Source organism: Pseudorca crassidens, chromosome X (assembly GCF_039906515.1).
Source record: "Pseudorca crassidens isolate mPseCra1 chromosome X, mPseCra1.hap1, whole genome shotgun sequence".
In the NCBI taxonomy this organism is placed as follows: domain Eukaryota; kingdom Metazoa; phylum Chordata; class Mammalia; order Artiodactyla; family Delphinidae; genus Pseudorca; species Pseudorca crassidens.
In genome coordinates, this window is record NC_090317.1 from 11,571,766 (window position 1) to 11,643,854 (window position 72,089).

The window sequence follows — 72,089 nt, forward strand, 5'->3', positions numbered from 1 at the left end:
TTTATAATATGTATTGAAGACAGAACAAATAATCCTAAAATTTATATGGATTCACAAAATACCCCCATTTTCCAAAGCAATCTTGAGAAAAAAAGAACAAAGCTGGAGATATCATGCTCCCATACTTCAGACTATACTACAAAGCTACAGTAATCAAAACAGTATGGTACTAGCACAAAACAGACACATAGATCAATGGACCAGAATAGAGAGCCTAGAAATAAACTCATGCACTTATGGTCAATTAATCTATGACAATGGAGAAAAGACAGTCTGTTTAATAAGTAGTGCTGGAAAAACTGGAGAACTACATGTAAAAGAATGAGATTATAATGTTTCATCACACCATATAGAAAAATAAACTCAAAATGGATTGAAAACCTAAAATACAAGACTTGAAACCATAAAACTCCTAGAAGAGAACATAGGCAGAACACACTTTGACATAAATCATAGCAATATTTTTCTGAATCTGTCTCTAAAGGCAAAATAAAAAAAGCAAAAATAAACAAAGAGAACCTAATTAAACTTAAAAGCTTTTGCACAGCAAAGGAAACCATTGACAAAAAAAAAAAAGGACAATCTACTGAATGGGAGAAGATATTTGCAAATGATGGGACCAACAAGGGGTTAATATACAAAATATATAAACAGCTCATACAACTCAATATTGAAAGAAATGAACAAACCAATCAAAAAATGGACAGAAGACCTGCATAGATATCTTTCCAAAGAATATATACAGATGGCCAACAGGCACATGGAAAGATGCTCCACATAGTTAATCATCAGAAAAATGCAAATCAAAACCACAGTAAGACACCATCTCACACCTGTCAGAATGGTGAGACCATTCTCACCACAAAAGACCACAAAAAACAAATGCTGCAAAGAGTGTGGAGAAAAGAGAACCCTAGTACACTGTTGGTGGGAATGTAAATTGGTGCAGCTACTGTGGAAAACGATATGGAGTTTCCCAGAAAACTAAAAATAGAACTCCCAAATGATCCAGCAATATTACTCCTGGATACGTATCTGATAAAAGTGAAAACACTTAATCAAAAAGATATATGCACCCCAATGTTCATTGCAACATTATTTACAATAACCAAGATTTGGAAGCAACATAGGTGTCCATCAACATATGAATGGACAAAGAAGATGTGATATATATATATATATATATATATATATATATATATATATATATATATATATATATATATATATATAATGAAATTCTGCCATTTGCAGCAATGTGGATGGACCTACAAGGTATTATGCTTAGTGAACTAAGTCAGACAGAGAAAGACAAATACTCTATGTTATCATTTATATGTGGAATCTAAAGAAGAAAACAACTGAATATAACAAAACTTAAACAGACTGACAGATATAGAGAACAATCTACTGGTTACTAGTGGAGTGAAGGAAGGGAGGGAGGGGCAAGATAGGGATACAGGTAAGAGTTACAAAATACTAGGTATAAAATACATATGCAACAAGGATATACTTGTATAGCACAGGGAAATATAGCCATTATTTTGTAATAACTTTAAATGGCATATAAGCTATATAAATATTGAATCACTAGATTGTACACCTGAAACTAATATAACATAGTAAATCAACCATGCTTCAATTTAAAGAAAACCAGTTTGCAAAAAAAAAATAAATGAAATTAAAAAAATCTTATTCCCTGTGAGAAATGAAAGTTGGTAATTCAAATTAGACAGACTACCTTGCTTTCATACTAAATGCTTTGCAATAAAAATATTGAAAAAAAAAGTGTACCTTTTTTTACACCATAGTGTTTTTCTTATTTTCTTAGTAGGTGCTCTGGAGATTACAATTAACATCTTAATTTATACCAATCTAAATTGGATTAATATCATCTTAATTTCCATAGAACAAATATCTTTGCTCCTACATTGCTCCATTTCCTTTCCCCTTCTTTATCAAGCAAATTATATCTTCATACATTCTGTGCCTATTAACAAAGATATGTAATTGTTACATTATGCAGTTGTCATTTAAATCAGATAGGAGAGGAAAAATGCTTTTCCTCCTCTTTTTTATTTACTCATGTACTTATATTTACCAGTGCTTTTTATTTCTTCATGTGAATTCAAGTCCTTTTCAAGTGTCTGTTCATTTATACCTGAAGGACTGTCTTTAGTATTTCTTATAGCAGGTCAGATAGCAACAAATTCTCAGTTTTTGTTTTTCTATGAATGGCATAATTTATCCTTTGTTTTTGAAGGATAGCCTTGTTGATAGTCTATTTCATTCAGCTTCCATGTTTTCTGATAAGTTAGCTGTTAATGTTACTGAGTATACCCTGTACTTCATGAGTCAACTTTCTCTTGCTTTTTCATGATTCTCTTGCCTTGTCTTTGTCATTTGACAGTTTAACTATGATGTCTTAAGGTGTGCATGTCGTCCAGTTTTTCTTCCTGGAGTTCACTGAGCTTTCTAAATGTGTAGATTAATATTTTCCAGCAAATTTAGGAAATTTTCAGCCATTGTTTTTTTTTCATATATTCTTTCTGCCCATTTCTCTAACTTTTATGTTGTACTCTCATTTTGTGTTTTTTTTGGTGTGTTTAATTGCATCCCACAGACTTCTGAAGCTCTGTTCATTCTTCTTTATTCCTTTACTTTCTGATCTTCAGACTGAATATTCTCAATTGACTTTATGTTTAAGATTGTTATTCATTCTTCTGCTAGCTCAAGTCTTTGCTGAGGGGCTCTGTGTATATGTTGGGGCATGCCTTCTACATTCTGGAAGTCACTTAGAAAATCTGTGTCCACCCTCACTTCCGGCTTGTGCAGAGACTCAAGGACATCCAGAAATTAGAGATTTGGTGTTTCTCATGTATTTCTTGGGTATACACATAACCCCGCACATGCTTTCCTTATTCCCAGGAATATGTTTGAGTTTTTCAAAGCCTGCTATGCATATCTCATTCCCCAGATATCCCTTTCATGTTTTTTGGTCAATCTCTTGTTTGTTCCAACTGATATCCCCACATCAGGCAGCTGAAGTGTTATACAAGTGTGGCTGATTGTTTTTAACAAATGCTCTAAGAATAGGTCAACTTGCACTGGTCATGCACTAAGTCAGGTCAAATAAAGACGCATTATTTAAGCAGGGCTTTTCCAGGAGCTGCCAGACAACTCAAATAGTGACAAATAGTGATTTGGGGCCAGCTCCAAACTCTGTCTCCTCCATTGACTGCTCAATTGCTTTTCAGAGCTACCACAGTTGGGAGGCTAATGGGCTTCAAAGTTACTGCAAAACTGGGGAGAGGAGAATAGGGAAAAGTCAAGTTTTAAACACTACACAATCGATATTTCACAGAGATGTGGCACTTTTTCTCGAATAAACATTCTTTGGAGTTTTGCAAGCTTTGGGCCAATTTCTACAATTTTTAAAATACTAACTTTGAATATTTTTGCCAGCTTTCTCATTGCTTTTATGGAAAAGTGGATTATGCAGAAGTTTTTACTCTGGCATTCCAGAAGTGCTTCTTTCAACCTGGAACACTTTTTGAAGAAAAACGAGATAATTTTTCACAAATTCAAATACTATATTCTTGAGTGAATAATAGATTAATAGACTCTATTTTGTTCTATACAATCTAGGCTGCTTTTTTGTTTTCTATTGAATTTATTAAAATACATATTCTTACTGTAATAATTTAGTAAGTTAATGAATGTGATGATGCTCATTCTCTCTCTCTCTCTCTCTCTCTCTAATATACAACCCCTCATAAAACAAGGGAAGTAGTGTTTAGTTGACTTAACTGGATATTGTTAAATTACCCATTAAAAAGTTGGCTTTAACTCAGGAAAATGGGCTTTTTTTTTTTCGTTCCATCAATGGCTCTACACCCTTGTCTAACTTTCTTGACCTTTATCTTTGCATACTTGTTTCCCCAGTTTCAATAGAAAGATAATGGAACAGAATCATTTTGCTAATTGTAGCTTGGTTACTGTGTACCTCTCACATTTTTCAAGCATCTTGTCAAAGATAGATAAAAAGGTCACTAGAATGAGTTCCCATTTCATGCGTAATGTATTTTATTGTTATTATAAATCATGTTTTTAAGTACCTATGTTAGTAATTTCCAAGAAACAAATACTCCTTCAATGCAATCACATAAAGGAGTCCAGTAGCTCTGGGCAAAGAGCACAGGATTTTAAGAGCTTTGCAACTGATCACAGATATCCTCTGGCAAGTTTGCCTTTTCTCAGTGGAAAAATAAATAATTTTATCCCACCAATTGGATTGACCTGCATGATACCAACTAGTAGAATAATTGTGCTAGTTAACCATTTCTTTTCTCTGAAGCCAAACAAGCTGTTTGAAAAACTAGCTTATTTGGAAGCATAAAAATTTGAAAGATAATATAAGATTTGATACATATTTCATTGAGTCTGCTTCCCTTAACAAAGGATAAGGCTCTCATACCAATTGGAGAGGTAGAGAGAATTATTTTCTTTCCCTTCCCACCACATTTTTCTTCACAGTAATCAAGTATGTAGTTGTTATGGTCTGAATGCTTATGTCCCCTCAAAATTTATGTGTTGAAATCCCAACCCCCAAAGATCATGACATTACTAGGTGGGTACTTTTGCAGGTGATTAAATCATGAAGGTGGAACCCTCATGAATGGGATTAATGCCCTATAAAAGAGACTCCAAAGAGATCCCTAACTCCTCACACAATGTAAGGCCATAGTGAAAAGGCACCAGCTACAAACTACAAAGAGGGCCCTTACCTGACCATACTGGTGACTTGACCCTAGGCTTCCCAACCTCTAGAACTGTGAGGAATAAATTTGTGTTGTTTATAAGCTACCCAGTTTGTGGTATTTCATGATAGCAGTCCAAATGGATGAAGACAGTAGTGATGGTTGTGGTGGTGGTGGAGATAGTGATGGTGGTGGTGATGGTGATGCTGGTGGTGATGGAGTGTAGTAATATCAGGAGTAGTAGCAGTTAACATATGTGATTATCTACTGTATCAGACTCTGCTACACACTTCACATGCATTATCTCAATGATAATATTGAGGTAGGTTCTACTGCTATTCCTATTTTACAGATGAATAAATGGTGAACTTATTCAAGGTTTCACAGCTAGAAAATGACAAGTCCAAGATTCAAATTAGGGCTGTCTGTGTGCCTATGAAGCTTAAACTTTTCCAAAGAGAATCTAAAATCAATCAAAAAATAAAAACAAATGAACAAAACAAAAATAACAACAACAACAAAAGTCCCAGGAAATGCACAAGAAAGAATATTGTAAATTTAAACCCCCAGAGAAACTTCGATACACAATCCCTTGCTTTGTCACAATGATCCTCTATTCCCTGAGCTTCTGTACATGATGTCATAGCACATATTCAATATGTCACTCCAGGGAAAATCCACAGTTAAGTTGTCTATTTACAGGGGCCAAAATCTTCTTCCAAGCCACTCTAAAAGTGTAATATTCAGTGGCACATATTGATACAATGCTTAAGATAGAGTAATTCAAGAGAGCTTCTATAAATGGAAACACACAAGGAGTTTAGATTTGAGTGCATTTACAAAGCCACATACAGGGAACGGCTTTAAATTCAGCTGACAAATTCTTTGCTACTGGAGGTTTTTATTTTCCTGACTAGTCACTACCTTTGAAGGATAGGTTAGTGTGAGAGGAACAATTGATTTTCACCCCCATAACTGACTCTTCCATATGAAAATCCTCTCTTTAGAAGTTGTCTACCAACAAAGAAATTGGGGCTGACTTAATCCTAGAACACAAACTTGGCAGTGAGGTAAAATTAGTTTTAATTTTTATAGTGTGCATGATACACACATGCACACACACACAAAATTAAAGCCTTTTTAAAAAAAATCAATGCTGCATTTGCAGTGAGTGCATGAATACAAGATGTTCAGAATTTTTAACTCTCCTAATCATATTGCACATCTATATTTTTAAAATTATTCTTTAGCCTGGTAGCTTTAAGAATAAACTGAGCAATGATTCCTCTTTATCCTATTGATTTCCCTGTGCATTTAAGTTTCTATTTGTGAGGCACATAAATAATGGAGATATCATCTCAATAGGCATTGTCATTGTTCATCTATAAGCTTTCCTTTTACATGTCTTATTGGCAACATCGTTATTACGATATTGACAAAACTTGGGGGAGGGGAGTTCAATTTACGGTTTACTGAATGTCTTCCTCTCAAGATGCAAGCAATCTGGGGAAGGTTTAAACTTCTATGTTAGGCTGTGTCTACACAATAGCAAGTAAATGCCTTTTCCTGATATTGCTCAGTGATTAAAATCACTCTGTTTCTTTTCTATTGGTTGTTATTTTCTGAGGATGTAAGTGCCCTAATTTGGTTCTCAATCATTCTCATTTAGACGTATTATTATTATGTGGCTCCCTAGCTCTCTTCAAATAATTTAATTATTTAATCCCCAAAGTGTAAATTTGAGAACTCGTTGAATTTGACCACTAAGACCTGGCTTAAGCCTTTCCTTTGACCCAGTACTTGAAGCCTAGGCCCCTTTGGAGAAAGAAGAGCTAATAAAGCAATGATTCTCCATCCTTAGGAAGTCCCAGATCATCCAAAGGATATGGTGCACACCTGTCCATAAAGATGTCCCACTAGGACAGTGATTTGTAATGACAGTGCTGAGAAGTCAATAATGATCATATCTCCTCCAGTTCTCCCCCCTGTTAATAAATGGCACCAACATTACCTGGATGTTGCTGATTTCCTTCCTTTTTCTTTAAGGTCCCACATGCAATTCATCAGCAATTCTGCTAAATTTATTTTCGTATTATACCTTGCGTCAAACCACCCCTCAACACATTTATCACTATTATATTTTAATCAAAGCTATACAATCTCTTGCTTAGTCTCCTGCAGTGGCCTCCTGACTGATCTTCCTGCTCTCACCCTTGCCCTTTACTCTATATTCTCTTCACTGCAACATGAGTTCCTTCTAAAATATAAGGCAGATCATCTCACTCCATTGCTAAAATCTTCCAATACCATGATAACAGAATAAGCTCCTAATTCTTTACCATGCTGTGGTAGATTGAGTATATTCTTCACCTCTCCATGTATCCATATGTTTGCTGTGGTCTCATTGTGAGAGAAGTTTATTTCCCCATTTCTTGATTTTTAAGCTTGAATTTGTGACTTGTGTTATCCAATGGCATGTAGCTGGAACTGCTAGTGTGCCATTCTGAACACTCAACTTTAAGAGTCCTTGTATGCTCACCCTTTTGTTCCTCTGTCATTTCCAGAAGAAAATACCTCAGTTATCCTGCAGATCTCAAGGAAAAAATGAAAAACTCTTGAAGTGGTGCCACTCACATTTCACAGCTGGAAGCATAGCTGCCTTAGCCAACCCACAGACTTGCTGTGGAGAGCAGCTCCGTTTAGCTAAGCCCAAACTCAATCACACAGATATGTGAGCAATAGAAAATGAATATAAGTATAAATTACTGAATTTGGGGTGCTGTTACATATGATATTACAGTTCTCCAAAGAAACAGAATCAATAGAATATATATCTATAGATAGATATAGATACAGATATACATACAGATAGATAGAGATAAGAAGAGATTTATTTTAGGAACTGACTAACATGATTATGGAGGCTGAGAAATCCCACAGTCTGTCCTCTGCAAGATGGAAAACAAGGAAAGCTGGTGGTGTAATTCAGCCCAAGTCCAAAGACCTGAGAAACAGGGAAGGTGATGGTGTAAGTCTGAGGCCAAAGGCTTGTGAATCAGGAAACTGGAGGTCAGTGGTGTAAGTCCTGGTCTGAGAACGAAGATCTGAGAACCAAGAGATAAAAGGGGAAGCTGAACTCCTCATGTATTATATATTTCATCTGTCTCAAAGAAGTTGTATATTCATTTTTAATCCAAATCATAGATACATTTCAGTTATAACATATAAGACTCATTAAACAACAAATATAAACACTAATTAGTGATCAGCCAGTTTTGCGTAGTTTTGATAGTGTCTACCCAAACACACACACACGTGCATACTGGTTTGGGGTGAAATGATTAATTTGGTCAAGCAATCACTTCTTTTTTTGTTCTTTTTTGTTTGCATCTACAAATGCCACACTCTCAGTCCATGCCTCTCCCACTCCCTCAACCTTGGCAACTATAAGTCTGTTCTCTATGTCTGTGAATCCGTTTCAGTTTCATGGACAGTGATTGCTATCTATGAAGCAATCACTTCTTATCATAAACTACTGCTACACAGTTCCTATTTTTGAATTGAATTCCTATCTTCAGAATAAATGACTGGCTGAATGCATATTTTCCAAAATGTCCTTTTCTCAGGAAGTCTCAATTTCATCTTAGTAATATTTTTTTGTGGTCAATTCTTCCTTTCTGCAAGTCAAATTCAAGATTTCTGTGAGTTTGTTGCTATGTTTGCTTCCTCGGTCAGTTTTCCTTGCTACCCTTGCTGTCCCTTGTCTAGAGCTCTCCTCGCAGTATATACTGCATAAATGCCTATTGACTGATAGGCAATGACTCCTGGTCTTCATTGCAGAGAATGAGGGATAATACAGTATACTGGCTAACAGCCCAGTATGATCTTCCCTTGGGAATTAGGACTGTTTTACTCAGCAGACACGTTGGTTCTGTAACTCTGTATAGGCTTCTTGGCAGAAGAATTACATCAAACATTATTTAAGACCTTAGGCACTGGAATCAGTCTTGAGTTTGAATGCCTGCTCTGACTCTTACAGCTGTGTGAAATATGTCAACATACTGTGCCTCAGTTTCCATATCTTTAAAATGTGAATGATAATAAATAAGAGAAGCTCTCTCTGAGGTTTCCTGTAAGGATTGAAGGAAACAGTGCATGTCAAGCATAATTTATCACAGTGCCCAAAGCATAATAAGAGCTTATAAACAGTAGCTATAGTATTATTATATCTCAGATCAAAACTATTCTTCCTTCCACGACTCAACTAGTCATTTTTGAGTGCTCTCCAAATGGTCAGCACTGGAATTCTTTCTGACTGCATTTCTAGAAAACCAGAAAAGTCAAGCTGACAAAAGACAGGACAAAATGGGACTTCATAAAATGAGAGTTATCTGTTTTTAATCTCTTATTTTGAATGACATGGAGATGTGGGCTTTGGTCTCATGGTTGGGTTTCTACAATGATCCTTTATTTATTATTCACATTTGGAACCCGAACAGATACAGAGTATTTATTAGGGACATGTCTCTTCCAAACTGCAAAATGCAACAGTTTGGAACGTGTTGATAAAATCATTTGTTGAAAAATAGAATTTGTTAATCTAAAGTTCAGGTCCATATTCACTAGTTAGTTTTTTTTCCAAACCTGGATGGATATCATAGAAATTAAGCTACCATTTTTCATTTAAAAATATGTTTCTATAATATTTTATTTTCAAAGAATAATTGGCCTATACAGCTGGAGCTGTATATTATAGTGCCTTGTGTTTGATGTGGAATGTTCTTGTTGATAAGCTGAAAGAAGAGTCCAAAGTCCATGGGTCTCTTCCCAGTTCTGTAACTACTTTCTGAGTGGTGCTGGATAACTCATTTCAACTTTCTTTGGCTCAGTTTCCTCATCTGTCAAGAGGCTGATAATGCCACCTCTCTCCTTCCAAGGGCCGTTAAGGGAGTTAATTAGATGTGAACCAGCATGTGCCAGTATCTAGGCAGAGCTTTTATTTTTTCTGATTCTAAATCTGGGTTAGTTTGTTCAGTTGGTTAGATCCTAGTGATAATGAGGGACATGACAAGTTGTCTGCACAGAGGCGAACATTGCACTCTGCTATAAAGCTACAACTTTACCCTTCCCCATCTGTTAAATGTGTGTCTTCAATCACAAAGGCTAAGGAGGACCAGCTGAGATAGCCCAGATGCTTTAGCATCATGTAGTGGAAAGAGCAAAGGCTTCTGAAGTCATGACAGCTCTGTCCTGATTAGCTGTGGGATTCTGAGCAAGTCACTATCCTCTATGGTCCTTAGCTCTTTCATCAGCAGAATGAAGACAAAAATACTGACAATGCTTGGATTGTTTCTGTATTAAAATGAGGTAAAGTCTGTGAAGAACCTTGTGGTGTTTCCTCTGGCATCTGAGGATGCTTGACAAGTTGATGTTTCTCCCCTGCCCAGCACTTAATATTGTCTGCTACCCTATCAAGAATACACCTCAGACTTTCATCATCATGATTATTGATGTGGTTGGTAGTATCACCTCTCAGTTATTTATATGAATATTAATAGAGATTAAGCATCATTGAATATTATCCAAATTCTTTTTAAAGAGGAAAAAAATGGTTTCTTAGTATTCTAAGAAGTAGCTTGCATTCTTTCCCCTCTGCCAGGGGAAGGAGGTGAAGAGTTGCTTACTGTCTTTGGTAACTCTGCCCATTCTGCTTTGTGAGATAGATCCCACCAATTTCCATCAGTAAGTTCATTGTTATTGCAGTCTACTATCAATTATTCCAGCTAATGTAAGAGACTACTAGCAGAGATAACACAATTGATTAAATAATCTGTTTAGGACTTTCTGCATTTCTGTGGTACTGCCTAAGTTCCAGAGACCTCACTAAGGACGGCAGACTCAGGGAATCCAGCCAAAGGTGATAAGAAGGAAAGACTGGGGTGGTGGATTCTAATCTTTTCCTCCTTCCCTGCTTGATATAACTCCCTGAGGGACTACCTTTGTGTCACTATCCTAGAAGCCTATGGGAGCAAACTCAACCTCCTATTCATCCTGATTCCACGAGTATTTATGAAAGGATCATGCTACTAAAATGACAGAAACAAGCCAATGAACATCATGAGCTGTGGTGAAAAGGAATTGGTCTACAGAATGACAAGTGGACAGGAGGACAAGCAGACAAGCATTAAAGGCTGATTTCCCCATGATCATATGTTGAGTCAGTAACAAAACTGACACCATTCTGCAGGTCTTCCTGCCTTTACATCAGTATTCTTACACAGTTATCATACTATGGGGAAAATGATATAGGCTTTGTAAGTATCTGACAAACCTTAGGGCAAATTCCTATTCTCCTATTCTATTCTGTGTGACCTTGGGCAAGTGACTTGACTCCTCTGATGGTTAGTTTTCATATCCAAAAAGCAGACGCTATGAAATTAGACACTATATCTAAAGCGCCTAGATAAAAGGATTTTTTAAAAAAACTTTAAAGGAAATGCAGGATAAGGTGGTCACGGAACTCTCAGACATTCTACATTGCTATGGTCAACTTATCCCCGGAAGTCTTCAGGTTACAAACTGGCATACAAAGTAACTGCATTTCTTAGGAGCCACATTATATTTAAGTCAGAGTGAGATGTTGCATCTGTCAGATGTAATAGAAACAAGACACTGACCCACACCACAAATATGAGCATTGACCTAAGCTACAGCTCTTATTAAATGCTATTTGCTGTCTAAATACACTTAAAGGAACTGTTAATGGGCAGCTTTTGCTTTTTTTCCTTTAAAAGATGTTTGCAGGAGTACAAGCTATCAAAAAACACAAAGTGCTCTTATTTGCCAAAGTGCCCTCTTCTAATCAAGCTGATTTTCCCTTGCCTCTGTATTGAAATGACAAGCTCATGTCTTTCCCAGATATTTGACACCACTTATGATATCTTTCCTTCATGTCAAAATGATAGACTCTTAATTACCAGGGCTACTTGATCTTTTCTTGTAGCAATTCATCGTGACATTTTTATCCTCATGTCATTCTTCCCAAGCCATTATTTACTGTTCAGCCAGAAGGGAGGAGCAGGACTTTGCTTCACAGTTTTTACATTGTAGCTTTGCAGGTTTTTTTTCAATCAGTCAAACATATGTGATTCATTGCTCTATAAACCTATATTTTGTGTATTTTTTTTACATCTTTATTGGAGTATAATTGCTTTACAATGGTGTGTTAGTTTCTGCTTTATAACAAAGTGAATTAGTTATACATATACATATGTTCCCACATCTCTTTCCTCTTGCGTCTCCCTCTCTCCCACCCTCCCTATCCCACGCCTCTAGGTGGTCACAAAGCACCACTAGCTATCTATTTTACGTTTGGTAGTGTATACATGTCCATGCCACTCTCGCACTTTGTCACAGCTTACCCTTCCCCCTCCCGATATCCTCAAGTCCATTCTCTAGTAGGTCTGTGTCTTTATTCCTGTCTTACCCCTAGGTTCTTCATGACATTATTTCCCTTAAATTCCATATATATGTGTTAGTATATGGTATTTGTCTTTCTCTTTCTGACTTACTTCACTCTGTAGGATAGACTCTAGGTCCATCCACCTCACTCCAAATATCTCAATTTCGTTTCCTTTCATTGTAAATATGTGCCACATCTTTATCCATTCATCCGATGATGGACACTTAGGTTGTTTCCATCTCCGGGCTATTGTAAATAGAGCTGCAGTTAACATTTTGGTACATGACTCTTTTTGAATTATGGTTTTCTCAGGGTATATGCCCAATAGTGGGATTGCTGGGTCATATGGTAGTTCTATTTGCAGTTTTTAAGGAACCTCCATACTGTTCTCCATAGTGGCTATATCAATTCACATTCCCACCAGCAGTGCAAGAGTGTTCCCTTTTCTCCACACCCTCTCCAGCATTTATCGTTTCTAGATTTTTTGATGGTGGCCATTCTGACTGGTGTGAGATGATATCTCATTGTAGTTTTGATTTGCATTTCTCTAATGATTAATGATGTTGAGCATTCTTTCATGTGTTTGTTGACAGTCTGTATATCTTCTTTGGAGAAATGTCTATTTAGGTCTTCTTCCCATTTTTGGATTGGGTTTTTTCTTTTTTTGTTATTGAGCTGCATGGGCTGCTTGTAAATTTTGGAGATTAATCCTTTGTCAGTTGCTTCATTTGCAAATATTTTCTCCCATTCTGAGGGTTGTCTTTTGGTCTTGCTTATGGTTTCCTTTGCTGTGCAAAAGCTTTGAAGTTTCATTAGGTCCCATTTGTTTATTTTTGTTTTTATTTCCATTTCTCTAGGAGGTGGGTCAAAAAGGATTTTGCTGTGATTTATGTCATAGAGGGTTTTGCCTATGTTTTCCTCTAAGAGTTTGATAGTTTCTGGCCTTACATTTAGGTATTTAATCCATTTTGAGCTTATTTTTGTGTATGCTGTTAGGGAGTGATCTAATCTCATACTTTTACATGTACCTGTCCAGTTTTCCCAGCACCACTTGTTGAAGAGGCTGTCCTTTCTCCCCTGTACATTCCTGCCTCCTTTATCAAAGATAAGGTGACCGTATGTGCATGGGTTTATCTCTGGGCTTTCTATCCTGTTCCGTTGATCTATATTTCTGTTTTTCTGCCAGTACCATACTATCTTGATTACTGTAGCTTTGTAGTATAGTCTGAAGTCAGGGAGCCTGATTCCTCCAGCTCCGTTTTTCATTCTCAAGATTGATTTGGCTATTTGGGGTCTTTTGTGTTTCCATACAAATTGTGAAATATTTTGTTCTAGTTCTGTGAAAAATGCCAGTGGTAGTTTGATAGGGATTGCATTGAATCTGTAGATTGCTTTGGATAGTAGAGTCATTTTCACAATATTGATTCTTCCAATCCAAGAACATGGTATATCTCTCCATCTATTTGTATCATCTTTAGTTTCTTTCATCAGTGTTTTATAATTTTCTGCATACAGGTCTTATGTCTCCTTAGGTAGGGTTATTCCTAGATATTTTATTCTTTTTGTTGCAATGGTAAATGGGAGTGTTTTCTTGATTTCACCTTCAGATTTTTCGTTATTAGTGTATAGAAATGCCAGAGATTTCTGTGCATTAATTTTGTATCCTGATACTTTACCAAATTCATTGATTAGCTCTAGTAGTTTTCTGGTAGCATCTTTAGGATTCTCTATGTATAGAATCATGTCATCTGCAAACAGTGACAGCTTTACTTCTTCTTTTCCAATTTGGATTCCTTTTATTTCCTTTTCTTCTCTGATTGCTGTGGCTAAAACTTCCGAAACTATGTTGAATAAGAGTGGTGAGAGTGGACAACCTTGTCTTGTTCCTGATCTTCGTGGAAATGCTTTCAGTTTTTCACCATTGAGGACGATGTTGGCTGTGGGTTTGTCATATATGGCCTTTATTATGTTGAGGAAAGGTCCCTCAATGCCTACTTTCTGGACGGTTTTTATCATAAATGGGTATTGAATTTTGTCGAAAGCTTTCTCTGCATCTATTGAGATAATCATATGGCTTTTCTCCTTCAATTTGTTAATTTGGTGTATCACATTGATTGATTTGCGTATATTGAAGAATCCTTGCATCACTGGGATATATCTCATGCCCGTCTCTGGGATCCGCGCTGTTAGCCGCAGCTCATGCCGGTCTCTGGAGCTCCTTTTAGCGGCACTCTTAATCCCCTCTTCTCGCGCACCAGGAAACAAAGAGGGAAGAAAAAGTCTCTTGCCTCTTCGGCAGGTCCAGACTTTTTCCGGGACTACCTCCCGGCTAGCCATGGTGCAGTAACCCCTTCAGGCTGTGTTCACGCCGCCAGTCCTCTCCCTGCGTGCTCTGACCGAAGCCCGAGCCTCAGCTCCCAGCCCCGCCCGCCCCGGCGCGTGAGTAGACAAGCCTCTCCCGCTGGTGAGTGCTGTCGTCACCGATCCTCTGTGCGGAAATCTCCCCGCTTTGCCCTCCGCACCCCTGTTGCTGAGCTGTCCTCCGCGGCTCCGAAGCTCCCCTTCTCCGCCACCCGCAGTCTCCGCCCGCGAAGGGGCTTCTAATGTGTGGAAACCTTTCCTCCTTCACGGCTCCCTCCCACTGGTGCAGGTCCCGTCCCTATTCTTTTTTTCCTGTTTATTCTTTTTTCTTTTCCCTACCCAGGGACGTGGGGACTTTCTTGCCTTTTGGGAGGTCTGAGGTCTTCTGCCAGCGTTCAGTAGGTGTTCTGTAGGAGTTGTTCCACCTGTAGATGTATTTCTGATGTATATTAGCTTTCGGTCTCTAAACTGGAAGACAGCAGGCCACCCAGGTCCTCCAGGCTCTCTATTTTGTGTATTTTTAAAAGATTATTGTCATCTCTATCATGATCATTCTAGCCATATTTATGGTTTATCCTTTTGAATCCAGCTCCTATAGAGACCCAAATGATAACCCTGTAGGACACAAAAGTGTAATTCAATTGTAGGTGTGCAGTGAAGCAAGGTGAAGAGAGTTCACAACAACTCCGGATGCCAGGCCAGGAAATGTGTGGATGCATTTCTTGCTAAGCATTTACATTATTGATATTTCTAAGGCTGCCTACAAGAATCCATTCTTTCAATGCCGCTTACTTGATGAAAATGAACACAATGTATTCTAATATGCCCTATGCTATTTGTGAGGAAAATGGTTTTTGACCTGCTATCAAGCGCCCCTTTCTGGTCTGATCTTTGGAGATTTTCTTCAATTAAATGAACTTGCTTTCCATGAGATAAACCAGCAGATCTAAGCACTTTTAATGGACTTTGACTTAAAGAACTATTTATCTGTGCATGGCTTTATCTATTTCATTATTAGATTTTAAAATAATATTTCAAAGCTAAAAACGCCTCGGGATTCATGTGCAATCACAAATAGCATTGAACTCTTCCAAACACCCAGCAGCAACGTGAGCCAGATGTCCCACAAGAGCGGTGGCGTCACTCTGTGGGTTGGCTAGGCGGAGGCACTAGCCATAGCATATCTAGTAATCACCTCTTCTCAAACTTTTATTAATCTTAAATGCTGAAGTCAAAGAATATGAGCGTTTTAAAGGCCTTTGATGCATTTTGTCATGTTTTCCCCAGAAACTATTAGTTGACATTCCTACAAGCAATCTAGGAAAGCCCTTCTCATCTCTCTCTTGCCATAAGGGTGTTCATATTTTTAACTTTTTACTAACTTTTATATGAAAAGTGATATATCCTTGCAATTTCAATTTACAGCCCTTCAGTTATTACTGAAGCTCAGCCATAATAACAATTTGCATTTCTTGTTCTGTGAATTGTCTCTTAATTTCCATTCCTACTTCTCCATTTCCTGCCCAAGTGCAGCTATACTTATCCCCAATCTAAGAAGCAGAAAATCTCATCATTATCCTTTCTTGGGATTGCATTTAGCTCAAATTAAAATTCACAGAGAAAAACAATGGAGGCGGGACCCCCAGTTCATGAGTCCACAGACTCTCAATCAAGAATCAGACCTTCACAGCTGTGCTGCCTTGGAGGCTGTGCACACTCCCTTTCTCAGACCTTTAGTAAGTGCCAAAGTACTTAGGCAGATCTGTTAATAATTTGCCTGCTTCTTAAGGACTGTTCACAAAAGGACTGTCCCTTTCTTTTATTTCTTAAGTAGTTCAAATGCACTAAGAGCAGCACACATTTGAAAGCAGGTCATGTTAAAAGACATAGCCTAGCATAATTTTCCTGCAACCGTCGTCACGTGGAGAAAAATGCACAAGCCAATTAGTTGCTAAAAGAAAAATATTCGTCATTTCTACGGGTGAATACTTGCATTTTAAAATGTATTTTTTAGTGAAACAGAATTAGAAAATATCAGAAAGCTAGTCTTTAATGTATTATCTGTCAATATATAATATTTATAAATAATTCGCCAATGTGCATGTATTTTATGTTAATCATTTTTCTAGATCCTGTGGAGTTTCTTGAGGATTTACCTTAGTTTTTTTGCAAATGACAAGACTTTTATTGAGAAGCAGCCTACTGTGAGACCTTTCAGTGATCATGGACTCTGAAAATCCATCAGGTAATTAGCTACTTTGTTGATATTATCCTATTGGCCACAAAAGACCAAGTGACTCTACCTGGGGAAATAATCTTGATTATTTGGGTTTTATTAGCATGACAGGTAGACATAAACCCACTTCAGTTGTCATTTACAGCACATTCTTGTCTTTCATATTTGGTATTCTTTGGTAGCACGAGGCAGGTAGAATTTAGCTTCTCTGGGAAATAGCTCTATTTCGTCTCAGCAAAATGTTAGGCATCTGGAAAAGAAAATAAATAGAAAACTTAAGACTTCATTAGTTAAATTTGAAAAAAATAAAAGATTTCTTTTTGATTTTACAGTGTAGATATCTGAGTTGTAAATATTGGGAGATAGTTATTCCAGAATCTTTGGAATAGTTAAATAATTTGTATTTACATATGAGAAGTTAAAGAAATATTGATCTAGATAATTCGGGCCATATGTATTTGAGATATCTTGGCTTTTGAAACAAAGATGATGGCTTAGCCGGAGTTGGATTTTAGCTTCCATTCAATCATACATTTCAATGAATGCTAAAAGGTCAACTATTGTGAATAAATAAGTAGAATTTGATGGAAGGATTGCTGATGCTAAATCTTATGGAACTGACTAGTCATTTTGGCTTTAAGTAGCTTTAAGTGAAGATTCTAGGATTCCTAAAAGGTTTTGTACTCTCTGTGTGATGGGATAGAAACAAAATGTTTCCCCACTAGAATTCTATGATATGCCACTAATAATTATTGCCTTATTTCATTTTTTCATAATGATTTAATACAACATGTACTCTGTACTCTAAATAACTAATAGAGTAGCTCAATAAAATGTACATTCTTGGACTGTATTCTTATTTGCCAGAGCCTTTTACATTAACTTTCACTGATGACAGAGAGTCCTAGATCTCTTCACTGATTCATATGCTATAATTTTAGATAGGCAAATCATACAATTCACCATCTGTCAAGCCACAGAGAGTAAAAACATAGTACACGTATTAGGAGCCCTATATATATTTGCTGAATTAACAACAATAACAACAACAACAAAAACAATGAGGGAAGGAGAGAAAAAGAAATGAATAGTGTTCTTTATTACCAAGAAACAGAAAGTATTAGCTTGTTCTTGATATGGTTTGATGCCTTCTGTAACTTGTATTTCCAGAGCTCTGAGTTCTAAGTCCTTTCTCCATGGTTTTGTCTTCCGGAAAGTGATTACCATCTTTAACTTATTAAGATGTATATTTTGTTGATCACTGAATATTCAGAAAGGGATAAACATTACTCTCCTTCTAGTAATAAATACATCGCTATTACTTTTAGCATTCTTTTCCTGATGGTGTTGGTTTCAGGTGGTTGAACAATGTGTTCTGTCCACTAAGGAGTTTTGTCTTGCCTAATTTTCCCTCTGGATAATGTGCAGATGGCATGATACTTGTTAGTTGATTGATTTTTGAAAATATTGCCATATGAGGATGTGGCTTTCTTTTGAGACCTCATTCCAAAAGAAAGAGAGGCAGCAGGGGTTCACTGGTTGTAGCCAAAGCAACATCACGAATCCTATTGAAAGTTAAAAGAATCAATGACATATTTGAGCAGGAACAATATCTCTTGGCAAGATTCTTTGACCCTTGCTCTTAAAATCCAGATAGAAAAATGTTCTCTTATAAGACTACAATATATTGCTGGAAAGTCAAATTGTAAGAGGACATGTGTAACCTGGCTCTGTCAGGAGAAACCCCGTCTTCTTTCTCTCCCCCAGACCCCTGCTCTCTGTGGTATTCTTAGTAAAATGGAAAGTAGTTATTATCCTAAACTTAGTTCTCTGTGACTGTTTTCTGTCCCAGTAAATGGAACCACAATTCATCCAATTGTGCAACTAAGAAATCTAGAAGATATCCTTGTCGTCTCTCTCTCCCTCACCAATTCTCCTTAATCAATTAAGAGATATGCCTATGGACTATAATTCTTAAACTATCCTCCAAGTTGGATACTTCATCATCTTCTCTAATCGAAGCAACCATCATTATTCATCTGGACTAAAGCAGTAGACTCTTAACTAGTCTCTTTCCTTCCACTTTTGCACTTCTTTAACTCATTATCCATATTTCACCTTAAAAATAGCAGATAAAACTCATCCAATGTTTCTAATCTGAAAGAATGTCACTACTTTAACCAAATTGTAAAAGTCAGAAATTCTGGAGTCTCTCTTTATACCTCATGATTCGTCACCCACCCATAGTCAATTCATCACCAGGTATTAGTGACTTTTACTCCAAAGTATATGGCTAATTTATCATTTTTTTCTTTTCTACCACTTTCTCCCTAGTCTGAGTCACATAATCTCTTGCATGGTCTAATATAATCGTCTCTTCTCCTGTCTAATTCCTGTCTTACTCTTCATCAATATATTCCCCAGGTAATGTCCAAAATACTCTTTTAAAAATGTAAATCAAATTACAAAGAGAAAAATAGGAAATTTACAATGGAGAAATCCAGCAGTCGCCACTTTAACCAGGTGATCGAGGTTAATGTAGTCAGTGCTAAGACAGGTCAACATCCTGAACCTGCTGATATTATGCACTGACATGGGCACAACATCATTCTATGATATTCTGGTTAAAAATACATAACCAAATCTAATCATAATAAAACATCACACAATTGTAAAATGAGAGATAGTCTAAAATATAATTGACCCGTATTCTTGAAAAGTGTCAATGTCACAAAAGACAAAGATTCACTCTTGCCACTATTATTCAACATAGTTTTGGAAGTCCTCACCACAGCAATCAGAGAAGAAAAAGAAATAAAAGGAATCCAAATTGGAAAAAAAGAAGTAAAACCATCACTGTTTGCAGATGACATGATACTCTGCATAGAAAATCCTAAAGATGCCACCCAAAACTACTAGAGCTAATCAATAAATTTAGCAAAGTTGCAGGATACAATATTAATACACAGAAATCTCTTGCATTCCTATACACTAACATTGAAAGATCAGAAAGAAAAATTAAGGAAACAATCCCATTTACCATTGCAACATAAAGAATAAAATACCTAGGAATAAACGTACCTAAGGAGACAAAAGACCTGTACAAAGAAAACTGTAAGATACTGATGAAAGAAATCAAAGATGACACAAACAGATGGAGAGATATACCATGTTCTTGGATTGGAAGAATCAATATTGTGAAAATGACTGTACTACCCAAAGCAATCTACAGATTCAATGCGATACGTATCAAACTACCAATCACATTTTTCACAGAACTAGAACGAAAAATTTCACAATTTGTATGGAAACACAAAAGACCCCGAATAGCAAAAGCAATCTTGAGAAAGAAAAAAGGAGCTGGAGAAATCAGGCTCCTGGACTTCAGTCTATACTTCAAAGCTACAGTAATCAAGACAGCATGGTACTGGCACAAAAACAGAAATATAGATCAATGGAACAAGATAGAAAGCCCAGAGATAAACCCATGCACCTATGGTCACCTAATCTATGACAAAGGAGGCCAGAATATATAATGGAGCAAAGAAAGCCTCTTCAATAAGTGGTGCTGGGAAAACTGGGCAGCTACTTGTAAAAGAATGAATTTGGGGCTTCCTCGGTGGCGCAGTGGTTAAGAGTCCACCTGCCGATGCAGGGGACATGGGTTCGTGCCCTGGACCAGGAAGATCCCACATGCCGCGGAGCGGCTGGGCCCGTGAGCCATGGCCGCTGAGCCTACACATCTGGAGTCTGTGCTCCACAACAGGAGAGGCCACAACAGTGAGAGGTCCACACACCACAAAAAAAAAAAAAAAAAAAAAAAAAAAAGAATGAATTTAGAACACTCCCTAACACCATACACAAAAATAGACTCAAAATGAATTAAAGACCTAAATGTAAGGCTGGATACTATAAAAGTCTTAGAGGAAATATAGAACACTCTTTGACATAAATCTCAGCAAGCTCTTTTTCAACCCACCTCCTAGAATAGTGAGAATAAAAACAAAAATAAACAATGGGACCTAATAAAACTTAAAAGTTTTTGCACAGCAAAGGAAACTATAAACAAGATGAAAAGACAGTCCTCAGAATGGGAGAAAATATTTGCAAATGAAGCAATTGACAAAGGATTAATCTCCAAAATATAGAAACAGCTCATGCAGCTCAATATCAAAACAACAAACAACCCAATCGAAAAATGGGCAGAAGACCTAAAGAGACATTTCTCCAAAGAAGACATACAGATGGCCAACAAACATATGAAAAGGTGCTCAACATCACTAATTATTAGAGAAATGCAAATCAAAACTACAATGAAGTATCACCTCACACCAGGTAGAATGGGCATCATCAGAAAATCTACAAACAATAAATGCTGGAGAGGGTGCAGTGAAAAGGGAACCCTCTTGCACTGCTGGTGGGAATGTAAATTGATACAGCCACTGTGGAGAACAGTATGGAGGTTCCTTAAAAAACTAAAAATAGAACTACCATGTGACCCAGCAATCCCACTGCTGAGCATATACCCAGAGAAAACCATAGTTCAAAAATACACATCGATATTAGCTGCTTACTACAGAGGATTGATAGGGGTCTGAGATATTGTCAAGTCTCATTGGAAAAGATAGTCATAATTGATTAACAATGTCAATTACAGTTAGGTGTGTGAGTGTGTGTGTGTGTGCATGTGTGTGTGATAAAAATTATGTACTTTTCATTCCTGAATTAGAGTTAACCAAGTGTGAAAATAACATCCCTTAAAATATATTAATTATAATTATCACTGGATTATACATTAAGAAGTCTAGCACATTGTGCCTTGCCCTTTGCATGGCACTTAAGTTACGCTCAATAAATATTGAATGGTTGCATGTACTTTGACTCACAAAATATAGTCCAGAGGCACCTTATAATAGGCATTGTAATTCTACATACAAGGGAATATGTATTTAAAATGAGTTCACAAACATAATCAAGGGATATCATTGATGTTTTGATGATTCTATATTATTTTATAAGAATCACAAGATCAAACTGCTCTAAATATCGCTTGGATCCCTAAGGATATGTAGCTTTTCTTCCTGTGGCTTTAGGACAGGAAAGGAAAAAGGATGAGGAAGATGGATTAGAGAAATAAAGGCTTTTCAAGAAATGATATTTTTGAGTTTATTGTAAAAACTTAGCCAGGTCAAATGCCTAAGGAGAGAACTTAATGATAGTAAGTGGAGACTTCAGTAACTGGATTCATATAAAATAATATTAAAGTGGAAATTAAAACAATGTTAAGCGGTATTCTCTTGAAGAAATGATAGAACGATAAGAATCAAACACCCATTGTTCAGAGTGAGTTTTAAATTTCAAGGATGGGATATTTTCCTCTAGGCACTAATAAGCTTGGATAATAATAAAATGGATAAGGTAGAATGTGAGAGAGATTCGTTGATGACTGGCCTCGATGTTTGGTAAAGCTTAAAAGGAACTAGTGGTTTATTGCATGTAGACAGGCAACAAATCATCTTCAAATGTAAGATTTGGGGGAAAGCAATATAGTTAACATTGAGGTTAAGATATGAGACTTCTCAGTTGAAACTCTGCCTCTACCATTTAATAGCTCTGTGACTTCTTATCTTAAATTTCTCACTTGTAAATTGGATATGTAGAGATGTTTCAAGAATACATGAGTTAATACATAGAAAGCACTTAGAATAGTGCCTGGAATGCAGCAAAAGATTTATAAATAAAAACAGCACCTCCTCCCCCCTCACACACTATCACCCCACCTATGCTTAGTCTCTGGAATATCTTCTAAAATGTTCATGAATATTGGAGGTTAAGAAAAGTGACAAATGTGATATGAATAAATAAGATGGTCTCTGACTCAGTTATTATTATATCCATTTGACAGCTAAAGAAAAGCTCAGAGATATGTCATTTGCCCACCATCACACAGCTTGAAAATAGCAGAGGTCGGTTCTCAAACTGTATCTGACACCCAAGACTCAAGCTCCACACACTCCATCTGGCTTTCTGTCTCTCTTGTCCTCTCAGTTCACGGGAAGCTGATTATTCTTAAAACCATTCCTTTTCGTGATGTAAACAATAGCGGAGAGTGATATGCAGAGACAAGAGAAGTAAGCTGAAGATGAGTGGAAGTATATTTTCAGATTTTTCCTCTTCCTTTACTGCTTCCTGTTCCCAGCCATCTGATTGCTAACATCCTTGGAGTATCTCCCCTAGTCTCATTGTGACTGTTAGCAGTTGTCCTTTAGTCATGGGTGCCCCCCAGATGTGTCTTCCCTCCCTGAGGCATAGACTTACATTTGGATCTGACACTGAATCCCGCTTACTACTGCAGTCAATATCACAAGTGATGCTGTTGTCTCTTTAGTGGTAATAGCGGCGGCAGCAGAGGCAGCAGCTATAACCAAAGCGTTGTCCAATTGACAATTCTTTTTTCATATGTTCAAATGCCATCTGTTTCAGTATTCAGCCTCCTTTGTCTCTTCATGACGGTATGCTCAACTACAGGAAGGGTATTTTTGAATATACGCACTGGATAAGTAGTATAAAGAGGCCGATAAAACACCCAGCTACATTCAGGTAATCTTCATCATTTAAGGAATACGGGTAAAAAACAGTTTCAGATTTGAGGAAGGAGAGCACATAGGTGGGAATTGCGAACCCTAGATTCCAGTCATGGATCAGTCATATGTACTAGGTACATATGTGATCAAAGTCAATTATTCCCCCCTTTTCCTATAAAATGGCTTCTCCTAATGTAATTAGGGTTCTCCTAATGAAAACCCCAACACCCACCTTAACATCCTAAAAATTTTGTTGTATGGATCCACCAGGTGAATTATAAAGAATTATATACCTGTAAAGTGTGACGTGTGATTGTTGAAAAGGGGTTTATTGCTGGTCTCTAAAAATGTTTTGGCAATAGGAGAACAGTTTGCTTCTTACTACCAGTCTATGGGCTGCTTTTTCTTTTTCCCAAAAACTTATCATGCATATAAAAATTATACCTTGGACTCCTAAGTGGAAGTTGAGGAAGAAACAGGCAACTCGGAGAACCAGAAATAAGATTGATTTTCAATCAGTACTTGCTTTTTCTCCAAAGGCAGCTAATGCTGCATTATTACTATTCAAAAGTCTCCTAGGAGAAAATACAGTTTCTCTGGGAAATTAAAAGGAGACTTGTCAAATGGAGAGGAAAAAAGAAAGATGCAGGTAATTCAAAATGAAGCTAACTGGGCTACCTGAGTAGGCAGAAATGTAAGGTGATAGACAGAGGAACCTTTTTTAAATAGGCAAAATGTGATCTTCGCTGGCCTTCTGTTAGATAAATTATGTTTCTCTGACATATTATGTGCATCGTCCTTTAATAAAACCCTCTGGGGTATACTTGTTTTTTCTAATCTATCATGGAAATCATACATGTTTTTATTATTAACACATATTTTTTCTTAACTGACAACAGGAGTAAAAAAATGGACGTGTATTTAAGGCAAATTTTCTGAATGACTCTGAGAGTAGAGCAGCATTTTCTTTTCAATTTCACCAAAGCACGTCTGCATCACAAAAAAATAAAATGACAAAACATATCGATAGCATTGGCAACAATAACAAAGAGACCAAAAGTCCTGACTTATCAGAGTATGTTCACTTTGCAGTTCAGCTCTTCTCCCATCTTTTGCATCTTTCTTAGGTTGGTTCGCATTAGCACATCCTTATAGGTTATCGTCTAATTCCTTCTGAACATTCTTAATATTCTTAAACTTAAATTCAGTGAGGCAGTCAACCACAAAAGATATTCATTGGTGTGAAAAGACTAGATTCATTAGAATTTCTTATGATAGATGATTTACGTCCACTAAGTATCACAGTTGCTTTAAGTATGAGCTGTCAAAAACAATTAAGCTAGTTTTACTCCACATTTTTCTCATATGGTGAAGATTTTTTACTTAACACCTGCTATCAGTGTATGCAAAAGAATAACATTACAGTTATGATGTGTCTCTGAGTACCTTGAATCACAAGGACATGCTGTAAAATATATTGGAATGTAAGGTTTCAATCTCATGAAAATAGCTCACACTTTTTAAAAATAATTTTTATTCTTTTATTTAACTCATCCAAAGTTAAACTCTTCTCCAGTAAAATTTTCAGATTGGTTGGGATTTTAGGTGGAAATGTAAAGCCCATGTATAACTGTGAAAACAAAACAAAGCAAAACAGCAAAAGAAAACAAACAGCAACAACAGTGCTGTCTTCCAGCTTCACTAAGCCCTTTCCCACCCCTCTGATTGTCTTGAATAACAGTTTTTTTAAATGTTTATTTCTACCTCTTCCCCTATCAGAAATTTAAATGTTGAAGTTCTCCAGAGTTTTGTCTCCCACCCCGTCATCTTCTATTCTTTTTACTCGTATCCAATTCTGTAACATCAACCACGGCTCAGACAGGGTGCCTCTAAGATCCTTCTCTAATGACCAGACCTCTTTCCTGAGGTCCAGGCTCATTTCAATCAGCCTGCTGGGATGGTTAGCAATTTGATCATAGCAGAAAAAACAAGGGTGGGGAGGCTTTGGGGTTAACCAAGAATGTCTGATTACAAAACAAAAGGCATCTGGAGTGAGAAGAACAAGGCCAAAGGAATTTCTGCAGCTAACAACAGCACAAACTAAGCAGAAACCAAGCACAGGAATCAAATGATGGAAAGGAGGCTCACTGATTCATCTGAAAAATGTATAGGATTAACACACATGCTCAAATAACTGCAGTCTTTATGCCTATTTCTGGCAATATTATGGGAAGTTTCATTTGCATGGAAAGAATTCTGTATAAATATATATTATTGGACATATATATATATTTATCTATAAATTGTTCTTAGTAAGTTTGAATTTTTATGTTTATCAACTAACAATTGAAATATATATACACCTTTGAAATATGTTTATTTATCTGATATTAGATTTTTCTTAATTTCTCTGTGGCATGAGACATTTTAAAGTAAAAATACAAACAAATAAAATATGTCATTTACATAATTCAATAGGAAATTTATAAGAATAGTTTTAAAGGAGTATGGCCTTGTACCAGACACAGTTCTAAGTGCTTTATGTGCAGTTATTTATTAATTTTCATAACAATCATATGAGATAGGTACTTTCATTCTCATCCTCATTTTACTGATGAAGATATTAAGACCCCATAGCTACTGAGGAATAGAGGGAGAAATAGAGCTTACATTGTCTGCTGGGAGAGCCTACACCCTTAACCATTATACTAAACTGCTCTTTAATATGCAAATTCTTCCAGAGTATGAAAAAAGAAAGTTTTACAATTCATTTCTATGAAGCTATGAAATATAACAATGACAAACATTTTTTGAGCACTTGCTTTTAGCCAGATACTGAGAATTTACATGTCCTCCTTATCAAAAATGTATGAAATGTCAGTGTCTGGAAAATAGTGGGTGATCAACATGTTTCTGTTGAATGAATGAAGTCAGTATTATTCCAAATTTACAGATGAGAAAACTGAAGTCTATAGAAGTTCAGTCAATGTACCCACAGTCATACAACTCAAAGTGGCGGAACTAAAATGACGCTGCTTAGACAACATACAAAATCAATCTGTATTCACTAGAGCAGCTAGAAGGGTCTTTTTGGAATACAGATCTAATGAAAACAATCCTTCCTATAAACCACTGCCAGAAATATAAAGACAAAAACTCTCTTCTTCAAGGTTCTGGGTGATGTGGACCCTGCCTGCTTCTCCAGAGACCTCTTACATCATCCCACTTTACCTTTCCCTTAGATTCACTCTAACCTTCTTTCATTCATTCACGATCACCTTCTTCAACAGCATTTTGCACCTGCTCTTCCTTCTGCCTGGAATTCTCTCATGATATCCCTTTACATATTTAACTGTATTCATTCTGCAGCTCTCAGCTCTAGTATTACTTCCTTCACTGAAGATAATTTCCCTGACCACCCCATTATAGGCCCTCCTGGCACTATTGCAATTGTGTCAGCTGTAATTTGTGTGTGGTGGTAGTGGTATTGTGTGTGATTATTTGACTAACACTTGCCTCTTTTAATAGACAGTAAGCCCAGTCCCCAAATTGCCACTTTTTCCCAAATGATGTTGATGATAATAACTCTTTTTATGGAGTTCAAATAATTTAATAGGTGCTGTGTTATGAATGTGGTTAAGAGCTAAAATGATACAATGGAATTAATCCACACGAAAATATTATAACTATCTGGCTCATAGTAAGCATGTATAAATATTTCTTTAAAAATTAATTTAATCAGATAGTAACTCTCTTAGGAAGGAGTTATTATTTCGCCCATCTGACAGACACTGAAACTGCGCCTTTAGAATTGGAGTAACTTGCCCAGAGTTACACCCTAATAACCATTCTCTTTTAAAAAGTTCAAATATGGAATAATAATGCCCTAATTAAAGTATAAGGAAATAAAATTCAGGAGTATATTAGCATAATTATACGCCAAGTTTATATTTATATAATCTAGAAATGTAAAGTTGGTTTAATATTATAAATGAATTAAAGTTTTCACTGCTATAAAAATTATTTTATATAATATACATAACTAGGACAATAGAGAAAAATATAATTATACCAACAAATAGTAAAAGACATTAAACTTTTTATTAAACAGAATAAGGTGATTTAAAAATTCATCATTCTTTGAAATGACTAATTTATATCTTTCAAACAATAGCCATAGTCCATAAGCCAAATTCCAAGGTCACGTAGATACACGATGTCTTTCATTAATAAAGAGATATATCATTCCTCTAGTTTAGAAGGCTCACAGACTAGCCAGGAAATGTTTGAAATTGAGAAATAATAAATGAGGGACTACTATTATATTAATACTCAAAGCTTACTGTAACAATATGATGCTTTCACAAGAATACAGATACATATCAATAGACTAGAATATCATAGAATAGAAAAAATATATAGGAAGAAATACACCAAAACACTAGCAATGGTTACATGTGGTGAGGATTTGTATAATTTAAATCGTTGTCTTTTGTGCTTTTCTTTGTTTTAAATTCTCTGTGAATATTTTATATTATTTTTAGTGAGGAAAACTTACTTTACCTCAAATAAAAAAATATTTAAGAACAAATCAGAGTCTTGATTTTTATGCTATTCCAGGGTCCCGAGGAAGGCCACATATGCCTGGAGCAGAGTGATGCTGATATTAACAGACTTCTCTGTCTGAATGTGTTACTGGAACCTCAAATTCTCAATAAGTCCAATGCACTTCTTTTTAGCTACTAATAAGCCAGTCAGCCACTTTGCAAACACGTGAAACACATTTTCTCACTTAAACTTTTCAACAATCCTCGGCAATGCTGTGGGGTGAGTGCTCTAATTAGACATGTTATAGATGAAAAACAAACAAAATTTTTAATAAAGTTCAAGGTGGTTAAATAACTTGATGAAGTTTTAAGTGCCAAAATGGGTGCTCAGACTCAATCAGGCTTTCAGTCTGATTCTAGTCTGCTCTCAAAATTGTGCTCCCACCACCTCCGGACCTGTTCCTCTTCGTGTATTCTCTCTCTGGACAACTGATGCCAACATTCAGCCTAACAACCCAGTGAGTTTAAACATAATTTGCCCTCAATTCCTCCACCCCTCTCCATCTGGGCCCCAAATTCAATCAGTTACTGGGTCTTGTTAATTCTACTGAGATTTTCCAAATCCCTATTATGTTTATTCTCTCCATTACTCCCATTACTTCTGCTGCTAAGTGAAATGAACCCTTTCTCTACTCTTGTCTGAACTTCTCCAATAGCTTTCTAGGTGCTTTTGTTCCTCTCCATTTCATTCTCCACACTGAAGCCAGGTACCCCCAAAATATGAATCTTATCTTTTCATTTCCTTGACAAGAACCCTTCAATGAATCCCATTGCCTAGGACGTTTAAACTCCTTAGCCTAGCACATAAGACCCTTTGTGATCTAGGCCTTGCCACTCTCTGTAGCCCCATGAAGCATCGCTCCCCCCATGCACAATATGAACTTCCACCATACCAGTTACTTGCATATCCTTGAATGCACACACCAGATTGTCAGTCCTCCTTGCTTTTTACACACGTAAAGGCATGCACAAGTGTATTTAAAATACACATATTTTAAATATCCTTCCCTGTACTGTCTTCTTGGAAAATGTCTCTTCATTCTTCAAGAGTGAACTCAAATGATACCTTCTCCTTGGAGGTTGCCCTAACTTCTTCAGGCAAAAATAAAACTCTTCCTCTCATGTGTTTACACAATACCTGTCCAGTTTTTCATGCAGAGTATAATGAAAAGAGAGTAGGCTTTGGGATCACAGGAGTAGGCTGTGCATTCAGAGGTTGCTGCTTACTAACTGTAGGACCTTGGACAAATTATATCAACATGGGATGTAATGAGACTCTTCAAAAACAATTTGACTAAAATGTTTGATTTATTAGCTCCTCTGCCTTAATACTAAACATGAAATGATTCTTGACTGAGTAGAAAGAAAATTGTTTGTGTTAGCTTTTTTCAGAAGAGATATTTTAATTTATATTAAGTTTGTGAGATACTCATCATTCCTGAATCCTTTCTACTTAGCCATCCACTTTCTGCCTCTTTTACCTTTTTTAGTATAAAGATATTTTTCTTTTATTTTCCAAGATGCATTCATTCCCCCTTTTATGAATATATCCTTTCAACAAACATTGTGTGTGTGTCTCATTATATACGAGAAACACACAAAAAACTATAGTGATAAGGGCCACAGAGAGAAATAGAAGTACAGTCCTCAGGGTGTCTAGTAGGAGTCTCTACAAAATTTTCATTTGATGTATTCTAATGGAATATCAAGAGGCCAAAAAGGTTGTATTGATGTTAATTTACTCCCATAACTCAGCTTCCCATTCCCCCTTGTGGCTGGTATAAGTTCAAGATACATTAGCTCTCAATAATTCTCATGGAGATTTTTGGAAGGTTACTTAACGTCTCTGTGCCTCATTAAACGAAATCTTTAAAGAATCTACTTATCCCATATTGTAGTCAACAAAGGTTAAGTTACTGAACTCAATGCATGACTTAATAATAATGATGATAGGTAACATTTACTGAGAGATTACTATTATTACCTAATGTTTGGAGATCACTGGCCTAAGTACTGCATAGGGAGATGGAAAAGAAGAGGGGGATTTCATATGCGTTGTGCTGTTGACTGGATCTAACACCTCATTGAGCAGATATGTGTTACGAATGCTGCTATTCTGAGATACATTTGCAGTGTGAGTTAGTTAGAGTTATGGGAAAGGATATGGAGCATCCTCCGTTTTAGAGGCTGACTGGAGCCACTGGAGGGCAGAGGTAGAAAGTGAGAGGAGACTAAGCCTGGCTCTGAGGCTTTGTTTCTGGGTTTGTGCACCTCCGTTGAGACTTCCGTGAAGACTAGGTAAAATCATTGTCATAGTGGGCAACATAAGGCCACTGATTTCTTTAGAAAAGTGACTTCCAAATGTTTAGTAACAGAGGTTGGGGAAAGGGTAATTGACATCAATGTCATGACCAGGAGAAAGTTGAAAACCAGTACCATAACTGAATCACTGCATATGTACAGAGTGCAGCAGAGGAAGAAAAGGAATATCCACAGGTTGATGGAGCAGAGGTGGGGCAGACCCATGAGCACATACATGTCTGAAGGAAAAGCAGTGTGTGGAAGCTTCTATGGTATGTAAAGTATCCTGTGAGTGAAATTTTGGATGCATTGGAATGAGTTGTTTCAAAACGTATAGTTAGGGTGAGGTTACTGTTAGATGCGCTGTTTACAGGGTAAACCAAGAACAAAGTAGACAACCCCAGGCTTCTGTCTGGTGCAAAGGCTTCCATCATTTTTAAAAAATATAAATTTATTTATTTTATTTATTTATTTTGGGCTGTGTTGGGTCTTCATTGCTGGGTGTGGGCTTTTCTCTAGTTGCAGCGAGCGGGGCTACTGTTTGTTGCAGTGCCCGGGCTTCTCGTTGCAGTGCCTTCTCTTGTTGCGGAGCACGGGCTCTAGGTGCACAGGCTTCAGTAGTTGTGGCTTGCGGGCTCAGTAGTTGTGGCTTGCGGGCTCTAGAGCGCAGGCTCAGTAGTTGTGGGGCACGGGCTTCGTTGCTCCGCGGCATGTGGGATCTTCCTGGACCAGAGCTCGAAACCGTGTCTCCTGCATTGGCAGGTGGATTCTTAACCACTGCGCCACCAGGGAAGTCGCAAGGCTTGCATCGTAAATGACTAGTAATGTTTAGGGCTTGGAGAGGATGCCTGACAGCCAATGCTTGTTATTTTAATAAGGACTCACGCTTCCTTCAGTGGTAGGCAGATCTATTAACTTGGAAAGAGTATTCCAATTATGTTCTTTGTAGGAGCTGCTACTGTGAGGGCTTGTAGATCAGGTAGATTAACTACAAAGCAGACAACTTCAGACTTCTTTCTGGAAGTTGGACTTCCCACTTCTGGGTACAGCCTAGGAAGGATGAGTGACAGTAATTGTCCTTGGGAAATGTGAGCATTTGTGTGGGAAAGTTGAATATATTGCTAGGAGGATTTCTATAGCATGTAGCTAGGGGTGAAAGTATTGAATTGGTGGGTGCACAAATAAACATAACTGACTGATGTCTGTATGCATTTTGAGTGGCAGGCTTGAAACCCTACATACCAAGAAAAACTCTTTCTACTTTATACAAATACAACACTTGCAAGTAATCTGAGCCACCCAGAAAAAAGCTAGAAAAGAGTGGCAGAGCAGCTCTTTTCTTTTTTTGTTTTTTTCTAGTCTTTTTTTTTTTACATCTTTATTGGAGTATAATTGCTTTACAATGGTGTGTTAGTTTCTGCTTTATAACAAAGTGAATCAGTTATACATATACATATGTTCCCATATCTCTTCCCTCTTGGGTCTCCCTCCCTTCCCCCCTCCCTATCCCACCCCTCTAGGTGGTCACAAAGCACCTAGCTGATCTCCCTGTGCTATGCGGCTGCTTCCCACTAGCTATCTATTTTACGTTTGGTAGTGTATATATGTCCATGCCACTCTCTCGCTTTGTCACAGCTGACCCTTCCCCCTCCCCATATCCTCAAGTCCATTTTCTAGTAGGTCTGTCTTTATTCCTGTCTTATCCCTAGGTTCTTCATGACATTTTTTCCCCTTAAATTCCATATATATGTGTTAGCATACGGTATTTGTCTTTCTCATTCTGACTTACTTCACTCTGTATGACAGACTCTAGGTCCATCCACCTCATTAAAAATAGCTCAATTTTGTTTCTTTTTATGGCCGAGTAATATTCCATTGTATACATGTGCCACATCTTTATCCATTCATCCAATGATGGACACTTAGGTTGTTTCCATCTCCTGGCTATTGTAAATAGAGCTGCAATGAACTCTTTTTGAATTATGGTTTTCTCAGGATATATGCCCAGTAGTAGGATTGCTGGGTCATATGGTAGTTCTATTTGCAGTTTTTTAAGGAACCTCCATACTGTTCTCCATAGTGGCTGTACCAATTCACGTTCCCACCAGCAGTGCAAGAGTGTTCCCTTTTCTCCACACGCTCTCCAGCATTTATCGTTTCTGGATTTTTTGATGGTGGCCATTCTGACTGGTGTGAGATGATATCTCATTGTAGTTTTGATTTGCATTTCTCTAATGATTAATGATGTTGAGCATTCTTTCATGTGTTTGTTGGCAGTCTGTATATCTTCTTTGGAGAAATGTCTATTTAGGTCTTCTGCCCATTTTTGGATTGGGTTGTTTGTTTTTTTGTTATTGAGCTGCATGAGCTGCTTATAAATTTTGGAGATTAATCCTTTGTGAGTTGCTTCATTTGCAAATATTTTCCCCCATTCTGAGGGTTGTCATTTGGTCTTGCTTATGGTTTCCTTTGCTGTGCAAAAGCTGAAGTTTCATTAGGTCCCATTTGTTTATTTTTGTTTTTATTTCCATTTCTCTAGGAGGTGGGTTAAAAAGGATCTTACTGTGATTTATGTCATAGATGTTCTGCCTATGTTTTCCTCTAACAGTTTGATAGTTTGTGGACTTACATTTAGGTCATTAATCCATTTTGAGCTTATTTTTGTGTATGGTGTTAGGGAGTGATCTAATCTCATACTTTTACATGTACCTGTCCAGTTTTCCCAGCACCACTTATTGAAGAGGCTGTCCTTTCTCCACTGTACATTCCTGCCTCCTTTATCAAAGATAAGGTGACCATATGTGCGTGGGTTTATCTCTGGGCTTTCTATCCTGTTCCACTGATCTATCTTTCTGTTTTTGTGCCAGTACCATACTCTCTTGATTACTGTAGCTTTGTAGTAGAGTCTGAAGTCAGGGAGCCTGATTCCTCCAGCTCCGTTTTCCTTTCTCGAGATTGCTTTGGCTATTCGGGGTCTTTTGTGTTTCCATACAAATTGTGAAATTTTTTGTTCTAGTTCTGTGAAAAGTGCCAGTGGTAGTTTGATAGGGATTGCATTGAATCTGTAGATTGCTTTGGGTAGTAGAGTCATTATCACAATGTTGATTCTTCCAATCCAAGAACATGGTATGTCTCTCCATCTGTTTCTATCATCTTTAATTGCTTTCATCAGTGTCTTATAATTTTCTGCATACAGGTCTTTTGTCTCCTTAGGTAGGTTTATTCCTAGATATTTTATTCTTTTTGTTGCAATGGTAAATGGGAGTGTTTTCTTGATTTCACTTTCAGGTTTTTCATCATTAGTGTATAGGAATGCCAGAGATTTCTGTGCATTAATTTTGTATCCTGCCACTTTACCAAATTCATTAATTAGCTCTAGTAGTATTCAGGAAGCATATTTAGGACTCTCTGTGTATAGTATCATGTCATCTGCAAACAGTGACAGCTTACTTCTTCTTTTCCCGTTTGAGAATTGCTACTCTAGCTGTCTTTTGGTTTATATTTACATGGAATAACTTTTTCCATCCCCTTACTTTCAGTCTGTATGTGTCTCTAGGTCTGAAGTGGGTCTCTTGTAGACAGCATATATATGGGTCTTGTTTCTGTATCCATTCAGTCAATCTGTGTCTTTTGGTGGGAGCACTTAGTCCATTAACATTTAAGGTAATTATCGATATGTATATTCCTATTCCCATTTTCTTAATTGTTTTGGGTTCGTTATTGTATGTCTTTTCCTTCTCTTGTGCTTCTTGCCTAGAGAAGTTCCTTTAGCATTTGTTGTAAAGCTGGTTTGGTGGTGCTGAACTCTCTCAGCTTTTGCTTGTCTGTAAAGGTTTTAATTTCTCCATCAAATCTGAATGAGATCCTTGCTGGGTAGAGTAATCTTGGTTGCAGGTTTTTCTCCTTCATCACTTTAAATATGTCCTGCCAGTCCCTTCTGGCTTGCAGAGTTTCTGCTGAAAGATCAGCTGTTAACCTTATGGGGATTCCCTTGTGTGTTATTTGTTGTTTTTCCCTTGCTGCTTTTAATACGTTTTCTTTGTATTTAATTTTTGACAGTTTGATTAATTTGTGTCTTGGCGTATTTCTCCTTGTATTTATCCTGTATGGGACTCTCTGTGCTTCCTGGACTTGATTAACTATTTCCTTTCCCATATTAGGGAAGTTTTCAACTATAGTCTCTTCAAATATTTTCTCAGTGCCTTTCTTTTTCTCTTCTTCTTCTGGAACCCCTATAATTCGAATGTTGGCACATTTAATGTTGTCCCAGAGGTCTCTGAGACTGTCCTCAGTTCGTTTCATTCTTTCTTCTTTCTTCTGCAGTAGTTATTTCCACTATTTTATCTTCCAGGTCACTTATCCTTTCTTCTGCCTCAGATATTCTGCTATTGATCCCATCTAGAGTATTGTTAATTTTATTTATTGTGTTGTTCATCATTGCTTGTTTCATTTTTAGTTCTTCTAAGTCCTTGTTAAATGTTTCTTGCATTTTGTCTATTCTATTTCCACGATTTTGGATCATCTTTACTATCATTATTCTGAATTCTTTTTCATGTAGACTGCCTATTTCCCCTTCATTTGTTAGGTCTGCTGGGTTTTTATCTTGCTCCTTCATCTGCTGTGTGTCTTTCTGTCTTCTCATTTTGCTTGTCTTACTGTGTTTGGGGTCTCCTTTTTGCAGGCTGCAGGTTTGTAGTTCCCATTGTTTTTGGTGTCTGTCCCCAGTGGCTAAAGTTGGTTTTGTGGGTTGTGTAGGCTTCCTGGTGGAGGGGACTAGTGCCTGTGTTGTGGTGGATGAGGCTGGATCTTGTCTTTCTGGTGGGCAGGTCCACGTCTGGTGGTGTGTTTTGGGGTGTCTGTGGACTTATTATGATTTTAGGCAGCCTCTCTGCTAATGGGTGGTGTTGTGTTCCTATCTTGCTAGTTGTTTGGCATAGAGTGTCCAGCACTGTAGCTTGCTGGTCATTGAGTGAAGCTGCGTGCTGGTGTTGAGATGGAGATCTCTGGGAGATTTTCTCCATTTGATATTATGTGGAGCTGGGAGGTCTCTTGTGGACCAGTGTCCTGAAGTTGGCTCTCCCACCTCAGAGGCACAGCACTGACTCCTGGCTGGAGCACCAAGAGCCTTTCATCCCCACGGCTCAGAATAAAAGGTAGAAAAAGTAGAAAGAAAGAAAGAAGAAAAGAAAGAAAGAAAGGAGGGAGGGAGTGAGGGAGGAAGGAAGGAAGGAAGGAGGGAGGGAAGGAAGGAAAGAAAGAAAGAAAGAAGATAAAATAAAATAAGATAACATAATATAAAATTACTGAAATAAAAAATAATTATTAAGGAAAAAATGTTTTTTAAAAAAGAAAAAACCAGAAAAAAAACAAAGAAAAAAACGGATGTATAGAACCCTAGGACAAATGGTGGAAGCAAAGCTATACAGACAACATCTCACACAGAAGCATACACATACACACTCACAAAAAGAGGAATAGGGAAAAAAATCATAGATCTTGCTCTCAAAGTCCACCTCCTCAATTTGGGATGATTCGTTGTCTATTCATGTATTCCACAGATGCAGGTACATCAAGTTGATTGTGGAGCTTTAATCCGCTGCTTCTGCGGCTGCTGGGAGAGATTTCCCTTTCTCTTCTTCGTTCTCACAGCTCCCAGGGGCTCAGCTTTGGATTTGGCCCCGCCTCTGCGTGTAGGTCGCCAGAGGGCGTCTGTTCTTTGCTCAGACAGGACGGGGTTGAAGGAGCCGCTCATTCGGGGGCTCTGGCGCACTCAGGCCGGGGGAGGGAGGGGCACGGAGTGCGGGGCGGGCCTGCGGCGGCAGAGGCCGTCATGACGTTGCACCAGCCTGAGGCGCGCCGTGCGTTCTCCCGGGGAAGTTGTCCCTGGATCCCGGGACCCTGGCAGTGGCGGACTGTACAGGCTCCCCGGAAGAGGGGTGTGGACAGTGACCTGTGCTCGCACACAGGCGTCTTGGTGGCGGCAGCAGCAGCCTTAGCGTCTCATGCCCGTCTCTGGAACTCCTTGAAGCAGCGCTCTTTATCCCCTCTCCTCGCGCACCAGGAAACAAAGAGGTAAGAAAAAGTCTCTTGCCTCTTCGGCAGGTCCAGACTTTTCCCCGGACTCCCTCCCGGCCAGCCGTGGCGCACTAACCCCCTGCAGGCTGTGTTCGTGCCACCAACCCCAGTCCTCTCCCTGCACTCCGACCGAAGCCCGAGCCTCAGCTCCCAGCCCCGCCCGCCCCGGCGGGGGAGCAGACAAGCCTCTCGGGCTGGTGAGTGCCGGTCGGCACCGATCCTCTGTGCGGGAATCTCCCCGCTTTGCCCTCCGCCCCCGTTGCTGTGCTCTCCTCCGCGGCTCTGAAGCTCCCCCCTCCGCCTCCCGCAGTCTCCGCCCGCGAAGGGGCTTCCTAGTGTGTGGAAACTTTTCCTCCTTCACAGCTCCCTCCCACTGGTGCAGGTGCCTTCCCTATTCTTTTGTCTCTGTTTTTTCGTTTTTTCTTTTGCCCTACCCAGGTACGTGGGGGGGTTTCTTGCTTTTTGGGAGGTCTGAGGTCTTCTGCCAGTGTTCAGTAGGTGTTCTGTAGGAGTTGTTCCACGTGTAGATGTATTTCTGCTGTATCTGTGGGGAGGAAGTTGATCTCCGCGTCTTACTCTTCTGCCATCTTCCCTTCTTCCGAGCAGCTCTTTTCTTAGACTTTGTCTTTTGACGGGTTTCATGACTCTTTAGAGGCGGATGGGGTCCTACAAAAGTGTAGTTTATTGCCTCATTTTACCCACAGATGACTTGAGGCTTTGGTGAGCACAGCACAGGGGTTAAGAGCACAGACCCAGGGTCCAATGCAAATCCCAACTCCCAGGCTCACAAGCTGTGTGAGCTTGGGAAAGTCCCTTGAATTCCCTGATCCTTATCCTCAGGCAGGTAAAATGGGCTATTGTGCCTGATTCAGTGCCTGACAGGCACAGGTAGTGAGCTACCTTGTCCTTGGAAGCAAGCAAGAAGCCTGGTTCAGGAAGCTTTGAAAGTAACACCTCAGGGGACCATTCTTATGCTGGAGGGAACTAAGGGACATTGTTTATATATGTATTTCTCCCCCTACCTCCAATATCTATAGAGCTAGGTCCGCAGTCTGAGGAGTTTGATCCTTTAGGCTCAGGTTTGCCAACTGAGTGCTGAACCTGTTTAGGTAGGAAGGAATCTGGCGAGAGTCAAAGCTTTTCTGTGTTCCTGGAGGCACAAGCATCTGAAATTACAGCATTACAGCACTATCTCTTGGCAAGGCATGAAGACCACGAGTTTGTCTTGCACAAGCATAAGAGAGACCAAATTCTTAACTAAAGTTGCCAATAGATCTTACAGTAAAGGGCTTCATAAGACTGGTGTGATTGTTAAGAGTCTGCCGATTTCAACAGTAGAAGGTGGAAGCATGGAAGATTAGTGGAATAAAGAGGAAATAGGTCTTCCCTGGTGGTGCAGTGGTTGAGAGTCCGCCTGCCGATGCAGGGGATACGGGTTCGTGCCCTGGTCTGGGAGGATCCCACATGCCGCGGAGCGGCTGGGCCCATGGGCCCACTGAGCCTGCGCGTCCGGAGCCTGCGCGTCCGGAGCCTGTGCTCCGCAACGGGAGAGGCCACAACAGTGAGAGGCCCGCGTACCGCAAAAAAAAAAAAAAAAAAAAAAAAAGAGGAAATAGAATGTGCAAAAGCCCAGAGGCAGGAATGAACAAATTGTGTTGAGGCCGGTTCTAGGCAAAGGAAAAGCATCAAGGAATGAAACACTGAGAGTTTTCATGGATGGTGTAAACCATGAACTAAACTTCCAAAGGCAGGTTTGATTGGGAACACCGAAGTGTATGTGTAGAGGTGCCAGAGATTGACTAAAAAGGAGCTCAAGCAAAGGTCTAGAAGTCAAAATAAATATGACTTCCTCAATGGACAGTAAGAAACCTGAGCTGACTGGAGTGAAAGACGTGGGGCAGAGAGAGTGAGAAGAGAGACCCAATTGCCTGGATAGGATGGGGTCTGATTAGGGTGTATCTTGAAATTTGTGGGTGGGTAATTGAGTCTGACAGGATGGGAAATAGGAGCCATTAACGATTTCAAACAAGGGGGATGTGATGAAAACTGCCTGCATTGGAGAGTGAAGAGTCTCAGGTTAGTGTGGAGTATTAGAGAATTATCATTGATCTAAGATCTAAACATATCCTAAAGGAGATTCTCAAAGCCCTCATGAAATTATTTCCACTGACACACTCAGTAGTGACATACACATATTTATTTTCTTTTGTTTCTTTAATGTGAAGGTTTTAAGTAGTCTTCAGGTTGTAGTTTAGCTTAAAATGTATAAGGCCATAGTTGAAATCATTTATGTGCATTTCTGTAACACTGAAAATAATGAGTTAGGCATAGTAGAAAAGTTAGAGGTTAGAGGTTTACTTAAAACCGTGTAGTACTACTTGCCATGGCAATTCATCTCTGTCATCAAGCCTGAGGAGCTAAGTTCATAGTTACCAAAATTGGCAGAAATTTAGGCAGATAATATGTATGACTAAATATAATACAATTATAATAAAAGTGAAGTTGCTCTTAGTACATACTTCACTGCCCCAGCCTCTATGGAGTCATTCTACCTCCAAACATCACTTCCCCGTTAAAACACCAAGAAAATTATCAGCTCCTTGTATCCCAGGGACTGAAGACTGACTTCCCACTCTCTAGAAAGTTATGCTACGAATGCAGAAATGTACATGGTGAGGCAGGAAAGAGACACAGGCCCTCTGAGCCCAGTCTGCGGAATCCAGGCTTTTCATTAGTGAGCAACGGACTTCATGAAATGTCCTCAGATGAGCCTGAAGAAGACCATGTGTATTTCAGTGTATAAGGTTCATTCCAACATCTACCTTAATAACCAAGCCAACTTTTTTTCTTTCCCACTTATAATTTTAAGTAGGAAACACTCAAAACGCTGTTGGCGAGGCTTCCCTGGTGGCGCAGTGGTTGAGAGTCCACCTGCCGATGCAGGGGACATGGGTTCGTGCCCCAGTCTGGGAAGATCCCACATGCCGCGGAGCGGCTGGGCCCGTGAGCCATGGCTGCTGAGCCTGCGCGTCCGGAGCCTGTGCTCCACAACAGGAGAGGCCACAACAGTGAGAGGCCCGTGTACTGCAAAAAAAAAAAACGCTGTTGGCGGTCCCCCAAACCATCCTCAGGCACGATGATTCCATCACTAGAACGACTCATAGAACTCAGAAGCTGTTACGCTCACAGCTATGGTTATTGCAGTGAAAAGACACAGATCAAATTAGCAAAGGGAAAATGTGTCAGCGGCAGAGTCCGGGAGAAACTGAGCACAGGCTTTCAACTGTCACTGGAATAACACTGAATTTCAGCAGTATGATGTTGCCTATGTAGTATATTATATTTTCCACATAGTTCTGCACAGGATGAGATACAAAATTAGAGAAAGAAGTTGTGGGGTATGAGAAGGAAGGCACAGCAATTTCCCGGCTGTTCTGCATTCATGTGTTGACTCTGCTGCCCCCTCAGTTTGAGCCCTCTCCCCTTTATTCGACCTAGTTCCACTCTCTGTCTTAAGTTTTCTTCCAATGTCGTCACTGTAGCTCAGTGGTTCCTACTTCCAATCTTCTACAGAATTTTAATACTAATCTTAATCCTGTCTGATATGTTGCCATTAGTTGTTCTCATATCCATTTTTCATCCTTTCCCTAGTGGTTGATGTCTTTTTCTTTTTAGAATAATAATAATATAATTGATGCTTAAATGATACATACTATATGCCAAGTATCATTCTAAGTATTTTACATATAATCACTTACTTAATCCTCACAACAACCTCATGAAGTACCGTTTCCTATTGCTGCTGTAACAAATTACCACAAAATTAAAAAACTGCAAAAGGAAAGACAAATTTACTAGCTTACAGTTCTGGAGGTCAGAAGTCTGAAATGGGTCTCCCTGGGCTTAAATCGAGTTGTTGACAAGGCTACATTCCTTTCTAGAGGCTCTAGGGGGAAATTCACCTCCTTGTCTTTTCTAGTTTCTAGAGATTGAAACCTAGCAGGACCTTATGGGGCTCCTGGGCATAAAAGCCTTTCTGTATCCCCTTCTCTGAGTTCCAAAGGGCAGTTTCAAACAGTTGCTAATCAGGGAAGGGAGGGAAGGGAGGGGATGCAGGGATAAAGGAGGAGCAGTCAAGAAACAACAGTGCAGCCTTGAGGCAGGGTCCTGGTTCCCCTTCAAGGGATACACATAACAATATCTTTGAGCTCTTCTGCAGAACAAAACCCCCCACCAAATGGAAGACATTAACTACTTGATGAAGCACTCTTCATTCCAGAGAAGTTCACAGTTTTTGCCCAACATCACCTGATGCCAGATGATCTCTGGATTGAAGGAATGCGGTCCCTGTAATCACCCTTACCCTTATCAGCAACCCTGCCTCTTGATTATAAGTCTCCTCACAACCCTCCCAACAGCCCCCTGTCTCCCCCACACACCTGGTTTGGGACACACAGTTTTGAGGGCATTAGCCTGCTGTGGCCCCCTTTGCCTGGCAAAGCAATAAAGCTATTCTTTTCTACTTCACCCAAAACTCGGTCTCTGAGATTTAATTCAGTATCAGGGTACAGAGGCTGGATTGGGCTTCAAGATCACACACATTCCTTGGCTTGTGGGCCTCTTCCTTCATCTTCAAAGCCAGCAATGGTGGTTGCTGTACACCTAAGCTAACACAACATTGTAAATCAACTATACTACAATCAAGAAAAAAAAAGCCAGCAAATGGTGGACCAAGTCCTTCTCATGATGCCCTCTCTGGTTCTGTGAGCAAAGCTGGGAAAGAGTGTCCATTTTTAAGGACCTAAGGGAGTCTGATCAAGATGGCAGAGTAGGAAGCCCCTGAGAACGATCTGAAGAATAACAGAACAGATATTCTACAACCAAGGATACAAAGAAAATGCTGTATAGAGACAGGTAGGAGGGGCAGAGATGCAGTCTAGTCAGAACCCACACCCCTAATGAGGCAACAACACCAGAGGTGGCCCTGAGGAGTGAGGATTCTGAGTGCCAAGTTGCATTCCCCATCTCAGTGGACCTGTACTTGGAAGTTGAGCCCCCATAACATCTGAATTTGAAAAACAGTGGGGCTTACTTCTGGAAGAGCCCAAGGGCTGTGGGACCCCAAGAGTGCTCTGGGAGGCCTTGCACACAAACTCATTTGCTCCCAGTCTCAATGCAGATGCCACAGCTTGAAAAGCACCTGGGTCATATGAGAAGGAGTGTCACTGACTACTTTTAGCATATGTGCTGGAAGGGCAGGGATCTGTTGGAACTTCCTCCAGGGATGGAAGCACTGGTGTGCTTTTTTTGGTTTGTTTTGGGTTTTTTGTTGTTTCTCTCTCCTTCCACCTAGCTGGCCTTGCACTGGCAAGTGGCATTTCTGTCACTCTCCATCAACCTACCTAACACCATGTGCCTGGCCCTGCCGTTCACCTGAGAATCCGCCTTGCCCAACCTGCTCACCCCAGCCAGCCCCTCCAAGGTGGCTCCTGTCACACTCCACCTGGAGGGAGACCTTGGCCTGAACTAGCACTTCATAACAGTTGAAACTGGGCCTCACAGCCAGTCATGTGGGGACCAGCCTTGCGCACCAGCACACCCACAGTAGCCATGGCCAAAAAAGTCACCCAAAGCAATCTACAGGTTCAAGGCAAGGCCTATCAAAATACCAATGGCATTTTTCACAGAAGGAGAAAAAATATTTTTAAAATTTGTATGGAAATGCAACATACCCTGAATAGCCAAAACAATCTTGAGAAAAAAGAACAGATCTCAAAGAATCACGCTCCTTGATTTCAGTCTATACTACAGAGCTACAGTGATCAAAACAGTATGGTACTGGCACAAAAACAGATACATAGACCAATGGAACACAACAGAGAACCCAGAAATGAACCCACAATTATATGCTCAATTAATTTATGACAATAAGTGGTGTTGGGAAAACTGGACAGCCACATGCAAAAGAATGAAACTGGACCACTTTCTCACACCATATAAAAAAATAAACACAAAATTGATTAAAGACTTGAATATAAGACCTGAAACCATAAAACCCATAGAAGAAAACTCTTTGACATTGGCCTTAGCAATATTTTTTTGGATCTGTCTCCTCCAGTAAGGGCAAAAAAAGCAAAAATAAACAAATGAGGCTACATCATTCTAAAAAGTTTCTGCACAGCGAAGGAAACCATCAAAAAAATGAAAAAGCAACCTATTGAATGGGATAAGATACTTGCAAATGATATGTGCAATAAAGGGTTGATAAGTGGATAATACTTAAGAAGAAGGCCTGCAGAGCCAGACTGTGTTTGTCTGGCACAAATACAGTTTGTTCACTGTATTTGTCACATAGCAATTGCTCATTGTGTATTTGCATAATTGTTTGCAGTCTGAAGATGGCAGAGGAATGAGTTGGAGGTGGGAGTATAGTGAGGGAACCATAACCCTGCCCACCTACTCTCATTCTTCTCCTGTTCCTGATTCTCCGTGTCACAACTGAGAGTTAGTTTAGTTTTCCAATAGATGCATGTATTTCCATGTACTTTACCATTACAGCTTAATGCGGATTCCATTCTAGCATGACATCAAGGATTTGGGTAAACTCAGATTGGTTCTGGTGGAACATTTCCCATTGCAAGCAAGCATTTCCAATTGTCGAGACAGGAACAAAAGGCCTGTGTCCATTTAGGGGATTCAGAATAGGTTGCCAACTGCACAAAGATATAAGAGGCCCTAGAGAAAAAACAGGACATGGGCTCTGGATCTGAGTTTCCTCAAGCCCTCAGATAAGATTCTTAGCTTTCTCGGCCTTTAACACTACCCTAATACCCCTGTTAGAATACTGAAGCAGAGAACAGAAGTCTAGAAAGCCCTTGCCTGTTGCAGTAGGTTTTAAAACTATGTATTATTCTTCACATGTATCTCTCTATTTAATATTCTTCAGGGTCCTTTAATCAGCCAGGATATAAGCTCCTGGGTGTCTTCTGCATAAAAGCTGCAATTAGAATATTTATGTATTTTTAGGGCAATAAGGGAATAACTGAACATCCACATCTAGAAAACACAATATTTACATAATGAAGGCCTGTCTTTCTCTAAGTCCCTAGACAGCCTTCTTTGTGACTTGACAGTTGCATTCCCTGGAGGTCAGTCATCATTATAAATTTAAAGTGACTTTTACAAGAACTCAATTAAGAGCAAACTAAGAAGAAGTTAGTGCACATGTAATTCATGTATCTACTTGGTTACACAAGTGGCATGACAATGACTACTAGTGTGTAGCTTCAGAGGATACAGTTCTACATAGTTGTTAGCAGTTCCTGTAGTTGGAAAAAATGTAGATAGAAATTAATCATAAACTCTTTATCCAGAGAAAGCATCTGGACTTCCTTTGCCATCTTTATTATAGGGCTTAAGGTGTGTAAGACCTCAAATCCAAAAATATGTTTTAATGACCTAATTGAGTACCTATGTATGGATATAGGAAATAAACCTATTTGGCATTGAGAACTGATAGAAGAAGTATAGTAACTGTAGCTAGCATATTTGCTATAAAATATCTGTGTATGAAGAAATACACTTTCTTTTTTTATTGAAGTATAGTTGATTTACCTTATTGTGTTTGTTTCAGGCATACAGCAAAGTGATTCAGAATATATATATTATTTTTTTATTCTTTTCCATTATAGTTTATAACAAGATACTGAATATAGTTCCCTGTGCTATACAGCAAATCCTTGTTTATCTATTTTATATATGATAGTGTGCATCTGTTAATCCCATACTCCCAAGTTATCCCTTTCCCCCGCCTTCCCCTTTGGTAACCATAAGTTTGTTTTCTATGTCTGTGAGTTTGTTTCTGTTTTGTAAATAAGTTCACTTGTACTATTTTTTAGATTCTACATATAAGTGCTATCATATAATATCTGTTTTTCTCTGTCTGACTTACTTCACTTAGTATAATCATCTCTAGGTCCATCCATATTGCTGCAAATGGCATTATTTCAATTGCAATGAGGTATCACCTCCCACCAGTTAGAATAGCCATCATCAAAAAAGTCTACAAATAATAAGTGCTAGAGACAGTATGGAGAAAAGGGAACCCTCTTACACCACTGGTGGGAAGGTAAATTGGTGCAACCACTGTGGAAAACAGTATGGAGGTTCCTTAAAAAACTAAAAATAGAGTTACCATATGATTCTGCAATCCCACTCCTGGGCATATATCCAGAAAAGACAAAAGTTCTAGTTCAAAAAGATATATGCACCCCAATATTCACAGTGGCACTATTTACAATAGCCAAGAAAAGGGAACAACCTAAGTGTCCATCAACAGATGAATGGATAAGAAGATGTGATGTGTATATATATATATATATATATATATATATATATATATATATACACATACACACACACAAGGGAATACTACTCAGCGATAAATATACTTTCATAGTCAGTATCTATGAAACAAATCTGATTTTCTTGTTGGTTCCCATTATAAAATCAGAGAAGTAGCCTATGGGGAAAAGAACCTATAAGTAAATGATTTTTGTGTGTGTGCGTTTTGTTTTTGGATTTTTTTTAAACGATGAAAAAGGCATGTTTTCCACCTAGCCCTTCCTTCACTTTTTCTTTGCAGTGTTTTCAGAATGGGCAAGACTGCACTAAAAATTTTCCTTCACCTCTTTTCATCCCTCTAACACTTCTACAAAAAATGGAGGAAAATTCGAAGCAGTCAGTGTTGATACTTTTATTAGCCAAGATACAAGAGGAGACTGAAATAATTGTCTAAAGTCAAGTATGTGGACTTCAGTTAAGCATTGTTTTACTTCATTTAAAGAAAAAAAAATAACACTTCTCTGCTAGATAATCTACTACCTCCTATACCTAAGAATTGCTTTTTAAAAAATTAAAACATGATTTATTAATATGTGCCTCAGTATAAAATATTTTCATCTAATTAACTGTATGAAATAAAGCAAAATGTGTGGAGGAAAGCTGATATACAAATTTTCCATCTGAACATTAAAGCAGGAATTATCAAGAGGTTTCCCTAATATTAATGGCTTGCTGCTCCTGCTTTTTATCTTGGTGATGGAATAAATTGTAACTGGAGAAATTAGATAAAAGAGCCACATTCTCTGAAAAGTTAACCCATGAATGAGGGGTTGTGACATCAGAAGGCCCGCTGCCCAGCACTTTGCCTCCCACAGTCCGTGGAAGAGACACGCGGTGCCTGAATGTGCATCCTGCATATCGTTGTAAGTCAGTTGTTCCATAACCATTTCCTCAGATTTTAATGTTGGTCGAGAATGAAAATCCTTCTCATTTTTTTTTCCTACTAGAGTCATGAAGTATGGGAAGTCACAATTGTATGCAGTATAAGTTAATTACTATAGTAATCATTGCATTTGAGTCTAAACTCTTCAATTTAGAGAAGGTTTTTAGCCCCTAGTCTTAACAGCTTTTAGAGGCATGGAGAAATAGAGAAGTCAGGACTCCTGACGTTCTTTTTAACATACAGTGCAGTTGTCTTTAAAATTTACCTTTATGTTATCTGGAAGGGCTAGTACAGCATTCCATGGAGAAATAGTTGGCTCCCTCTGCAACTAAGCTTAATACAAAGGAAAATCTGTGAGCAATGGAGTTTCTTAAACATTGGAGTTAGTATGGGTTCGACATATGTTTATTTGAGACGTGAACCCACTAGTCTAGGCACTGGGCTAAAAACTCTAACTATGGAGGTGTCTATAGTGTGTATATAGCATAGTTTCTATTTCTTAGGAGTTTACATTATGGTGGGACGAGAGACACATAAGCAGATAATTGTAATGAAATTTCATGAGGCCTCGTGAGAGACATAGAGGATGTTTCAGCAGCAAGGAGAAGGAGCACTTAATTTTGATTTGGAGGAAAAAAGGGGGATGGTTTCTAGGAAAGTTAAAGTAAGGGAGGTCATAAAAGTATATTAGAAATTTACATTTTCTTGAAAAGTATCTAGTTGTAAATAATCTTTTGGATAAAAGTTGAAAATAAGATAATTATAAAATGAAACTGAGGAGATAAGTTATATTGCTGCTGCTCTTAGTTTATCTCTAAATATTATCTTAATCAAACAGGGATGACAAGTGTGTGTTGTTGTTTAATGTGTGTGTGTTCTTTTGTTTTGGGGGGCACTGTTGACGCAAACCCATTCAATTATCCAATCATGAGGATTATATTAATATACTAATATATTCTGATTAATATCCTGATGGGTGAGCTGATCCATATAACCTTCTGGCCAGAAAACATATAGGGACTTCCTTTTCACAGTAACACTATTTTCCTTTTACTTCTTGTGTTTGTATGATCATATCTTTTGACCCATGCCTTATGTTCCACCTAACTCATTAGATACTCCTAAATATCCTTCCCTGGTTCTTCCTCCTCTTCCTAAATGATAAAAGTTGGAATGCTCCAGAGCTTAGTGTTTGGTTCTCTTCTTTTTGTTCTTTACACTCACAACCTTGGTGATTTCACATTTATACACTTAACTATCCCCTATATGCTATATGCTATAGTTTTCCAAATTTACCTGTGTGGGTTTGACACCCCTTTTGAACCTCATACACAATATGCAACTGCCTCCATGACATCTTCTCTTTCCCAAAAATGAACTCTGAGTTTCTCCCCAAGAACTACTTCTTCACCTCGGTAAATGGCATTCATCCAGTTTCTCAGGACAGTTGTGCTGTTATCCTTGACTACTCTCCTCACCACTACACCCATCGAGTGCATCAGCAAATCCTGTTGGCTCAACCATCAAAACATATCCCAAATTATATTGTTACTTAAGATGATAGGCTAATCCAAAATTTATTCCTCCTATAACTATTTCTACTGTTAGCTCACTAGTTGGAGCAATCATCATATTTTGCCATAACTATTATAATAGCCCAAACTGAGCAATTTGTGTTAGGTCAGTCTTTGCAGTGGAAGAGTTATGGGGAGTTAATGGTACTATTGTGCAATGAGTGGTCATGGTGAAATGGAGGTCAAGACCATTGGAAGTGAGATAGTCAAAAAACTAAGAGGCCAGGGTATAGAAAGATCATCTATGTCAACTTTGAAATTGTCAAATTGATGACAAGCATATGGCTAGAAAGCAACATAGGGATTCAGGTGCTAAAATCTAAAACATTAAATGAATGAGGAGGGAAATCTTTTGTCCCATATATCTCCACTTTCTTTATAACTCCTCCTACTTATAGTTTCTGCTTTCGCAAAAATCTCCTAACTCTCACCAGTGCATGGGCTCTCCGTATAGCCTTCCACATTTAGCTCCTGTTAATGGCTTCATTCCCTGCATTATTTTTCAGTTCAGATTCCTAAGAGCAAGAAACAGATTGGCTCAGCCTGTGTCTGTTTGAGTAGTCATCTTTTTCTTCTGTGTGGCAGGCCACATCATAGTCTACCTTTTGGTTATGTTTCTGCTTCTGATTCGATTAACTGTAGCCAGAGGGCATACAAAGAAAGACAGGTCAGGGATAAAGGATCATGACTACCTAGGATTGTAACTTCAGCAGAAATTGGGTTGAGTAGTTTCTCTTATATGCTAAGGCATTGAAGGCACTTTGGACGTAGCACATAATTATTGAAATGTCTATATGGTTGTGTCAGACACTGAAGCAGTGAAACAGCAGAGAAGAGGTGGGTAGTAGGAGGAAGTCATTTTACAAGTTACTAGCACAGGCGTACTGGCATTTCAATGGAACAAAATAAAAGAAAAACAAACTGAGAATGCACACGACTTCAGGTAGTGCTTGATGTATCTTAGATATTAAAATATGTCTTATTTCCTTTCATTCATTCACCCAATATTAAGCAGCCACTCTCTGCTGGGTTGTGGTATATAATGAGTAGAGGATCCATGTAAAAAAAATTAGGAAGTCCCTTCCATTGCCCCTGACACCAAAACCCTACTAGTTATGTCAAAACTCAAGCTACCTTAACTAGCTCCTAACTCATCAAGAAATATCTGCAATGCTTTATAAGGGTTTTCCTCTTGTAACTTTACTTTCCCTTAAAATAAAGTAGGAAGAAAGATGGTGTACTTCAGAGAAAATCAGAAAAACTAATTAAATCAGAAGGCAGTGCTTTGAAGATGAAAGTGGTTGCTGAGTATTAAAGTGGGGCCCATGCAGTCTGTAACACCATGCCATGAACTGAAGGCACACCAGAATTCTTTAGAATTCCAAAAGGCCTTTGTTGAAAATTCAAGTGATGCAGTGAAGTGCTTGATAGCCTTGGATTTCCAATACAGTACAGTTCTATTTCCAAGGATATGATATCTGAAAAACTACAAAGACACCTATTCACAACAAAAAAAGGGATTGAACTAGACAGAATGAATGAAGTAAGGAACCACACCATGGTGCACATTCCAGTGTTCAGAATGTGTGTGAAGTAAAAATCCTCTACATTGCCTGATCTTAATTTATAAATGCTAAAACAAAGGGATTTGCAGGTAGAGTCCACTGGGCATCCAAGATGCTCCCAGGATCTGAGAAATTAGGTAAGATGAAGGTTGAAAGTAGATCTGAGAACATTGATTTGGAGAAGTCCTGTAAATACTTGCTTCATGGCTTAGTCTGGTCAGGGATAGGGAAATCAGACTGAGGAATGCTATGAGATTGTAGGTTGTTTCCTCTTTATTTGCATGCTTACTATTTATTTAAGTGTTATGGGTTTGTGTCCTCCACCAAAAAGATATGTTGAAGTCCTTAACCCCTGTACCTGTGAATGTGATCTTATTTGGAAATACAGCCTTTGCTGATGTCATTAGTTAAGAAGACTTCATACTGGGATAGAGTGGGCTCCTAATCCAATATGACTTTTGTCCTTATAAGGAGATGGTCACATGAAGATACAGAGGCACAGGAAGAATTCCATGTGAAGCAGAGTTGGAGTGAGGCATGTATAAGCCAAAGAATGCCAAGGATTGCTGGCTGTAAGCAGAAGCCAAGAGAAAGGCCTAGAACAGATTCTGCCTCAGAATTCTCAGAAGGAACCAACCTTACCAACACCTTGATTTCAGGCTTCTGGCTTCCAAAACTGTAAGAAAAATACATTTCTGTTAAGTCACCCAGTTAGAGGCACTTTGTTATGACAGCCCTGGGAAACTAATATGCTAAGGATGAGGAAATATCCCATTCAATCTATGCATGTACATTTATTTTTCTTTCAAACAATTCTGTGCTCACTGGCTGCATGGTATAGAGCAGGGGTTGAGAAATTTTTCTGTAAAGAGTTAATATTTCAAGCTTGGCAGGCCACTAGGTCTCAGGTACAATTACTCAACCCTGCCCTTAGAGTACAGAAGTAGTCACACACAACAAGTGAGTGGTCGTGGCTATGTTCTAACAAAACTGCCTTTATGGACGTTGAAACTTGAATTTTGTATAATTTTCAACCCTCATGAAATATTCTTCTTTTTGTTGTATTCAACCATTTAAAATGTAAAAAACATTTTAAGCTTGTGGGCCAGAATTGGCCTGTGGCCCATAGTTTGCCAACCCCGAGTATAGGGGAAAGAAGAGAGGTTTTTGAGTCAGATAGAGCTGGCTGGACCACTTCTTAGTGGTCTAATTTTTTATGTTTCTTTACTCCTCTGAGTTTTGATTTCTGCTTTTTCAAACTAGAAATAATGATTTCTGCTTTTTCAAACTAGAAATAAATTAGCTCTTAGCAGGATTAGTTTCATGGGCATGTGATCTGTGCAATCGCCCAGGGCCCTGCAGTTTGAAGGGCCCTGCATTTAGTTTAATGCTCTGTTGTCACCATCGTGAGATTCTTCATCATTTTGTACAGGTTCCATATTTTCATTTTGCATTGGGCCTGGTGAATTATGTAGCCAGTTCTGGCTCCTAGCACAGACTAGGAGCCCCCCCCCCAAATAGCTATTTTTATTACTGTGCATTGTAATGTGTAGGTTATTGAAAAGCTAAACTTTATCCTTGGTTAAGGAGGCATGGCTTCTTTGGAGAAGGGCAAGGATATTCTCTCAGTGATTATGAGAAAGAGAAACATACTGGAAACAGATGAACAGACTGACAAGAAAAGTAAGGACACAATGCTCTAACTCTGTAACATGCCAAATTGACGACCAAGAGGAAATGCTCCAGAGACAACCAATTTGTGTGGGGAACCTAATGATTCCCATCTGACGAAGGTTTGTGCTACAAAATAACTTTGGAAATGTACGGGCTCTGCAGGGATCTGTGCACAGAATGCTAAACAAATCTTGTAGTTGGATCTTATGGCAGTCTTTATTTTGAGCAGTGACATCAGAGCATTTATCCAAACACTTGTTTAAATAGAAATGCAAAAAGAGGTGCATTGCAGTGTCTGCTGAGCAGTGTAAATCTTACATTGGTAGAAATCTGGGACTCTGAGTCTGTCTTGCCAACACAGTGCTGAGTCTGACCTACTATTGATTTCTTTGCTCATTGTACTTGACCCAAATGGAAAACTCAGAGCTCCAGTAAAATTAGATGGTCATCAACTTTTCATGCCACTTTTCAGAACTGCTGCCCAGGTAGAGTCAAGCAGTATGCAATTCATAAATAAAGGAGCCACATTATTTTTTCTTTATATCTGGAAAGGCACCCTTATCAGTGAGAAAGTTCCCTTTGACAGTGTTCTAGCATGTTTGGGTTTATGTCAAACAGCATTTCAAGATCTTTTGGCTGCTGCGAGAATTCCACTTCCAGGCTCGTAAGCTAAAGCCAGAATTTCCCAGCTTCTGTGAGCTTTGGTAGGGCTTTAATCATGAGGGCATATCTAGTAGGAAGTGAAGTTGGTCCATCCAAAAAACTACTCAGCCACTATTCTGCCAACACCATACACTCTGGGGAGTGGCTTCAACCACTGGTTGGGTATATCTTATTCAGAATTATCTAAGCAAACAAAACCATTATAAAATGAATTATAACATATACTAAGCAGTTTATAGTATACAGCAATGATGATTATGTACAGATCTTACTACAGTATGAAACTGATGTGAACTTCCATCCGCCCCTCACTAAGGTATTTGTGAAGCTGTGAGTCACTTGTGTGTGAAGTGTGCTGATGTGAAACTTAGACAGCTGGCTTTCTTTTGTTGTCTAAGTGGCTGGGCTGGCCCTGAGCCACTTTTTCATTTCTTGCCGATTCCCATTGGGCTGGTCACCTCCCCGTATGAGCACATATTCAAGGGTAAGTCTACCAGGCCTTACATCTTCACATTCCTGGCCAAGAAGTGGATGAGAAAAACAAACCTGATTAGCCAACAAGTTCCAGAATCTCTGCTCTGGCCTCCTGTGATTGCACATTGAGCCCCTTTTTTGTTCATTAGCACCTCTGATGTGTACTGCTCAGGGATAGGGGGAGAAGGTGAAGATCAAATTAGTCAATTTGGCTTCTTATTAGTAGCTCTGGCAAAAGACTTGGAGGAGGTTTTGCATCGCTAAAATGAGAGGAAATCATCTATGGCATTCCTACTCCTGATTCCCAAGTGAGCAGAAGGCTGGCTGATTTCCTCTTTGCTAAATAGTGTCCTGAGCGTTCGAATGCTTTGTAAAAATGCCTGCCTTAGTCTAGGTGTACAATGGGAAACTAATCAGTTGACTGGGATCAAATAGATTCACTAGATAAGTTTAAAAGATAAAATAGATTTAACTGATTACTGCTTCCAATTAAATGACTTTAAAAAAAATTCAGGATTTGTTTTTATTTTGTTTCATGTTTTATATAAAAAGGCATAGCCTTTAAGAGTAAGGTGGGACTGAAAATAAACAAGTAAAAAATTAAGGAAATAAATACAGTAATTTTAGATAGTGGTAAGGGCTAGGGAGAAGATGAGGCCCGATGAAGAGTCAATGACTGAATGGGAACATGAAGTTATTGTAGATCAGGTAATCAGAAAAGGCCTCTTGAGGAGATGGCGTTTGATCAGGGACCTGCATGATAAGGAGGAGAAATTTTGTGAGGCTCTAGTGGGAGCATCTTCCAAGCAGAGGACTGGCAAGCATAAAAGCTCCCAGGCAGAATAGAAGATTGCTGCATGAGGAGATACAATTAGGCTTGTGTGATTGAAACAGCGAACAAGGGGTTGAGTGGTAACAGACTAAATTAGAGATGTAGACAGAGATCCGAGAATACAGAGTCCTGAAGGCTCTGCTAAGGGTTTTGGTTTTGATTCTAAGCACAGTGGGAGCCATTGTTGAGTTTTAAACAGGAAAGTGGCATGGCCTTGTGTATGGTTTATCCTTACTGTTTTGTTGAGAACAGATAGTAGGGCAGATAAGAGTTGGAGTTGGGGGACCAGTTAAGAGGCTGTTGAAATAAGCCAAGTGAGAGATAAAGTGAGAGACTTAGTCTAAGATGGTTATGGTGGAGATGGGAACAAATAGCAGAATTTGATATCAAATCTTAGGGTAGAATTTGTTAATGGATTAGATATTGGGAGGGAGTAGGATCGAGGGGAAAAGATAAATCAAGGATAACTCTTTGGTAAATGGCCTGAGAAAATGTGTGACTTTGGACAGGTAACTTAATGTCTCTGAACCTCTTTCTTCATCTGTAAAGTGAGGATTACCACAGCTACATCCCATACCATACTTAAATAATATCAGTTGAAGGACTCTTAAATCTCAGGTATTCTGATGTGGCTTTACTTTTTTTTAATCTTAAGTTGGTGCTCACAAGCTTTCTAGAAAGTGATTAAATGGCACTATTTCCATTCTACACACAAGGAAACTGATGCTCAAAAAAATGTGACGGTTTAATATCACGTGGCAAGTAAGTGGCAGATGCGCGACATAAATCCATTTTTGTTTGCTTCAAAGGTCATGTTTTTCCTGGTTAAGTGCTACCCAGAAGTGTGATGGTCAACTGAACCTTGGAGACATGACTCTATCTTTTTTATTTTTACATCTTTATTGGAGTATAATTGCTTTACAATGGTGTGTTAGTTTCTGCTTTATAACAAAGTGAATCAGTTATACATATACATATGTTCTCATATCTCTTCCCTCTTGTGTCTCCCTCCCTCCCACCCCTCTAAGTGGTCAAAACCACCTAGCTGATCTCCCTGTGCTATGTGGCTGCTTCCCACTAGCTATCTATTTTACATTTTATAGTGTATATATGTCCATGCCACTCTGTCACTTTGTCACAGCTTACCCTTCCCCCTCCCCATATCCTCAAGTCCATTCTCTAGTAGGTCTGTGTCTTTATTCCTGTCTTACCCCTAGGTTCTTCATGACATTATTTTTTCTTAGATTCCATATATATGTGTTAGCATATGGTATTTGTCTTTCTCTTTCTGACTTACTCCACGCTGTATGACAGACTCTAGGTCCATCCACCTCATTACAAATAGCTCAATTTCGTTTCTTTTTATGGCTGAGTAATATTCCATTGTATATATGTGCCACATCTTCTTTAGCCACTCATCTGATGATGGACACATAGGTTGTTTCCATCTCCTCGCTATTGTAAATAGAGCTGCAATGAACATTTTGGTACATGACTTTCTGAATTATGGTTTTCTCAGGGTATATGCCCAGTAGTGGGATTGCTGGGTCATATGGTAGTTCTATTTGCAGTTTTTAAGGAACCAGCATACTGTTCTCCATGGTTGCTGTATGAATTCACATTCCCACCAGCAGTGCAAGAGTGTTCCCTTTTCTCCACACCCTCTCCAGCATTTATTGTTTCTAGATTTTTTGATGATGGCCATTCTGACTGGTGTGAGAAGATATCTCATTGTAGTTTTGATTTGCATTTCTCTAATGATTAATGATATTGAGCATTCTTTCATGTGTTTGTTGGCAGTCTGTATATCTTCTTTGGAGAAATGTCTATTTAGGTCTTCTGCCCATTTTTGGATTGGGTTGTTTGTTTTTTTCTTATTGAGCTGCATGAGTTGCTTGTAAATTTTGGAGATTAATCCTTTGTGAGTTGCTTCATTTGCAAATATTTTCTCCCATTCTGAGGGTTGTCTTTTGGTCTTGTTTATGGTCTCCTTTGCTGTGCAAAAGCTTTGAAGTTTCATTAGGTCCCATTTGTTTAGTTTTGTTTTTATTTCCATTTCTCTAGGAGGTGGGTCAAAAAGGATCTTGCTGTGATTTATGTCATAGAGGGTTCTGCCTATGTTTTCCTCTAAGAGTTTGATAGTGTCTGGTCTTACATTTAGGTCTTTAATCCATTTTGAGCTTATTTTTGTGTATGGTGTTAGGGAGTGATCTAATCTCATACTTTTATATGTACCTGTCCAGTTTTCCCAGCACCACTTACTGAAGAGGCTGTCCTTTCTTTACTGTACATTCCTACCTCCTTTATCAAAGATAAGGTGACCATATGTGCGTGGGTTTATCTCTGGGCTTTCTATCCTGTTCCGTTGATCTATCTTTCTGTTTTTGTGCCAGGACCATACTGTCTTGATTACTGTAGCATTGTAGTATAGTCTGAAGTCAGGGAGCCTGATTCCTCCAGCTCCGCGTTTCATTCTCAAGATTGCTTTGGCTATTCGGGATCTTTTGTGTTTCCATACAAATTGTGAAATTTTTTGTTCTAGTTCTGTGAAAAATGCCAGTGGTAGTTTGATAGGGATTGCATTGAATCTGTAGATTGCTTTGGGTAGTAGAGTCATTTTCACAATGTTGATTCTTCCAATCCAAGAACATGGTATATCTCTCCATCTATTTGTATCATCTTTAATTTCTTTCATCAGTGTCTTATAATTTTCTGCATACAGGTCTTTTGTCTCCTTAGGTAGGTTTATTCCTAGATATTTTATTTTTTTTGTTGCAATGGTAAATGGGAGTGTTTTCTTGACTTCACTTTCAGATTTTTCATCATTAGTGTATAGGAATGCCAGAGGTTTCTGTGCATTAATTTTGTATCCTGCAACTTTACCAAATTCATTGATTCGCTCTAGTAGTTTTCTGGTAGCATCTTTAGGATTCTCTATGTATCGTATCATGTCATCTGCAAACAGTGACAGCTTTACTTCTTCTTTTCCGATTTGGATTCCTTTTATTTCCTTTTCTTCTCTGATTGCTGTGGCTAAAACTTCCAACACTATGTTGACTAAGAGTGGTGAGAGTGGGCAACCTTGTCTTGTTCCTGATCTTAGTGGAAATGCTTTTAGTTTTTCACCATTGAGGACGATGTTGGCTGTGGGTTTGTCATATATGGCCTTTATTATGTTGAGGAAAGTTCCCTGTATGCCTACTTTCTGCAGGGTTTTTATCATAAATCGGTGTTGAATTTTGTCAAAAGCTTTCTCTGCATCTATTGAGATGATCATATGGTTTTTCTCCTTCAATTTGGTTATATGGTGTATCACGTTGCTTGATTTGCGTATGTTGAAGAATCCTTGCATTCCTGGAATAAACCCCACTTGATCATGGTGTATGATCCTTTTAATATGCTGTTGGATTCTGTTTGCTAGTATTTTGTTGAGGATTTTTGCATCTATGTTCATCAGTGATTTTGGCCTGTAGTTTTCTTTCTTTGTGACATCCTTGTCTGGTTTTGGTATCAGGGTGATGGTGGCCTCGTAGAATGCGTTTGTGTGTGTTCCTCCCTCTGCTATATTTTGGAAGCGTTTGAGAAGGATAGGTGTTAGCTCTTCTCTAAATGTTTGATAGAATTCGGCTGGGAAGCCATCTGGTCCTGGGCTTTTGTTTGTTGGAAGATTTTTAATCTCAATTTCAATTTCAGTGCTTGTGATTGGTCTGTTCATATTTTCTCTTTCTTCCTGATTCAGTCTTGGCAGGTTGTACCTTTCTAAGAATTTGTCCATTTCTTCCAGGTTGCCCATTTTATTGGCATAGAGTTGCTTGTAGTAATCTCTCATGATCTTTTGTATTTCTGCAGTGTCAGTTGTTACTTCTCCTTTTTCATTTCTAATTCTATTTATTTGAATCTTCTCCCTCTTTTTCTTGATGAGTCTGGCTGATGGTTTATCAATTTTGTTTATCTTCTCAAAGAACCAGCCTTTAGTTTTATTGATGTTTGCTATCGTTTCCTTCATTTCTTTTTCATTTATTTCTGATCTGATTTTTATGATTTCTTTCCTTCTGCTAACTTTGGGGGTTTTTTTGTTTTGTTTTTCTTTCTCTAATTGCTTTAGGTGCAAGGTTAGGTTGTTTATTCGAGATGTTTCCTGTTTCTTAAGGTAGGATTGTATTGCTATAGACTTCCCTCTTAGAAATGCTTTTGCAGCATCCCCTAGGTTTTGGGTCGTCACGTCTCCATTGTCATTTGTTTCTAGGTATTTTTTAATTTCCTCTTTGATTTCTTCACTGATCACTTTGTTATTAAGTCGTGTATTGTTTAGCCTCCATGTGTTTGTATTTTTTCCAGATCTTTCCTGTAATTGATATCTAGTCTCATAGCGTTGTGGTCGGAAAAGATACTTGATACAATTTCAATTTTCTTAAATTTACCAAGGCTTGATTTGTGACCCAAGATATGATCTATCCTGGAAAATGATCCATGAGCACTTGAGAAAAATGTGTATTCTGTTGTTTTTGGATGGAATGTCCTATAAATATCAATTAAGTCCATCTTGTTTAATGTATCATTTAAAGCTTGTGTTTCCTTATTTATTTTCATTTTGGACAATCTGTCCATTGGTGAGAGTGGGGTGTTAAAGTCCCCTATTATGAATGTGTTACTGTTGATTTCCCCTTTTATGGCTGTTAGTATTTGCCTTATGTATTGAGGTGCTCCTATGTTGGGTCCATAAATACTTACAATTGTTATATCTTCTTCTTGGATTGATCCCTTGATCATTATGTAGTGTTCTTGTTTGTGTCTTCTAATAGTCTTTATTTTAAAATATATTTTCTCTGATATGAGTGTTGCTACTCCAGGTTTCTTTTGGTTTCCATTTGCATGGAATATCTTTTCCGTCCCCTTACTTTCAGTCTGTATGTGTCTCTACGTCTGAAGTGGGTCTCTTGTAGACAGTATATATATGGGTCTTGTTTTTGTATCCATTCAGTCAGTCTGGGTCTTTTGGTGGGAGCATTTAGTCCATTAACATTTAAGGTAATTATCGATATGTATGTTCCTATTCCCACTTTCTTAATTGTTTTGGGTTCGTTATTGTAGGTCTTTTCCTTCTCTTGTGTTTGTTGCCTAGAGAAGTTCCTTTGGCATTTGTTGTAAAGCTGGTTTGGTGGTGCTGAACTCTCTCAGCTTTTGCTTGTCTGTAAAGGTTTTAATTTCTCCATCAAATCTGAATGAGATCCTTGCTGGGTAGAGTAATCTTGGTTGCTGGTTTTTGTCCTTCATCACTTTAAATATGTCCTGCCAGTCCCTTCTGGCTTGCAGAGTTTCTGCTGAAAGATCAGCTGTTAACCTTATGGGGATTCCCTTGTGTGTTATTTGTTGTTTTTCCCTTGCTGCTTTTAATACGTTTTCTTTGTATTTAATTTTTGACAGTTTGATTAATATGTGTCTTGGTGTGTTTCTCCTTGGATTTATGGGACTCTCTGTGCTTCCTGGACTTGATTAACTATTTCCTTTCCCATATTAGGGAAGTTTTCAACTATAATCTCTTCAAATATTTTCTCAGTCCCTTTCTTCTTCTTCTGGAAGCCCTATAATTCGAATGTTGGTGTGTTTAATGTCCCAGAGGTTTCTGAGACTGTCCTGAGTTCTTTTCATTCTTTCTTCTTTATTCTGCTCTGCAGTAGTTATTTCCACTATTTTATATTCCAGGTCACGTATCTGTTCTTCTGCCTCAGTTATTCTGCTATTGATCCCATCTAGAGTATTTTAAATTTCATTTATTGTGTTGTTCATCGTTGCTTGTTTCATCTTTAGTTCTTCTAGGTCCTTGTTAAATGTTTCTTGCGTTTTGTCTATTCTATTTCCAAGATTTTGGATTATCTTTACTATCATTATTCTGAATTCTTTTTCATGTAGACTGCCTATTTCCCCTTCATTTTTTAGGTCTGGTGGGTTTTTATCTTGCTCCTTCATCTGCTGTGTGTCTTTCTGTCTTCTCATTTTGCTTATCTTACTGTGTTTGGGGTCTCCTTTTTGCAGGCTGCAGGTTCATAGTTCCCATTGTTCTTGGTGTCTGTCCCCAGTGGCTAAAGTTGGTTCAGTGGGTTGTGTAGGCTTCCTGGTGGAGGGGACTAGTGCCTGTGTTCTGGTGGATGAGGCTGGATCTTGTCTTTCTGGTGAGCAGGTCCTCGTCTGGTAGTGTGTTTTAGGGTGTCTGTGGACTTATTTTGATTTTCAGCAGCCTCTCTGCTAATGGGTGGTGTTGTGTTCCTGTCTTGCTAGTTGTTTGGCATAGGGTAACCAGCACTGTAGCTTGCTGGTCATTGAGTGAAGCTGCGTGCTGGTGTTGAGATGGAGATCTCTGGGAGATTTTCGCCATTTGATATTATGTGGAGCTGGGAGGTCACTTGTGGACCAGTGTCCTGAAATTGGCTCTCCCACCTCAGAGGCACAGCACTGACTCCTGGCTGCAGCACCAAGAGCCTTTCATCCACACGGCTCAGAATAAAAGGGAGAAAAATTGAAAGAAAGAAAGAAAGAAAGGAAGGAAGGAAGGAAGGAAGGAAGGAAGGAAAAAGAAAGGAGGGAGGGAGGGAGGGAGGTGGAAGGAAGGAAAGAAAGAAATAAGATAAAATAAAATAAAGATAAAATAAAATTGTTATTAAAATAAAAAATAATTAAGAAAAAATGTTTTTAAAGAAAAAAAAACGGACAGATAGACCCTAGGACAAATGGTGGAAGCAAAGCTATACAGACAACATCTCACACAGAAGCATACACATACACACTTACAAAAAGAGGAAAAGGGGAAAAAATCATAAATCTTGCTCTCAAAGTCCACCTCCTCAATTTGGGATGATTCGTTGTCTATTCATGTATTCCACAGATGCAGGTACATCAAGTTGATTGTGGAGCTTTAATCCGCTGCTCCTGAGGCTGCTGGGAGAGATTTCCCTTTCTCTTCTTTGTTCTCACAGCTCCCAGGGGCTCAGCTTTGGATTTGGACCTGCCTCTGCATGTAGTTCGCCGGAGGGCGTCTGTTCTTCGCTCAGACAGGATAGGGTTAAAGGAGCAGCTGCTTCGGGCGCTCTGGAGCGCGGGGCGGGCCTGCGGCGGCAGAGGCCGGCGTGACGTTGCACCAGCCTGAGGCGCGCCATGAGTTCTTCCGGGGGAGTTGTCCCTGGATCCCGGGACCCTGGCAGTGGCGGGCTGCACAGGCTCTCCAGAAGGGGGGTGTGGAGAGTGACCTGTGCTCACACAGAGGCTTCTTGGTGGTGGCAGCAGCAGCCTTAGCATCTCATGCCCATTTCTGGGGTCCGTGCTTTTAGCCGCGGCTCACACCCGTCTCTGGAAGTCCTTTAAGCAGTGCTCTTAATCACCTCTCCTCGCGCACCAGGAAACAAAGAGGGAAGAAAAAGTCTCTTGCCTCTTCCGCAGGTCCAGACTTTTTCCCGGACTCCCTCCCGGCTAACCGTGGCGCACTGACCCCCTGCAGGCTGTGTTCACGTCGCCAACCCCAGTCCTCTCCCTGTGTTCCGACCGAAGCCCAAGCCTCAGCTCCCAGCCCCGCCCACCCCAGCGGGTGAATAGACAAGCCTCTCGGGCTGGTGAGTGCCAGTCGGCAGATCCTCTGTGCGGGAATCTCTCCGCTTTGCCCTCCGCACCCCTGTTGCTGTGCTCTCCTCCGCGGCTCCGAAGCTTCCCCCCTCCGCCACCCGCAGTCTCCGCCCGCAAAGGGGCTTCTAGTGTGTGGAAACTTTTCCTCCTTCACAGCTCCTTCCCACTGGTGCAGGTCCCGACCCTATTCTTGTGTCTCTGTTTATTCTTTTTTCTTTTGCCCTACCCAGGTACATGCGGGGTTTCTTGCCTTTTGGGAGGTCTGAGGTCTTCTGCCAGTGTTCAGTGGGTGTTATGTAGGAGTTGTTCCACGTGTAGATGTATTTCTGGTGTATCTGTGGGTAGGAAGGTGATCTCCACGTCTTACTCTTCCGCCATCTTCCCCTCGTCCAATTCTTTTAAATTAGTGGAGTTTTTGGTGACACAATCTTGGTGAATGTTCCATTTGCACTTGAAAATAATGTGTATTCCACTATTTAAAAACTCTTTAAAACTACTGATTATGTAAATTTTCAAACCTACACTAAGTATACAGAATAAACGTACACTAAGTATACAGAATAAACCATCATTAAAAAAACATAACTCTATAAACCCATCACCGCACTTCAATAATTATCTACATACTGTTGTTCTTGCTTTATCTGTAAACCCATGGACTCCACACGCCCTACTTGCTTATTTTTGATAGTAATTTTATATGTGAAATTTACATATATTGAAATTTATAAAATTTAAATAAAAATTTAAGTGGATACACTCATACAACACACACCTCTCTCAGTATATAGAAAATGTCCACCTTCCCCCAAATGTTTCCTTGTTCTTTTCCAGTCAATTCTTCCAGTCACATCAAAAAACACTGTTCTGAAAAATTTCACCTTAGACTAGTGTATTTCCTCAAATTGTGCATAAATCCATTTAAAATATTATGCTTTTGAATTTAGCTTTTTCCACTCAGGGTTATAAATGTGAGGTTTACCCATGGTGTTGACTGAAAGAGTAGTCTATTTCTTTTTATTGCTAAGTACTATTCTATTGTATAGATTTATTACATTTTTTATCCATTTTCTGTTGATATACATTTAAGTTTTTTCTAGTTTTTGGCTATTGTTAATAAAACTCATGAACTTTATTTGTTTTCTGAATTTTTTCTTGAGCATTTTAATTTCTCCTGGATAAAGTAAAAGTGCTGGGTTGAAGGACTGGTGTAGTTTTAACTTTATAAGAAATGCCAAAACTTTTCCCAAACTTTATGATTTTACATTCTCATTAACAATGTGAGATAATTTCAGTTGATCTGCATTCCTGTGCACACTCGTTTTTGTCATCTTTTGCATTCATGCTATTTTACTGAGTATATAATAGTGTTTAATTGTAGTTTTAATTTGTATTTCTGTGATGATTAATGATGTTGGTCATTTTTTTCATGTGCTTATTAGACATTCACATGTCATTCTTTGTGAAGTACCTCTTCAAATATTTTGCCTAATTTTGATTATTTTTGGCTTTTATTATTGAATTGTAAGATTTGTTTATATATTCTGAACACAAATCCTTGGTCAAACATGATTTGTGACTATTTTATCCTAGCCTGTGGCCTGACTTTTCATTTTTTAAATGATATATTTTGATGAACAGAAGTTTTTGAGTTTGAAAAGGCTAATTGATCTTTTTATTTCCTATGCTTATTGATTTCCTTATCCTGGCTAATAAGTCTTTATCAGCCCTAGGTCATCAATATTTTCTTCTATACTTTGTTCTAAAAGCTTTACATTTTAACTTTTACATTTAGATATATGAGAGATTTAGAATTAAATTTTGTGTGTTGTAGGAGATAGGGGTCAAGGTTCATGTTTTATATGGATATATAGTTATTTCAGAGTCTTTTGCTAAAAATACTTTCTTTTCTATATCGAATGTTTTGGTGCCACTGCCAAAAATCAATTGACCACATTTGTGTGAATCTATTTCTAGGCTCTTCATTTTTGCCATTCCACATTGTTTTGATCACTGCTGAAACAATTTAATATAGATTTAGGGTAAGACTTACATTTCAATAGTGTAATCCTGCTTTGTTAATTTTTTTCTTTTTTTTTTAGTATGTGTGCTGCCAAAGCGAGTATGTTAATTTTCTTAAAAATATATATATTTGCAGTACTTTGAGTACTTTGAATTTCTATATGAATTTTAGAATGAGATTTTCAATTCAATAAAAGTAAAAAATAGTAGAAGTGGTGACTAGTGGCCATCTTGACCTTGTTTCTGATTCTAGGAGGAATGTATGAATCACCTTGATCATTATTAGCTGTAAGTTGCTCATATATGCTCTTTTACTAATTGATAGTCATTCTCAGCTATTTCTAATTTGATCAACACCAATTGGTCATGATGTGGTATGCTTTTTATATGTTATTAAATTATTTGCTAATATCTTATTAAAAGACTTTGTATCTGTATTCATGAATTCTTAGTCTGTAGTTTTGTTGTTATTGCTATTCTTATATGTTTTTCTGCCTTTTTTATTGTGGTTAATATCATAATATAACTTGGGAAGTATTTCCTCCTCTTCTGCTTTCTGAATAAGTTTATATATAACTGAGATTAATTTTTCCTTAAATGTTTCATACAATTTGCCAACAAATTCTTCTGGGACAGGAGTTTTCCTTGTTGGAAGATTTTTAATTACAAAGTTTGTATACATATATGACTAATGGGGTTTCTTATTTCTCCTTTTTTTCTTAATTTTAATTTAATACTGTATTAATTTTAAGAGATTCCCAATTTTTATGGTTTTACTGAGATTTTTTTTTGAAATTTATTTTTTATACAGCAGGTTCTTATTAGTTATCTATTTTATACATATTAGTGTATATATGTCAATCCCAATCTATTGAGATATATTTTATAGGCCATTACATTCACCCACCCAATTAAAGAGTACAGCTCCATAGTACATAGTATATTCATAGAATTGTGCAACTATTGCCACAATCTAATTTTTAAAACATTTTCAACCCCTAAAAACAAATGTTGAAACATTATCTGTCAATAATCATCCCCACTCGCCCTGTGCTCTATCCCACCTTGGCAACCAATAATCTATTTTTGGTCTCTATGGATTTGCCAGTTCTGGATATTATTTTTAATTTGAATCCTACAGTATGTGTCCTTTGTGGTGTGCCTCTGCTTATTTAGCACAATGTTTTCAAGGTTCATCCATATTGTAGAAAGTATCATTATTTTATTCCTTTCTACTGCTGAAAAATATTCCATTGTATGTGTATGCCACATTTTATCTGTTCATCAGTTCATAGATATGTGGGTTGTTTCCATTATTTGGCTATTATGAATAATAATGCTATGAATATTTGTGTCCAAGTTTTAGTGTGGACTTATGTTTTATTTCTCTTGGGTATGTACCTAAGGGTAAAATTGTTAGGCTATATGACAATGCTATATTTTATCTTTGGAGGACAAGCTAGACCATTTTCCATAGCAGCTGCACCATTTTATATTTCCACCAACATTATATGAAACTTCTAATTTATGCCACATCATTGCTAATACTTGTTATGGTCTATTGTGAAGTGGTATTTCATTGTGGTTTTGACTTTCCCTAATGACTAATGATGTTGAGCATCTTTTCACGTTCTTGTTGTCCACTTGTATACATTCTTTGGTAAAATGTCTATTTAAATCCTCTGCCCACTTCTTAATTGGGTTGTTTTTCTTTTGTTGTTGACTTGTAAGAGCTCATTATATATTCTGGACACTAGAAACTTATTTCATATGTAATTTGTAAATATTTTCTCCCATTTCATGATTCTCTTGTCACTTGATGCACAAGTTTTTAATTTTGCTGAAGTTCAATTTATCTCTTCTTGTTGTTGCTCCTGCTTTTGGTGTCATATCTAAAAATCTATTGCCAAACCCCGTTATGAAGATATATTTCTATGCTTCTTCCAAGGCTCTTAGAGTTTTACCTCTTTTATTTAGGTCTTTGCTACATTTTAAGTTAGTGTTTTTAAATGTTGTGAGGTAAATGTCTAACTTTATCCCTTTGCATGTAGATATACAGTTTTCCCAGAACCATTTGTTGAGAAAACTATTATTTCCTCCTTGATAAAAATTAAATGACGGTGCAATAAGATATCACTTCACACTTGTCAAAATGGCTATTATCAAAAAGGCATCAAACAACAAATGTTGGTATGGATGTGGAGAAAAGAGAACCCTCATGCACTGTTGGTGGGAAAGTAAATTGGTATAGCTGCTATGGAAAACAGTAAGGAGATTCCTCAAAAAATTAAAAATAGAACTACCATATGATCCAGCAATCCAACTCCTGGGTATTTATCTGAAGAAAATGAAAACACTAATTAGAAAAGATATATGCACCCCTATGTTCACTGCAGCATTATTTACAATAGGTAGGATATGGAAACAACCCAAGTGTCCATCAATAGATGAATGGATAAAGAAGATGTGGTATATATATACAATAGAATATTACTTAGCCACCAAAAAATGCAATCTTGCCATTTATGACTACATGAATGGACCTAGAGGGCATTGTGCTAAGTGAAATAACTCAGAGGAAGACAGTATGATTTCACTTATACATGGAATCTAAAAAAGAAAACAAATGAACAAACATAACAAAACAGAAACAGTTATAGATACAGAGAACAAACAAGTGGTTGCCAGAGGGGAGGGGGTGTGGGGAAATAGGTGAGGGAGATTAAGAAGTATAAACTTCCAGTTTCAAAATAAATGAGTCATGTGTAAGAAATATACAGCTTGGAGGAATATAGTCAATAAACATGTAATATGTTTGTATATCACAACTAGACTTATCATGGTGATCATTTTGAAATGTATAGAAATACCAAAATACTGTATTGTGTAACAGGAACTAAAATAACATTGTAGGTCAATTATACTTCAAAAACAAACAAACTGGGACTTCCCTGGCGGCACAGTGGTTAAGAATCCGCCTGCCAATGCAGGGGACACAGGTTTGAGCTCTGGTCCGGAAAGATCCCACAGGCTGCGGACCAACTAAGCCTGTGTGCCACAACTACTGAGCCTGTGATCTAGAGCCCACAGGCCACAACTACTGAGCCCGTGTGCTGCAACTACTGAAGCCCATGCACCTAGAACCCGTGCTCTGCAACAAGAGAAGCCACTGCATGAGAAGCTCACGCAGCACAACAAAGAGTAACCCCCACTCACCACAACTAGAGAAAGCCCACGCACAGGAATGAAGACCCAACACAGCCAAAAATAAATAAATAAATAAATAAATTAAAAAAAAACAAACTCATAGAAAAATAGATCAGATTTGTGGTTACCAGAGGCAGGGGTTGGGGGGAAGGGGAACTGGATGAAGGCAGTCAAAAGGTACAAACTTGCAATTATAAGATAAATAAGTACTAGGGTTGTAACGTACACCATGATAAATATAATTAACACTGCTGTACGTTTTGTATGAAAGCTGTTAAACAGTAAATCCTCAGAGTTCTCATCACAAAAATTTTTTCTATTTCTTTAATTTTGTATCTATATGAGATGATGGATATTCACTAAACTTACTGTGATAATCATTTTATGTTGTATGTAACTCATATCATTATGCTCTACATCTTAAACTTATACAGTGCTATATGTCAATTATATCTCAATAAAACTACAAAAAAAAGGAAATGTGATGAGTTCCATTTTTTTGTCAGCTTCTAGTGAGACATTAATTAAATAAAATACTAGTCACCCATTTAAAAAAAATTAAATGACCATAGGTTTATGGATGTACTTCAGACTTTTAACTCTGTTCCATTGATTTATATGCCCATCCTTATGCCATTGCTAAAATGTTTTGATTTCTGTAGTGCTGTAGTCAGTTTTGAAATTGGAAATTGTGTGTCCTCTACTTTTGTTCTTCTTTCTCAAGATTATTTTGGCTACTTGAGGGTCCTTGCAATTCCACATGAATTTTTCAATTTCTGCAAATTTTGGCAATTGCAATTTTGATAAGAATTGCATTGATTCTATAGATCACTTTGAGGAGTATTTCCATACTAACAACATTAAGTATTCTAATCCATGAACATGGTGTGTCTTTCTATTTATTTATGTCTTCTTTAATTTCTTTAAGCAATGTTAATAATTTTCAGTATACGAGTATTTATCTCTTTGGTTAAATTTATTCCTCAATATTTTATTCTTTTTGATGCTATTGTAAATGAAATTTTTAAAAAATCCTTTTGAGATTGCTCATCGTTCATATATAGACAACTGATTTTTTTTTTTTTTTTTTTTTTTTTGCAGTACGCGGGCCTCTCACCGTTTTGGCCTCTCCCGTTGCAGAGCACAGGCTCCGGACACGCAGGCTCAGTGGCCATGGCTCACAGGCCCAGCTGCTCCGTGGCATGTGGGATCTTCCCAGACCGGGGCACGAACCCGTGTCCCCTGCATTGGCAGGTGGACTCTCAACCACTGCGCCACCAGGGAAGCCCGAGACAACTGATCTTTATGTATTGATCTATATCCCTCAAATTTGCTGAATTTGATTATTAGCTGTATTTTTTGTGGATTCTTTAGGACTTTATATAAGAAAATGTCATATGTAAATGCACATACTTTTACTTCCTACTTTCTAATCTGGAGCCTATAATTTCTTTTTCTTTTCTAATTGTTCAGGCTAGAATGTCCAGTACAGTGTTGAATAGAAATGGCAACAGCAGTCATCTTTGTCTTGTTCCTGATTTTAGAAGGGAAGCTTTTAGTTTTTCCACAACTGAGTATGATATTACCGATGGGTTTTTCCATAAATACATTGTTATACACTGAATATTTGTGCCCTCAGCATATGAATTCAGTCCACAAATATCCAGTCCATAACAAGGTATTTATGAAAAACCCATAGGGAATATCATACTCATTTGTGAAAGATAGAATTCTAACTTCCAAGGTTATTGAGTTGGGAAGTGGGGCGTTTTGGAGGTAATTGGTCATAATGGTGACCAATAATGACCAATATTAGCATGGGATTGGTGCCATTATTTAAAAAGACCCTAGAAACCTCTCTAGCCTTCTTAGCACTATGCGAAGACATAGCAAGATGCCTGTCTATGGCTGTTCATGAACAAGGAAGCTAGTTTTTACCAGACACTGAATCTGCCAGCACCTTGATCCTAGACTTCCCAGCCTACAGAAGAAGTGTGAAGTAAAAGTTTGTTGTTAAAGGCAAATATCTATGATTTTTTTTTATAGCAGTCAAACTAAGACATACCTTTTATCATGTTTAAGAAGACTTCTTCTATTCTGAGAGGATTTTTTTTGTTAAGTTTATTTATTTTTAACCATGAATCAATTGAGATGGTTATGTGGATTGTTCATTTTATGAATGTCATGTATTACATTCATTCATTATTTTATGTTGAACCACTCTTACAAGTGGGCTAAATCCTGCTTGGTCATGGTGTATAAGCCTTTTAATATACTCCCAGATTTTGTTTCCTAGGATTTTGTTGAGGACTTTTTTGCATTATATTCATAAGAAATAATTGGTATGTAACTTTGTTTCCTTGTGATGTTTTCGTTTGGCTTTGGTGTCAGGACAATGTTGCCATAATAGTTTACTGTTCTGTGTTTTGTAAGAGTTTCAGAAGGGTTTGTGTTAATTCTTCCTGAAATATTTGGTGGAAATCATCACTGAACCATCTGGTACTGGGTTTGTGTTTGTTGGGAGGTTTTAGATTACTGGTACGATCTCTTTACTTGTTTTAAGTTTGTACAGATTTTCCATTTCTTCTTTGGTTAGTTTTGGAAGTTTGTGTGTTTCTAGGAATTTTTCCACTTCATCTACATTATCTAATTTGTTGATGTACAATTGTTCATGTACCTTCTTACAATTCTTTTATTTCTGCAATATCAGCAGTGACTTCCTCACTTTTATTTCTGATTTTATTGAGTCTTCTCTATTTTTTTTTCCTGGTCAGTCTAACTAAAGGTTTGTAGATTTTGTGGTTCTTTTCTCTTTTCTATTCTCCACGTTATTTATCTCCACTCTAATCTTTACTATTTCCTTCCTTTTACTATCTTTGGGATTAGCTTGCTCTTCATTTCTTAGTTCCTTAAGGTGTACAGCTTGGTTACTTTTTGAGATCTTTCTTCTTTTTTTTTTTTTTTTTTTTTTTGCGTTACGCGGGCCTCTCACTGCTGTGACCTCTCCCGTTGCAGAGCACAGGCTCCAGACGCGCAGGCTCAGCGGCCATGGCTCACGGGCCCAGCCGCTCCACGGCATGTGGGATCCTCCCAGACCGGGGCACGAACCCACGTCCCCTGCATCGGCAGGCGGACTCTCAACTACTGCGCCACCAGGGAAGCCCCTTTCTTCTTTTTTAATGTAGGTATTCACCACCATAAATTTCCATTGAGCATGGTTTTTGCTGTATCCTATAAGTTTTGCTATGTTCTGTTTTATTTTCCTTTACCTCAAGTTATTTTCTAATTGCCCCTGTGACTTTTCCTTTGACCCATTGGCTATTGAATAAAAGTGAAAGTAGGGATATTTTCCTTGTTTCTGAACTTAGGGGGAAATTTGACATAGTTGACTATGTTAGATGCAAGTGTTTTAATAGAGACTCATTTTTCAGAGTGAGGAAACATCCCTTTATTCCTAGTTAGCTGAGAGTATTTTTTAAAACCATAAATGCATAATGACATGTGTTGAGTCTTTTTAACACAATTATTGAGATGATTTTATCCATTTTAAAGTTAACGTGGTAAATTATAGTAAACGGTCTTAAAATTTTAAACCAAACTTGCATTCTTACATTCCCACTTGATTATGTTTAGCCCATTTAACATATTGTCAGCTTTGATTTGCTAAAATTTTATTAAGGTTTTATGTTTCTACATTTATCAGCAATACTGGTCAACAGTTTCTTTCTTATAAAATATTTGTCATCTTTTGGCAAAAGTTTGTACTTGCTGTCAGAGGAAAAACACACAACATAAGAGTTGTGAATTTAAGTTTTATTCAGGGTCAACTTTTGGTATGTTTGCACTTGCATTATAAAATTAGTTGGGAAGTGCTCCCTCCTCAATTTTCCAAAAGATTGTGTAATATATCATTATCCCTATTTCAATAAATGTTTGATAAAAATCATCAGTTAAATTATCTGGGCCTGGAATTTTTTGTGATGGTGAGGCAAAAGTTTTTGATAATGAACTTACCATCCTTAATAGATATAGGGTACTTTAGCTTTTCTATTTTATTTTTTGAGACAGTCCTAAGTTTTCTTCTTCAAGTTATTTTCAATTTTATCTAAGGTGTCAAATTTACTGACATATTTTTCATATTGTTTCTTTACTGTGTTTTTAAAATCTGCAGGATCTGTCATGATATCCTGCTTTCATTTCTGATGTTGGCATTTGTTTGTTCTCTCTCCTCCTCTCTGACTCTGGCTGTCTCTGGCTGTCTATATGTCTGTCTCTATCATCTGTATCTCTGTCATTTTTATTATCTTCCTAGTTATATGAAGTGTGTTCATATTTTCAAAGAAGCAACTTTTTAGTTTTGTTAATTTAGTCCATTAATTGTGTTCTATATCATTGATTTCTGCTCTTATCCTTATTTCTTTCCTTCTACTTAACTTGGGTTTATTTTGCTCTTTTTTCTAGTTTCTTGAGGTAAAAATGTTGATTATTGATTTGAGAACTTTCTGCTTTTGTAATATATGAATTTAAAGCAAGAATGTTTCTCTACAAATACTTTACCTGCAAGCCCCCCTGAGTTGGCATGCTATATTTTATGCAATTCACATTTTTATAATTTTCTTTATAATTTCTCTTTATCACTTTTTCTAATATAATTATATTTTGCTTAGGGGACATAGTCTATAGGAACTCAATTTTTTGGCATTCTTTAATATTAAATACTTAATTTATGGACTCTTATACAGTCTATCTCTATCAACACTTTATCTACACCTGAAAACAATGTGTCAATTAATTCCCAAATCTGCAGCATCACCATATTAATGCTTCACTGCATGCCTACTAATTGTTACTGTATACTAGGCATTATGGTTTACACAGTATAGACACTCTGAATTCCATTGTCTTCTTTTTTTTTTTTAAACATCTTTATTTAGGTATAATTGCTTTACAATGGTGTGTTAGTTGCTGCTGTATAACAAAGTGAATCAGCTATATATATACATATATCCCCATATCCCCTCCCTCTTTCATCTCCCTACCACCCTCCCTATCCCATCCCTCTAGGTGGTCACAAAGCACTGAGCTGATCCCCCTGTGCTATGCGGCTGCTTCCCACTAGCTATCTATTTTACGTTTGGTAATGTATATATGTCCATGCCACTCTCTCACTTCGTCCCAGCTTACCCTTCCCCTCCCCGAGCCCTCGAGTCCATTCTCTACATCTGCATCTTTATTCCTGCCCTGTCCCTAGGTTCTTCAGAGTGCTTTTTTTTTAGATTCCATATATATATGCTAGCATATGGTATAAAAAGAAACGAAATCAAGTTATTTGTAGTGAAGTGGATGGACCTAGAGTCTGTCATACAGAGTGAAGTAAGTCAGAAATAGAAAAACAAATACCATTGTGTTCTTTTGAAGATTGCTGCTCTTTGTTCTTTCAGGTAGTTAAATTACTGACTGATCACCTTCACTTTGTAGAAGCTTTGTTTTACACTTTCTTTGAGTTGGCTTGTGAAAACTCAAGGTTTTACCAAGCCATTCTAACCTTTCTGGACTTGAACTCCTGACTTGGTCACCCTTGCAGCAACCAAACACTGAAATTTCTGCTTGTATTTCTCAGCCCTCCAACTATAGTTTTCCACTTGGGCTTTTTGGACTTTTTTCCTATGCAAACACAGTTCATGGTTCAACTAAACATTTGAAGGGAATTTATATGCTTATTTTAGGGGAACCCTCACTTTGACTTCCTCCTTGCTGGGATATTCCTCCTCAATTTCTACCAACTCTGGCAATTACATGCTCCCTTTTCTGACACTTTAAGCCAATATGATGGTGATTTTCTGCTTAACTGCTTGCATTCCTCTTTTATGAAGACTGAGGAATGCCACAGGGGACGAGTCCTATAATCATGACTCTCACCCAGTGCAAGCTCCTTCTTTCAAAAGTTCAATCCCCTCCAGTTTCTGTCTGCTTTCAGTCTTATTCTAGTGCCTTCAAGTAGTTATATTTTTTAAAATTTGGCCTCAGTTTATAAGTATTATCTGTGGGAGGATTATTCTGAAAAAAACTACTCAGCCATTACCAGAACCAGAACTAACTATATGTACATATGAAATATATATTTTTATATATATTTAAACTACTCTTCCTTTACCAGAACCAGAACTAAATATATATATATATATATATATGAAAATACCAGAAGACTCAACTCTTGTGAAACTTCCATTTAAAAAGCCTAAATAAATATCATTTTAGTGTTACTATATGAAGTACACTGTTAGCAACATAAACAATCTTTATAAAATGTATAAATTTATTTTGGAAAGATGGTTTCAATAAGTTAATTATACCTATACATCACTCAGAATTATTGTGAAAAATCCAATAAAAAGTTCAATTAAGCATCTAAATTATACATTTAATCATAATTTTAAACTGCACTGAACTGATTTGCATATGTTTTTATTTGAAAAATGTTTAATGTAAGATGAACACTGTACTTCTGTGCAGTCTCAACTCTACTAGTTATTTCTGCTGCAAAAATGGCAATGCATCATTTTATCAAGTTTATTTTTGCTGAACCTACAGTTTATTGAAAATCTCATTTCTTTTCTTTCCTGCATCCTCAATGCTGAAACTCAGGAAGTTCTTTACATTTTTGAATGTTGTATTCACCCAAAAGGCACCTGTTGGCCTAGTGTGATGTATGTTTTGTTTATTCAGGGAGTTGTTGCTCATAAGAATGATTGCCAGGGGCTTTGAGGTTCTTGTCATGGCTTTATTGGTTTGGAA